At 42.3% G+C, this 72,089-nt stretch overlaps 1 long non-coding RNA gene across 2 annotated transcripts; it reads left to right on the plus strand.

Moving 5' to 3' along the window:
* The first annotated feature begins 19,565 nt into the window (after nucleotides 1–19,565).
* Nucleotides 19,566–36,063, plus strand: LOC144584372 (uncharacterized). Of its 2 annotated transcripts, XR_013538574.1 has the most exons (4): nucleotides 19,566–27,937; nucleotides 28,068–28,118; nucleotides 30,445–30,510; nucleotides 32,780–36,063. It is a non-coding gene; the product is annotated as an uncharacterized LOC144584372 (long non-coding RNA). The 2 variants fall into 2 exon arrangements; XR_013538573.1 differs by having other exon boundaries at nucleotides 19,566–28,118.
* The last annotated feature ends 36,026 nt before the right edge of the window (nucleotides 36,064–72,089 follow it).

Below are 72,089 nucleotides of genomic sequence, written 5' to 3' on the forward strand. Positions count from 1 at the left end.
ATGGATATAGGAGGGGGCAGTATTTATCCCTTCTCACAGTTCCCAATCCTGCTTCATGGATTTCATAAGCGATTCATATAAACACCAATACTAAATAGTACAAATCTTGACAGACAGTGCAATTTCAACACAGAAATGAAGAATCAAATGCTTCCTTGTGCAAAAGCATGGGAGAGACATGATTACATGAGAACTTTTCCTTAGACAGGATGGCCTGGGCAAAAGCTAGATGGCGTTGCATATATCTCTACTTGATCTGCATAATCAAATGCCATGCTTCATTTTGCTCTTAGCATTCAGACATCCCTCCTTGATGTTTCTGTTCTCTCAGAAATTTACCTCTGATCCACACTATATATTTTCTACCTGTTTCCTTTCCTTTCTTCATTCTTGAAGACGTTACTGTTATTATCCTGCCTCTGCATGATTTCCATGACTTGGTTTTTGCTGAGTGCTCCCACACTGCTTTTCTTTGAGGTCTATGGGGAACATCATCTTAAGCTTGGTTCCTAGACCCTAGGGTTGCCCTAATGGCAGCACAATGCTGACAGACAGTGCCAGCTGCCCCACTAAAAGAAAATGAATTGAGTGAATGGATGCCAAGACATATCATGTGTACATATTGTGTGTGTCCTTTAAGAAATCCGGATACCTGCTAGCTGTTAAATATGTTGGAAGTTTGTACCCCCTCTCTGTTTTTCATGAGTGTCTGAAACCATGCCAGCATGGGGGCATGACAGTCTAGCAGTTTAGCTAAAGCACATCCTGGCGGGCAAATGAATGTGCTTACAGAATGCCTGGAGGTGGGAATGTGAAACTGTGTATTTAACAACACCCAGTCTACATCTCAAGAACTAAATTCCATTGCGAGGGCATATGAGTTGATGAAGCAAAGACATTATTACTATTACAGTGGACCCTTGACTTACAGACGGCTTGACTTACAGACTTTTTGAGTTACAGACTTCTCTGGCCGCAAAATTTAGGTTTGACTTGCAGACTGAGATTTGACTTACAGACCAGAAAAAACCCAAAATGGAACAAAAACGGCCTGTTGCGGGATTAATTGGTTTTCAATGCACTGTAGGTCAATGGAGACTTGACTTACAGACTTTTTGACTTGAGAACCGCCTTCCAATACGGATTAAGTTCTCAAGTCAAGACCCCACTGTATTATGTAATGTTATTCTTTAAGTCATCGATACAGTAGGCAGAACCATTGTAGAAAAGGAGGAGAGCACCTTCAGTTATGTAATCACCACATACATCACCCTGAGGGATGTATGCCACCCCCGTTTCCCCCTACATTAATTTCAGCAGCAAAACAACATAGACTTGCTGAGAGAAACTTCCTGATGAATTTTGGTTTGCTGAATCTTTTACCGTATGAAAAAAAGAGGTATTGGGAATGGTGCATGCAGGGGGAACATAAAAGAAGCTGTACAATGTTTGTGTAGCTAAAGATACTCTGAAAGTATCAGGCTAATATAGTACTGGGCCTCCAGATGTTCTTGGACTACAACTCCCAGAAGCCTTCACCATCAACTGTTCTGGCCAGGATTTCTGGGAGTTGAAGTCCAAGAACATCTGGAGGCCCAAGGTTGGGGACCACTGCTGTAGAGCATGTTATAACACCCGTCTGGATTCCCGCTTTGTTTGTGAGGGAATTGTTATTTTAACCATGGGGTGCTTTTAAATGTTTGCTAGCTGAACAGCATTTTAGAGGATGGGAGGGTAGATTTTATACTTATTCGGGAGTTAATTACTTAGTACAAGCTGTCCTGACAAAGCGTGGAGGGAAAAAGTGAATGTGCAAGCTTCTGACATTCTTTCTATATTCTCATCACCTTGTCATGTGAATTGAAAATGTCTGCCAGAAAAACAAAATTAAAAAACCCAAATAAACTAAAAAAGCACCCCTTCTTTGCTTCCATGAAACATTTAAATCACAACAGCTGTACAGAAGGCTTAAAAATCTATCTGTCTGTCTGTCTGTCTGTCTATTTCACCTTATCTCCAGGAATCTCACAGCAGTCTGTGTAGCCCCCAACCCACTGATTCCTCACAGCAACCCTGGGGAAAAAGTTAGGATGATAGAGTGTGACTGATTCAAGGCCACCAGTGAGTTTTGTGGCTCAGTGTAGATAAGAATCTGGATTTCTCAAGTCCCGGTTGAACATTATAAGTACTGCACAAACACTGGCTTCTGTAATAGGACTGCCACATTTTGTTGCAGGCCTTGTTTCTGTTAAGCTAATGTCCTGAACAAGCTGATGTTTTAATTTCAGGAATAAATTTATGGTGCCCAATGCCATTTTGGTGGGTACATTTTCTGCGTTTTCGAGTCTTATGCACCAGAATCTAGGATAAACAGACATGCCTCCTAAAGCATTTTGTTTCTTCTGTTCTAGTTATTGTATATTTAAAGATTTTGGCTTTCTTTGTTTGATATTTTATTATATTATTACTGTTGTTTTATTATGTGCTTATCTTATGATATTGTAAGCCACCTAGAATAGTGGCTGGGCGACTAGATGGGCGGGGAAAAATTAAATAAAAAAATAAATATTTAATCCTTCTAGTGTCATTCCAGAAATTGATTTATGATTGGGTCTTTCTGATGCCTCCTTTACAGTCTTTGATGATACCTGCCTAACTGGTGGTCCCGCTCTCTCGTTCATGTGTTTGCATGTCGCTCTGTGTGTGCATGCATGTGAAGACAGCTGAGAGAGAGAGAGAGAGAGAGAGAGAGAGAGAGAGAGAGAGAAGTCTCATTTTTGTGATTCACTAAGATCTTTTTAGAAGAGTCCTTTTAAGCTTCAGGGAAATCCAACTGGAGGAAGTATGTGTAATAGAAATATTGACACCTTTATTACTTACTTTGTGTTGTTAAAGCAGCTTGTCAATCTGCTGGAATACCAGGTGCAGCTATTTGTTGATTTGACTCCTCTGTCTCCCTTCCTAGGCATAAGCAGTAACACTCATTCCTCACAAAATATTACTTCTGGCCTCACATTTCCACATGAAAAGATGACATTTAAAATATGAGTTTATAAATGGAATGAGGGCTGGTGGTATTCATACGAGGAGCTTTCAGAGCTGTATTTTTACCACATATTCAGGCTGATCAAATTTTGTTGGATTCACCTCCTCCATTAAATGGGATTTTGAAGCTGCATAAAGTTCAGATCAACAGTTGCAGGTATGACTAGACATGCTGATCCTCAGTCTTCTTCATTTCAGCAATCATACAACCATAAAATAGTGAAGTTGAAAGGCGTCTATAAGTCAAAACCCCTGCTTGTTGCAGGAATACAAATCGAAGGATATCTGCCAGGTGGTTGTCTACGGTTCTTTCAAATCCCTCCATTGTTGGAGCACTCATCACCTCTCGAGGTAATTGGCTCCACTATCGTATTGCTCTACCGTTTTTCCTGATATTCAACTGAAATCTGGATCCCTGCATCTTGAGCCCATTGTTGCATGTCCTGCACTCTGGATTGATTGGGAACAGATTGTGCTCCTCCTCTATATGGCAGCCTTTCAAGTATTTGAAAAGTGTTATGTCACCCCTCAACCTTCTTTTCTCGAGGATATGAAGACTGTCTTTCAGCTTTTCCTCAGGACTTAGTTTCCAGTTCCCTGTTGTCCTTCTCTGAACTTGTTCCAATTTGTCATCATCTTTTTTGAAATGCAATGTCTGGAACTGGACACAATACTAAAGGTGAGGCCTAACGACTGCTGAATAGAGGGGGACTAGGATCTTGTGGAATTTGGAAAGTGTACTTCTTTTAATTCAACCTAAAAGAGCATTTGCCTTTTTGTAGCCACATCACATTGTTGGCTCATATTCAGCTTTTGACCTATGACAATTCCAATATCCTTCTCGCATGTAGTATTGCTGAGCCAGGTATCCCCCATCTTGTAACTGTGCATTTGGTATCTTTTTCCTAGATGCATTATTTTGCACTTATCCATGTTAAATTTCATTCTGTTGTTTTCAGCCCAGTGCTACCCAGATCATTTTGAATTTTGTTTCTGTCTTCCAGGGTGTTAGCTATTCCACTCAATTTTGTGTCATCTGCAAATTTGACAAGCATTCCCTATACTCCCTCATTCAAGTTATTAATAAAAATGTTGAAGAGCACTGGACCCAGGGCTGAGTCTTGGGGTATCCCACTTATTACCTCATCCCAGTTGGAGAAGGAGCCATTAATCATTACCCTCTGAGTACAATTCTGTAGCCAATTGTATATCCACCTGTTGCTTGATTTATCCAGCCCACACCTAGTGAGCTTGCTAATCAGGATATCATGAGGCACTTTGTCAAAAGCTTTGCTGAAGTCAAGATATAGTGTATATCTACAGCATTCCCTCTGTCTGTCAGGGAGGTTACCCGATCAAAAACTGAGATCAGATTAGTCTGGCAGGATGGTTTTTTTGAGAAATGGTTGTTGGCTTCTAGTTATTGGAACACATTCCATATATGTTGTCTCCAACACATTTTTGTATCATCTGGCAGGACTAAGTTCCAAATAGAGTAGTCTTAGAATGAGCTGGAATTGTTAGCATGTATACATTACTGAAACAGTGACGTCTACGCTGGCTCAGGCATGTTGTGAGAATGGCTGACAGTCAGATTCCAAAAGATCTCCTGTATGGAGAATTAGTGCAGGGAAATTGCCCCAGAGGGAGACCACAGCTGCGATACAAGGACATCTGCAAGTGGGATCTGAAAGCCTTAGGAATGGACCTCAACAGATGGGAAACCCTGACATCTGAGCACTCAGCCTGGAGGCAGGCTGTGCAGCATGACCTTTCCCAATTTGAAGAGACCCTTGTTCAGCAGGCCGAGGCAAAGGGGCAGCCCCGAAACCAGCAAAATCAGGGAGCTAGACAGGGGACAGATTGTATTTGGCTTCAGTGTGGAAGGGATTGTCACTCTCGAATTGGCCTTCTCAGCCACACTAGACGCTGTTCCAACTCTTCTGTTCAGAGCACGTTACAATAGTCTCTCAAGACTGAAGGATGCCTACATACTCTCTAGTTATTATTGCATTGTTTTGCCCACCTAGTCCGGAATAATGAAACAGACACAGTGATATGGGATAACTAGGGCCACAACTTTATTAACTTATTTATTACTTGGACTTCCCCTTTCACAAGGGGGCCTACCGTAGTGCAAAACTGATTTGTAACCAGTTGTAAGCTGCCTAGAGTGGTCTATTGACCAGATAGGCGGGATATAAATAAATAAATAAATAAAATAAATAAAATAAATAAAATAAAATAAAATAAAATAAAATAAAATAAAATAAATAAATAAATAAATAAATAAATAAATAAATAAATAAATAAATAAATAAATAAATAAATAAATAAATAAATAAATAAATAAATAAATAAATAAATAAATAATGTCAACCTTGACCATCCGGTCCAGACATCGCCAGACCTCCATTGTGCCCCCTTCAGCTTCAGGTGAGACCAGCTGATGCCAGAGTGAACAAAATGAGAGTAAGAACATAAAAATGACTTCCACCATTTTTTTAAAAAAGTATCATTCCAGTGAAGTTTGAGACTATTGAGTCACAGCTCCACCTGGATATACATATGGCAAGGGTAGGAGGAATGAATATGCACCCATAATGAGTGTGGCCCTAAGGCTGCATGAAGATTACTTATTTTTCGATTAAAAAGGGGCAACTGCAGCTTTTTGAAGTCTCCAGAAGTGGTGATTTACCTTTTTATATGGGTCACAGAACCCCTGACTATTTAACAGCCATTCCTCTCTCTGTGTTATCATTTCTGAGAGTCTGCACAGCTCCTGGGAAGTCCTGAGACAGAAACTGGCCCCTGGCCCCACTATGTTGCCCACCCCTGTTTTAGAAGAATATGAAAGCTTGTGTAGATCATAGTGATGGGTGAAGAGCTTGATCACCTGCAAAATGATGAGGCTTTACAGTATTTACTTCGAGGATGTCCAAAAGGTTGAGGACTTTTGTAACTCCTTGAAAAATAACACTGTAACAACACTGAAGCAGCCCTGTGTACTCTCCAAAGACCTAGTAGTCACGTGACAATTTTCAGCTGGAAAGAGGAGAAAAAAATAAATGTCACGAGGAAGAAAAGCAACAGATCCAGACTGGAAACCCTCGCTTTTAACCATCCCATCTTCTGGATTACAAGGAGGAGCAGAGAAGATAGAGGCAACCTTGGCTGACTCACAGAATGTGAAGAACTGGGTCTATCTTGTCCTTTTCACCCTCCTAACTAGATACTATCCTGGATGTTCTGCGTTCTAATCAACAGACGGACTACTTTGAAAGGTACCCTGGAGAACCTTGGGCTAAAAGCCAAAAGTTAAAAAGCCAGTTTACAGGGCATGAAGAACAAATCTTAGGATTTATATTCTTGCTTGTAATAATTAAAATTGGGGAAAGACTAGCTGATGAACGCTGCTCTGTGTTGATAATTACTCTAAATGAATATAGATGTAAAATATGTTGCAAATTGAGGGGTGGAAAGTGAATGTGGGGGAATTATATAATAACTTAAACTTCTCTTCATAAACTGGGAAAAATGGACAATATGGCATTAAGAACTAAAAAGGATGACTCTTCTAGTCAAGCATCAAATTTTACCAAGCTAATGGGCCAAGAACCTTTTAAAAATGCAATGCAGGATATGCAAGCCAACATAATCAAACAACTTTCAGAACAGATGCAAGAACTAAAAACAGACTTAAGAGCCAGAATTGACACTAACAACCAGAAGATAGATGCTTTTACACAGGCTATCACAGAAGTGGAAAGGATATTAACAGAAGTTGAAAAACAACTGCAAAATATTAAAAAAGGAAAAAAAATAAGGATCAAAGTGCCTTATGTTCTTGATAATGGACTGAGCTTTGTATTTTCCCACGATATAAAATGTGGAAGAACAGGAATCAAAAGATCTAGAGAGATTAATATCGGAAGAATTAGTCCCACAAATAGGGTTAACCCAGGAAGAGCTGCACCAATCAATGGAGAGAATCTTCAGAGTGGGGAATACCTTCACAAGAAGCAATAAATTGCCAAAAAGAAAATTCATATAAAGTTACTAAGAAGATCGGTGAAGAGAAAATACTGAAAGTCAACAGAGAAAAGGAACTGACAATTAGAGGGACCAAGATTAATATCCTGAAGCAGGTCCCTTGGAGCATGCAGGGAAAAAGACAAGAATACTCCTTCCTTACTATAATACTGACAGACTAGAAATTTCCATCTACATGGCTAAGACTGGAAGGAATGTTTCTTCCTAGATTTAAATAGCAAAATGAAAACCAGGAACTTCATGGAAGAAATGAAACATAAATTGAAGCAGACAAAAGAAGACCTACAGTTCTCCAATGGAGAATCAGAAGAGGAACCAGAAGAAGCAGAACGTAAAAGACAAAGAATTCCACCCTTCTTGAGAAGAACTAGAGACATGGAAAAAGCCAAAGATAAAATTGGTAGTAAAAGCTGAGCAGATGTCTAAACAAATTAAAATACTCTCAATGAACATTAACGGGCTGAACTCACCCCAGAAGAGGAAAATAATATTTAATAAATTTTTCAAAGCCAAAGCAGAAATTATATGTATCCAGGAGACTCATATCAAGGAAGCAGATAAAAAAATTGTTAAAAAATTTCTAAATTGGGCAAAGTCTTTATAGCTTCATAGCCTCCGATCAACAAAAGAAAAAAAAAAGGTAGCAATATACAGTATATATATACAGTATATACAGTATATATGCCTCAGAGTATGGGAGAACAATTGGAAAGTCAGTTGATACAAAGATGTGATAAGAAAATATGTATTACGGGGGATTTCAGTGCAATAATTGATAAGCAAAAAGATATATTGCCAATGAGTGAAAAGGGAAGGAAAAAGAGGAGAAATATGATTCCCAAGGTCTTTCTAGAAATGGCAGAAGAACTTAATTTAATTGGTATCTGGAGAACTAAGTACCATCAGAAAAGAGATTATCAATTTTATTCAAATCCAGCAATTCATGGTCAATTGCTGGATTTCAGAGGGAATGACACACCAAGTGGAAGAAATTGAAATATTGCCAAATACATATGCAGACCATAATCCAATAATGATGACTTTGGGACAACCTTTAAGAAGAGAAGGATGGAGATTTAAAAAATATTTACTGAGGGACAAAGTCTTTTTGATCAAAACAAAAAAAAAAATTCCCAAGTTAATAAGCCTCAAGATACTGAAATGGTAATCATATGGGATGCAGTGAAAGTATACTTTTGGGGCTTGGCAATAGACTTTAAAGCACAAAAGAGAAGAGAAAAAAGCAAACAATATCAAAAATTAATAGCATCCCTGAAGAAAGAAGAAATGGAATTGAAAAAAAAACCCTACAGTAAAGTACCTAAAAAATAAAATCAATCTACTACAGCATAAAATTAATTTATTGGAACAGGAAGAGATGGCAAAAATAAAAAATAAAAATAAATTTTTTTGCAAGGCAACATTTTTTTGAGAATGCTAATAAGCCAGGAAGATGGCAAGCATACAGGATTTAAAAAAAAAGAGAGAAAAACACAATGATTAATGTAATAGTGGACAAATAATACAAAACAAAAAGAAATTTAAAAATTGCAAATTTTTTATACTAGAATCTACAAAAAGAGATTAAATCCCTTCTCCTCTTGCCTTCACACTTTCCCAACATCAGGGTCTTTCCCAGGGAGTCTTCGCTTCTCATGAGATGGCCAAAGTATTGGAGCCTCAGCTTCAGGATCTGTCCTTCCAGTGAGCACTCAGGGTTGATTTCCTTCAAAATGGATAGGTTTATTCTCCTTGCAGTCCAGGGGACTCTCAAGAGCCTCCTCCAGCACAATTCAAAGGCATCAATTCTTCGACGGTCTGCTTTCTTTATGGTCCAGCTCTCACTTCCATACATCACGACAGGAAAAACCATAGCTTTGACTATGCGGACCTTTGTCGGCAAGGTCATGTCTCTGCTTTTTTAAGATGCTGTTTAGTTTTGTCATCGCTTTCCTCCCAAGAAGCATCACCTTGCCGACAAAGGAGAAAAGAAGAAAATGGTGCTCCCTCTCAAATCTATGAACAGAAGGCTCTCAGACTAGCCATTGAGTCTTATTTCAGGATTGCAAGGGGAGAAGAATTTTTTGCCACTACTGAGGTGCATATCATGGTACACATGATTTGGTCCCCCAAGATCTCACCACCCTGCCTTTTAACATCAGCTACCAGGGGCAGCTGGTTCACTTTGCTTGGTGGCAGAAGTATCTCTGACTCCTCTTTTGCTAAATTTCCACCCCAAGAGCAGTCAAAATGACCTAATAAGAACTGAGATGACCAGTCAGGATGACTCATAAGGAAGCCTAGGAAACCACAAGGAATGGCTATATACAGAGTCATGCTATTGGTTTATTTAGTCCAGTACTGTTGACACAATAATTAGCAGTTGCTTGGTAAGGGTTCAGACAGGGTATTTTCCAGCCCTACCTGGAAATGCCAGGAAATGAACCTGGGATTCTTCCTGTAAAGCACTGTACTTGTACTATGGCTGTTCTCTAAATAAGACTCCTTAAACCAAACTTCTCAACTTGCTCTTTAAATAAAACTTCCTGCCCCACACATGTGATAAGAGATTAATTCATCAAGCCCCCTTCGAGAAACACTAAACAAGCTTAAGCTACAAATGTAACATTGGAAACAAACTGATGACAAGCACATTGCCGAGAAGCGCTATTATATAATAAGGACACATAGGGGGTTTCCATAACAACCTCATTATGGCCTCTCAGGTCCATATGTATACTTGTTCTAGGAATTCAAAAGTCAACTTGCAAAGGGGTGGGGGTGGGGAAAGGAAAGAACACAATCAGTAAAAAGCCAGGAAAACCAACAGCATGTACTTTTCTACAGAGAAACGTCAGGAGGCTCTCTCGAGTATCTAGGAGCTCAATATTGTCTTGATGCAATTGTGCTGTTGCTCACTATTTACTATATATTTATTTATTTATTTATTTTATTTATATCCCGCCTATCTAGTCAATAGACCACTCTAGGCGGCTCACAACAGGGGTACAACAATAACTAAAAACGAATTTACAAAGAAGAAAACTTTCAACCATGGAATTATAAACTAAGAAAAAGAAAAAAGGAAAATCAGGATTAGCTAAGGGGGGGTGGGGGGGAAGGCCTGCCGAAACATCATTGTCTTTAATTGCTTTTTAAAAATACCCAGCGAGGGGGCCGCGCGAATGTCCGGGGGAAGGTTGTTCCAGAGGCGAGGAGCCACCGCCGAGAAGGCCCGATTTCTTGTCTTCTCCTTCCGGGCCTCCCTCGGCGTTAGGCTCCTCAACCTCACCTCCTGGCTCGCACGAGTGACACGGGTAGAACTTGGTGGTAGAAGGCGTTCCGCCAAATATCGAGGCCCTAAACCGTTTAGGGCTTTGTACGTGAGCATCAACACCTTGAAGTCGATGCGGAATCGGATGGGCAGCCAGTGCAATGCGGCCAGAGTGGGCGAGATATGTTGGAATTTTCTCACCCCACTAAGGAGTCTGGCCGCCGCGTTCTGCACCACCTGAAGTTTCCGCAGCAGCCTCAAAGGTAGCCCCACGTAGAGCGCATTACAGTAGTCTAATCTTGAGATTACGAGCGCGTGCACCAAAGTGGTGAGTGCCCCAACATCAAGATAGGGCCGCAGCTGGGCCACCCGCCTGAGATGGTAAAAGGCGGTTCGGACCACCGACGTCACCTGGAATTCCATAGTGAGCGCCGGGTCAAGATGGATTCCCAAGCTGCGGACCCCATCCTTAGCGGGAAGGGTCACCCCCCCAAAAGAGAGGGAGTTTCCCAAGTTCCCGACTGTGGGGGCACCCACCCTTAGTACCTCCGTCTTGTCCGGGTTCAGCCTCAGCCCGTTCTCCTGCATCCATTGCAGTACGGTCCCCAGGCAGCGCTGAAGGGACAGAACGGCTTCTCCTGCGGTAGGTGGAAAGGAGATGTAGAGCTGAGTATCATTGGCATACTGATGACACCGGGCTCCACACCCCCTGATGACCCCCATCCAGCGGCCTCATATAGATGTTAAACAGCATTGGGGAGATGATCGACCCCTGTGGGACCCCACAATTGGGATTCCACGGGGCCGAGACGCTCTCCCCAAGCTGCACTCTCTGGGGGCGGTCCTCCAAGAAGGAACAGAGCCAAGCCAATGCGAGGCCACCAATTCCCAACTCGGAGAGCCTCCCCAGGAGGATACCGTGGTCAATGGTATCAAAGGCCGCTGAGATGTCGTCAAGACAATATTGAGCTCCTACAAACTTGAGAGTGCCTCCTGACCTATATATATGCTCGCTGTGGGGTTCTGGGAGCTTTGACTTAAAAAGTAACTCCACCCTTTTCTGCTTTTATCCGATTCAACTAGTTGCACACTTCCCTAATGACTGGTCTTCTTATTAGGTCATTTTGACTGCTCTTGTGCCTTTTCATATTATTGAGATGGAAGGGGCTTATAAGGCCATTGGGTCCAACCCCCTTCTTGGCATCCTTCTTGAAGTGCAATGTCCAGAAATAGACACATTACTCTCGTCAGTGTTGAATTGAGGAGGACTAGGACCTCACAGGATTTCTCCTTTAAAAGGCTTCCAGTTATTACTGCATTGTTTTCAAGGTGCTTGCAGAGTGACTTCTTTATAACCTGTTCCAGATACTGTAGTTCCCTGGGACTGATTTCGGGCTGATTGGTCTGTAGTTCCTCAGTTCCTCCTTTTCGCACTTTTTGAAGATAAACAGTGTTTGTTCGGTAGATAATCTGTCACAAAAGAGGAAATCCTTAAAGTGTGGTGTACAACAGGGTCCCCCCCCCATCATTTTCAAATGCACTATTTTTGTTTTGTGGTAGGTCTTAAGGCTATAGGTATGCTCTTCTTTCACAAATCTTATTGAAAGACAGTCTCATCCCTGTCCGTTGAACAATAACGTGATTTGGTTCTGAGGAAGGATGTTTTGTAATATCCCGTTTGGCCCACATTTCTTCTGGTAAAAGCTGCATCAGAGATCCCCAAGCGAAAAAAAGCCTTGGGAGAGGCCAAACTGATAGCCAAAAGTTGACAATAGCTAGTGAGAACCAGAGGATGAAGTGAATGTATTTCAAGCCCAGGATGTTCCAAGAAGGCAAGAACACACAACTGTGCAGGAGAGACTTAGCGCTCAAGTAAGACTTAACTATAGCAGGAAATCCTTTCAACGTAGTTCCTGCCTGTCTAGTCTGGGTGGGCCTAGCTAAGCCAGGGCTCCAGAACAGGACCAAATGTACTATGAAGAAGAGTGAGTCAGCTGTGTTACACAGCAAATTAAGTGCCATGAAGATGAAGCGAAGCGTTAGTTATTTTAATTCTTGTTACTGTGTTTTTACTGTCAGGGATGGGGGAAAGTGACAGTGGATTTTTTCTCCCTCAGGGGCTGAAATAATTTAGTTGGGATACTTTGCACCTTAGCTTTGTTGGGTAGGGGACACCATTTGCTGCTCCATTTTTATACAGCAGAATAATTCTTCCTAAAGGCAATTTACAGTAGAAATGCAAATCTTTTAAGAGTGATTCATTCGTGCAAGTAAGGATGAGGAATTGACACATTTTTTCCTTGCCTGTGAGGACTGTCTGAAATTTCCCACTACTCTTAAGTAGTCCTTGGAATTGTGAGCACACTTTCTTGGGAAAAATCAGATAGTTTGTGCAAAATTGGTAGGATCCAGGAGGGCATGCGTTGCTTTGCAAGGGGAAAGGATTCTGTGCAATATAAAGAGGTCTTAAACAAAGAAAAGAAAAGCCCTTTCTCCTACTCTCAGTTGGAGATGAAGAATCTCAGATTTTCCTTCAAGGTGTGTTGGAGCATAATGAGACAGGACAATTTTTGGAATCAGTTATCTCGAGAGGTGGTGAGTGCTCCAGCACTGGAGGCATTCAAGAGAAATTTAGACAACCACCTGGTAGATATCCTTTGATTTGTATTCCTGCATTGAGCAGGGGGTTGGACTCGATGGCCCCTTCCAACTTCATCCTTCTATGATTCTATGTTTTTTCCATATTGCACAGTCACAGATTCTGTCATTGGTGTTGTTTATTGTTGTTCTACACTCTCTGGGCAGTTTGCAACATGCAGGGAACACTTTGACCACCATTGAGTAGGGTGCTCATTTTATTAAACTCAGAAGGATGGATGGCTGAGTCAGCCTTTAGCCAGCTACCTGAACTGGCTGAGATCAAACTCAGGTTGTGATCATAGTCTTGACTGCAGTACTGCAGTTCAGCCACTGCACCATGGGGCTGGCTTGTGTGACTCACATGTTCATGTTTCTTTTAACTCAGGAGACTGTACAGAGGATGATATTAGCAACATTTCTCCTCTAGCCCTACCTTAACCATCACGTTCTTCAACCCTCTTCTTTGTTCTTTACATTCTTTTCCACACCTTCTTCTTTGCTGCCATCCAAAGCCTGTCCTGGTGCAAGTGGCTAGGTTTTGGAGATGAGAAGTTTCAAAAATGTTCATCGAACATCTGTTTCACAGCATATAGCTGGTTATTCAAAGTCCTTTTAAAAATAAATAAATAGAATTTAACAATAATATAGCATTGAAGTGGCTTACTAGCAGTTTCAGTATAGTAGAAAATGTGTTTAGTTATGGACCAAGCTACCATTTCACTTAAACTCACACTTTTAGAGACATGAATTTATCACAGGTTTTTCTTGTACATGGATTCTGTTTCCATTACATGTAGCTCCTGATTCCTTTAAATATTTTAACAAAAATAAATAAATAAATACTGACATCGTCTATTAGTGCAGTGGTTCCCAACCTTGGGCCTCCAGATGTTCTTGGACTACAACTCCCAGAGGCCTTCACCACCACCTCTTCTGGCCAGGATTTCTGGAAGTTGAAGTCCAAGAACATCTGGAGGCCCAAGGTTGGGGATCACTGTATTAGTGTATTAGTACAGCACAAAACTTGTTTAATCAAACTGTTAACTGATTTTTCACTAGAAATATAGGTTCTTTTAAAATGTAAAGAAAAGTTACTGTTATTTTAGTAACAGTACAAACCAGTGAGAGAGGCACATTTTCATTCCTACACCATGCTTCACTTATATACAGTGGTGCCTCGCTTAACGATTGCCTCGTTTAGCTATGAATTCGCATAACGATGTGTTTTTTTAGAAAATAATATGCATCGCATAACGATGTTTCCTATGGGCGATTTTCGCTTAGTGAAGTTTGGGACCATGCTTCGCATAACGAATGCGATTTTAGGTCCCCTGCTTCACTTAACGATGTTTCTTTTTTCAATTAAAAAAGCGTCTTAGAAGGGTCAAAAACGGTTCTAAATGCTTGGATTCGTTAGAGGACCCCTTAAGTCATGTGCAAACCTGATTTGGCTTTGATTTGACTTTTCGTTAATTTTTTGTGATTTTTTTTTTGGCCCATAGGAACCAATGGACCTGTCAAAATCTGACAGCTCCATGCTTTCCTATGGGGGAGAAAACAATTCACAAAAAATTAAAGAAAGTTCAGATCAAAGCCAAATCCGGTTTGCACACGACTTAGGGGGTCCTCTAACGAACCCAAGAATTTAGAACAGTTGCTGAGTCTTCATTAATTTTTTGTGAATTTTTTCTTCCCCCATAGGAAATAATGGAGCTGTCAGATTTTGACAGCTGTCAAAAGTTGGGGGAAAAAATTCACCATAAATTAATGAAAAGTCAGATCAAAGCCAAATTAACTTTTGCATCCGTTTTAGAGGGTGCAGAAGCTAATCCAAGCATTTAAAACCATTTTTGCCCCTTGTATGACACATTTAAATTTGCAAAAATTGACTTCGCAAATCCATTGAAATGTATTGAGTCAGCTTCAATACATTCCAATGGAGGATACATTGTTTCGCTTAGCGATGTTTCCTATGGTTTTTTTCGCTTAACAACGGCAATCCGTTCCAATTGGAACGGATTAACCAGTTTCCAATGCATTCCTATGGGAAATGGTGTTTCGCATAGCGATGGTTTCACATAGCGATGTTTTTTTTGGAACCAATTAACATCGCTATGCGAGGCACCACTGTATCTTGATTTACATTCTCAATAATTCCTAGCAATTTTCCATAAGGGAAAAAATACCTTCACACAATGTAATTTCCAGGCCAAAAATGCAGGGGCAAACATAGGAACAACTAAAGGACTGCCCGCTGAATAATAATATACTCTATGCTCTTATAAAAATATCACACTTGCTCAGGATAAAGAATAACATCTTCTGATCATTGAAGAAATTATTGAAATAATCATTGAGAAGCATGGGATAAATAGCAGGACAAATTCCCATCTGATTTCACCCTTATTAGGTTAGGACATCTAAAATCAAGAACAAGGATTTCTAATAGTATTCTTCACATCATGGAGTTGCTGCTGGCCACATTTCAGTGGCAATGATGGGGTCCAATTGTCAGAGAAGATATGGAAATGACCAGTGAGGAACATGGGACCAACAGTGGGACCCAAGCCTGTCGGGTTGCCCCCTTGCAGGAATGCTATGCCATGATTTGGAGGCCTCAATCTCCGTTTCTTTTTCTGGTTCTCAGTCTGCTCCTTGCTCACCATTGCTTTTGAAACCAGACAAGTCTTACATTAGCAAAGATCAATCTTTGGCTGAGCAATCCATTCTGAGCACTGACCTTTTGAAGCAACAGCTGTGAGCGTCTTTGGGGAAACCCCTCTTAGTTCTGGAGCCCAGAATTCCACCCAATCATTCAGTGACATGATTGAGGGCAGAAAGGCAGCAAAAAAAATTATCCACCTGGCAATCAGTGCCTCGGGAACGATTAAAGAAAGGCTTTAGATTAAAGCAGGGCTAAAGGTTTCCTTACGTTGTTGTCTGCCGAGCTGATAAATAACTTTCATACTGTAATTAATAACCACAACAGCTTGTCCAGAAAAGGGAAAATAAAAAGGTCAAGGTAGACGATTAATCCAAAATATCCCTTAATGTACCAGACTTCTATAAGGATTTTGGAACAAATTCTAAAGGGCAGCCCTTTTATGCAGAGTTGCAATTTAGTCAAAGCAGAGGTGTAGGCATCTTGCACCTTAGGTCCATCTACACAGCCTTCAATCTAATTTCCCGCTGCCTTCAACCTAATTTCAGAGCCTCTCGGGAAGAAGTGATTGGTTCATACCTTTGTGGACAGTGACCTGTTCTTCCACCAACAGCCTGCAAGGTGAGGAAGAAGGGAGAAAGAGAGAGGGGAGAGAGAGAGGAGTGGGAGAGACAGAAAGGGAGGAGGAGTTCCTCCCCCTTTACTGTTTCATTCCCATGTCACCTTTCCTCCAATAAATCCAAGCCAGTATGCCTCTCTCTCTCTGAGCTATTTTATCCTAATAAAACAGGTTGAGACAAAAGTGACTAATTTACAATGATGGAGAGTCCCAGTTGAGCACTCTAGTGTCTGCATCACAGTATCTGCCCCTCACTGTGGACATGCAACTCCCCTTATGCCCCCAATAAAAAAAGATTCCCTACTGATTGTCTTGATCCTTAATAGGGGCCCAACATGGGTGGGGGAGAGAAACAGTGTAAGCTGATAAGATTTGGGAAGGAGGACATGGTCCCTCTCTTCAACCCTCTTCCAGTTACCTTTTTTTAAAAAGAGAGACTATAGCTGGTTGTTGTGGGTTTTTCAGGCTCTTTGGCCATGTTCTGAAGGTTGTTCTTCCTACGTTTCGCCAGTCTCTGTGGCCGGCATCTTCAGAGGATAGGAGTAGCACTCTGTGCTCTGCTGCAGTTTGTTCACGAGTTGAGTATTTATATCTGTGGGATCAGCTTTTGTCCTCTTCAGGAGATGGGTGATTATAGTGATCAGTGTGTTTTTGTTGTGGGTGTATTGTTGTGATAAGAAGGAGAGATTATCTGTCACTGTGATTGATGGGTGTCGTTAGCTTTTTTGTGTAGTGATCTCCGGTCCTTGTGGCTGGGTAGAATTAGTTGACCTTTTGCAGGCTGTATTTTTCAGTGCTGGAAGCCAAGCTCTGTTGAGTTTCAAACTTTCTTCTTTTTTGTTGAAATTCTGTAAATGTCTGTGAATTTCAATGGCTTCCCTGTGCAGTTTAACGTAATGATTGCTGGTGTTGTCCAGTATTTCAGTATTTTGAAATAGAATTTCATGTCCAGTTTGTTTCAGGGCATGTTCAGCTACTGCAGATTTTTCTGGTTGTTTCAGTCTGCAGTGTCTCTCATGTTCTTTGATTCTGGTGTGGATGCTTCATTTTGTGGCTCCAATATATACCTGTCCAAAACTGCAAGGTATCCGGTACACTCCTGCAATGGTGAGGGGGGTCCCTTCTGTCCTTCGCGGACCGTAACATTTGTTGTATTTTTGGGCTTGAATACTGTTTGTAGGTTGTGTTTTTTCAAAAGTTTCCCCATGCGGTCCGTGACGTATGCGGTCCTTTGATGTATGGCAGAAATACTTTATTTGTGTGGGTGGCTGTTTTTCTTCTTCAGTTTCACCTTCACGAACACAGAGACCATAGCCTTTCCAAATCAGCATTAGAAGCATATTTTTGGTGCTAGAGAGGGCTTCAGGGGGAGGGAGAAAATGATCATGGTACTGTGAATATTGTTTCAAAAATTTAAGACTTTTTAGTAAGACATTTTAGAAGAAAAAACATGTGCAAAAGGTGAACAGTTCCATATACATTGCATATTACTAAACTGGCTGTCACAGCTGTGAAAACTCTTAGGATATGTATGATCTTGGGTAACACTACACCGTGGGAAAAAATCCACATGGATCCACTATGAATTTGCACCTGGGAAGCCAGGTTTCCCTGGGTGAATTTGCTTTTGCTGACCACACAGGAGTAAGCAGAGTGAGAGAAAAAGAGAGAGAAGGAAATTGGCAAAAAGTCTTTGTTTGCAGCTTAAGACACTGTCTACTATATCTGTCCAGATTTGCAAGGGGTATGGCTACAGTAGAACAAGCTTAACAAGCTTCAAACAAGGGTTGATCTCCAGTCCTCCTATGGGCTCCTGTCAAGTTGGCTAAGGTAAATGGACTTGTCCCACAAATACCCACCACAAAAATGCTTCATCTACCAATTGTACTATGCTGTACAAGGCCAGTGTTCAGACCACTTTTTTACATTTCACAAGAGCCTTTTAGAAGATGTTAAATTTGCAGCAGATGCTAGAACGCATATGCTGAAGGAGGTGGATCCTTTTGAAGATGTGATAGCTGCCACCATGGGATGAACAGCAATTACTGAAGAGACCTGGACTTCCACCAACTAGTCCTTGCAAACACAGGCTGATGATCACCAATTTTGTTCTGCTTCTTTGATTTGTGGGTGCGTGCTTGTTGCTCTAGCACAGTGGTTCTCAAGCATGGGTCCCCAGATGTTTTTGGGCTGAAATTCCCAGAAATCCTGGCCAGCACAGCAAGTGGTGCAGGCTTCTGGGAATTACAGTCCAAGAACATCTGCATCAGGGCTGGTAGTTTAGGGAAAATAATTCAAAAGCATAAAAAAAAAATCCCAGCCTAATCCCTAAACACTTCTTGTATTGCTAGTGTAGCATTATTTTCAGGTGAGGTCTTATTTTTGGGGAAACATGGTAGCACTCTGGGAGGAGAGACAGTAATGATAAAAAGTAAAAACTTAATGCTTTTTCATATGTGTCACTGTGTGTATAATAAATGAAACCTGTCTCTGTAGAAAATAGAGAGATATAATCAGTCAAAACAAGTTTTCTGTAACATTTCCTCAATTAATTCTATTATTTCTGGCTAGATAAGGATATTGTTATAAAACTTTTTTTATTGAGGCATCAAAGGGAAATCAATGAAGAAAGAACACGGATCAAAAAATCATAAAGCAAGGAATCAATTGCATTCTCACTTACCTCAGGCTCCAATGGGACAGAAAGTACTCAATGTATGCAATGTAGGCGTTAAGTTGGCATGTTCTCCTAATTTACGGTTGCTATTTCTCAATCTATCTCCCTTATTATTTTCCATCTATTTTTAGTATTAGGGACCTAGGCAGTCTGTTTTGTAATCCGTGTGTATCTTTTATTTATAGTCAGCTTTGGTCGCACACAGGTTCACAAGGGTTATCTTCAACAATCCTCAATCCTCTCCAATCGAGGTCTGTCCATGTAACATCTTGTCTTGCTAGGGCTATAGATAAGCGTTGCTTGGATAGATCCCTTCTTTGAGGTAGAGGATCTCATTGTTGCCTCTGTGAAGTCCTAGAATCTTACCATGATGGAGAAACTTCCAATGGGAAGAGGTCCTACCTAGCAGAGGTCCAGCAGTTAAATGGTATGGGGAAGAATTTCATTTCCATGTTGTTCTTGTGGCTTTTAAATAAGAATTTCCCCACTTTGTTTTTAGAATGGAAAGAACATCGGGGTCAGCCACCTAGAGTGGTCCTCGCCTGACCAGATAGGCGGGATATAAAATAAATAAATAAATAAAATAAATAAACAAAAATTGGCAGGTCTAGCTAGGCCTAGAGCTTGTGTAGAAAGAGCGGAAGAGCAGGCCAGGCAGTATAGGACCATGAACCCTACCCTAACAAGCTTACTATATTTAGAGGGAAGCACTCAGCCCTCCTCTACGGTCACTTTCTACATGTGGTGTACACAAGTCTTCGGGGAGATGTTTCTGCTCACATGTGAAGAAGAAACTTGGAAAATCAGGAGTTGTAGAGCCTGCACACAAGCAAATATGTCTCCCATGCAGACTGGTCACTTTCTACCTGTGGCTTTCCACAGGTAGATGACAGAGAGGAGAGGGGAGTATGGTGAGCTTATTTTGATAAGGAATAGCTAAATGGGATTGACAAAACGCCCCCTTTTCCTAATGGCATGGCTTGCTTGGGATTTATTATTTTCGTTCCCGTACACCTCTGCTTTATGTGCTCAAGGCGGGTGGCTAATTTGTCTCAACCTTGTTACAGCTCTGAAAAAATGTGTTTTAGTTTGTTTTTGAAAAATGAGCTAAAATGGCTAATTGTGTATTCTGGACAGGATGGCCCTAGGGGTTGAAACATTTTTAACCTGACAGATCCCTAGCCCACACCAAGTGGCAGACTGAATGTCTAACAACAGGAGGCATCAATGTCTGAGTCGTATTTTGGTGGAGGAAACAGGAATTGACAGTGATTCTGAATCCATGCCCAACTTATGCTCTAAGAAGCCACCCTTTAAATGTTTAGTAACTGTACGGTTTTTGTTGATGTTGGTCTGTCTCTGGAGTTACTTGTGCTCTACTCTTTGGGTAGGCTCCTGAGTCCTTGGATGCTCCTTCCTGTTGCCATAGCAACTTACTTGGTCCAGCCACACCCTTGAACCTCCCACTCTTTCCTGTTTCTCAAACAGTGTTGTGTTATGTGACCCTCTCTTTGTTACACATACAACTGCACGGTGTTGCTCTGATTCTTTTTTCTCCCTCCAAGCTGGCTTTCTTTCTTCTGTCATGAATGCTGTTAACATAATTGCAAGAAGATCCAATTGTGTTGGGAATTGGCGGCCAGGTTTGAGGCTGCTGAGTGGAAAGTGAAGATCAGTTACAACAATGTCCTTTTGATTTCTAAAGGGTTCACCAAAGAACTCATCCTTTGTAGGAAGAAAATGGATTCAACCTCACTGGCCTTTTGTATGAATTGTTGGGGGGGAAAAAACCTAGGAAAATGTCTTTTGCAATAAAAAAGAAGAACATTAAGTGTGGAGCATTATAGGTGGTCATATTCATGCTTATGTGCCTTGGAGGGATTTTTCCCTTCTGCTCTTCCAAACAATTTCCAAGTCGGTAGAGACTACCATGTTATTTGTAGAAGAGGTTTGTTTATGTTACAATCGCGGTGACCTTATTAGTAGTTACATCATACTTTTGATTTTAAAATGGTAGCTATTTTCCTATTGTTGAAGTATTTTAAGCACTTTTTGCTACACAGCTGAATGCTAAAAGTTATTGTGGCAAAACTTTTTATTATCACCTCCTTACCCATAACAGAGCTTAAGGCATCAGCGCTAATCAGTTCTTTATTCATGTGGTATCAATCTTCCATTTTTTAGCCACTCTGCGACCTGGCAGAGAGGCCTGTCATCCCACCTCCTGCCAGGAGTGGCTAATCTATTGTGGACAATGGCGTGATAGGAAGGCTCGGTTGAGCTGGTGTCAGCAGCGGAATGGTGAGTGGACAGTCTGCCCCCCCTATGGGGTTGGACCCTCGTTATTTCCACCTGTGGGGGGATATGTGTATACAAATACGAATACCTCCATTTCTAGTCTGCACCATCACTTTAAGGATGAGGGTTGCCTTTTTTTTAATCGAGTTTGTATGAATGGACTTAGACTACAAAATATATGCTCAGTATCATCAAGGACAGATACCAAAAGGTGAACAAAGATGGTGTTTGCTTAATTGTATGGACATGAAGTTCAAAGTAAAAGGTAAACAAAATGAAATGTAAGTAAATAAGTGAGTTCATGGATTTATGGCCAGAATCCAATCGCTACTCTATGTTTGCTGAGTGAAGTAAGTCACAGTAGGAGTTGGGTGTGCTCCTAGGAATGCAGCCAACATCTTATTCAACAATGGCAATTAGATGCCTTGACTAGCACCATTTCACTTACGTATTTGTAAATTGTTAGTTGGATTCTGGCCAATGTCCACATCACAGCAAACTTTGGCTTTCCATCTTCTGCTTTGGAATCTCCCCAACCCTACTAGACCTGAAGGATCCATCAACTAACACTTGTTACTTACGAAAGATACTTGCCATCATAGCTGTCTTCAGGGTCACAAGGAGCAGGTTCGCATCTGAGAATCCTACAATCCTTTATTACTTTAATGTACGCAGATGGAAATAATGTGTCATGGTGGCATGTATTGTGCTTGCAAATCGTGTTAACATATCGCTGTGAGTCCCCCCCCAGAAAAATTTTTTGCACTGCCCCCCCTTTACAGTTAAAGCATTCTGAATCTGGAAATTTGGCCTTAATACTAGAATCGGGGGAAAAAGCTCATATCTGGAGATCAGCATTTGTTTCTTGGTTATGTCCAGCAGCTTCATTTCAGAAGAAAAAAATATGGATAGCTGGGGAGTAATTTTGTTGCTGATCTTGTTTAACAGGTGTAAATAATCCCAAGAAAAAGAATGGGTGATATACCATAAATGGCCTTCTAAAATATTAAAAACAGGAGCTTTTGAGTCCTGCCAGACTCTTCTTCAGATATTTTTGCATATTATCTAGAAATCTAGCTGTTGATCTAACTTTTGCTGACATATATTCCTGGTGTATAATACTGATGCATTGTTGATAGCATAGTACTTGTTATATCTTGGTTTGCATGAGGGCAGTTGTTTGTTTTGCTTCTGTTTAAGGGTAATAATGATAATAATAATAACACAGAATTTTGTTAGTTACTCACATCAGCATAATCTTGCTGATGTTAATTTAATGAATTGCCATCAGTGAAATTCAGAAGTAGCCGAAGGCATTTGCTGTTGCAAACCACTTGCGTGACTGTGCACATACGAGCAAATGCTTATGAAAAATTAACTTGAGGAAATTAGTCAGTGAAATTTACACCAATGGAGTTAGTGCTGCTATAAATATATAACAGGAATCAAGCCACATTTTTCTTTCTCTTTAAATCAGATTTTAAAAGGTTTTCGGCAACAGCCACTCAGACAGCGCAACTCCGTTTTCTTTTTCAGCATGACAAAAACGACTGATTAATTTTATAAAAAGATGCTTCAATATATTAACAATGATTTGTAATTCACCCCTTTCTAAATATTAGCTGCAACTATCATCAAGGCCAGATTTCAAAACCTGGCACAAAGATATTTCTGGCTCTCTGGTGGATAAATTTATAAACACACAGCACTTGCTTCAAATAAGCAATTGGCTTGTAAACCAACAACAAATTCAAGCCAATTGCTATGGGAACAAAACCTTCCCATAATAAAAGGCTGCAATTATTTTTTTAATTATCGCCACCAATGATTGCAGCATATTTTATAGGTGCAGACAATATAATGTGAAATATGTTGACACCAATTAATCCAAGAGCAGAATGGAATCCTGTTGTGTTTCTGTTTAAATCATTTGTTGCCCCTTCTTATCTCTTGGTGCAATGAAATAGGTTCCAAAGGAAGATATTCCTGCAGATACTGTTGAAAAAGCAAAAATTTTTTGCATGATTTCTATAGGTTAGTTTTCTATGGGCAGGGATTTAAGCATTTAATTCTCCAAATGGTCCAAGCTCGTACATCCAGGCTAGCTAAAAATTAAAAATAATTTAAAAATAGTGGTATTCTCTAGTTTTGCTGGTTGTATAGTCTGGTGATGGCAGATGCTATTGAACCAGAGTGATGTAGAAAGCATTCTGAAGTGCAGGCTGTATCACTGTGCCACTGTGTTGTCTCCATCATCATCATAGTCTCCATAGACGGGACCCCAAAGAAAGTCCAAAAATTATCCATGCCACCCAACCATCCAACAAACAGTAGGAGCAATTTTCATCTCTACCAGGAGCAAGTCTCTTGTCAAGTTTAAGGATCTTAATACCTGTTTGAAACCGGGATACTCTCAAAATTGTATTGAACGGGAAAACATCACAATAACATATTATTGTTGCAAGATTATTCTTCTGTAGTTAGAAGGATAACACCTGAGCTCAGAGGAAACCAGGAAGCCTGAGTGGGTTGGCAGATGATCTCCTCATCCTTGTCAATCTTCTTGGGAACCTCTTGTACTTTGGACCAGCTAGCCTTGGCTCTTTTATGCAACTTCACAAACAACTATTGCAGAGTGTACACGCAGAAGGAGGCCATGCCTTGCTAGTCTCTGTGTGGTGGCTTTAACATGGCACTTGGGCATGTGCAGAGGGTCTCTGGGTCATGTGAGCTAGCCTGGTAACCCTAACTCTTTTGCTGCACATTCAGAGTGTATGAGAAGGGTCTGCATATAAGCAGAAGTCCTTCACATGAAGGAGGATCTACATCTGCGTCAAGCTCCAAAAAAGGAAAGTGCTCAGGAATTTGGGGAGTTATATTCCAAGAAAACATTTTCCCATATCTTGTAGACTCTTCCATCAAGTTGCTGTGCATAGATGCATGTAGACAGGTTCTTCTAACATGCTCTGAGTATGTTCATGCAAAATGGTGTTGGGTAGGGTCATGTCTACTGGGACAGAGCAAACCTGAGTGGCTCCATGCCCTCTCTCCCTTTTTCTTTGTAGGTGTGGAGGGAGTTGTTATTTTCCCTTGCATGGTGTCACTTTGTATTTTCTCAGTTGTACATCCCACAGAATATAATGGAGTTTGTTCCCAGGTCATTTGGTACAGGATTACAGTATAAATGTTATAGAATATTCTGGCACTGTGTCTACGCAGCACTGCCTTTTCTTTTAATGTTAACAGTAAAAAAATTCAGGCAAGTCTATCCAAATATAATAAATATTGCTTAGTAATAATTAGATGTTTTACAACTGATGAGAATGAACTATTAATATTTAACCTTATAACTTTATACTGTAGTGGAGAATAGAAATATAATCCAGCTTTATTGTCATATACCTTGGTGTAATAAAGAGTTATAAAGAAAATGCAATAAAAATGCTCAAGTAAATGTCTCCCAGTAATCCCCACGGACCTTTTCAATGATCATGCCCAATTCTTCTGCAAGTGTTAAGTAAGTTCTGGTGAATGGAATTATGGCTGCATTCATTGCCGTCGCATAACCATGCTGTCTGCCACCGGTGCAATATATTTCTTCTAAAACAGAATAAAAACAATTGAGGGGGAAGCATTTCCTACTGGATTTGTAGCAAACAATAACAAAATCATAGACCAATATGCATTATAGACATTTTTCAAAAGTAAACCCCAGACTCTACAGAAGATATTATATCCAATTCATAAAAAGCAATATGAAGCGAACAGGCATGGGGAATACGTTCTGTGCCCAGAATCTCTGTGGCATGCAACAGACAAGCAAGCATAATACATAATAAGCTGATGTTGTGGGAAAAATCTGGCTCTGATTTGTACCACCTTAAACACCTAAGGAGGGACGTGGTGGCGCTGCGGGCTAAACCAAAGAAGTCTGTGCTTCAGGGTCAGAAGACCAGCAGTCGTAAGATCAAATCCACGCGACGGAGTGAGCTCCCGTCGCTTGTCCCAGCTCCCGCCAACCTAGCGGTTTGAAAACATGTAAATGCAAGTAGATAAATAGGTACCATCTTGGTGGGAAAGTAACAGCGTTCTGTGTCTAAGTCGCACTGGCCATGTGACCACGGAAGTTTGTCTTTGGACAAAACGCTGGCTCTATGGCTTGGAAACGGGGATGATCACCACCCCCTAGAATCGAAGACAAATGGACAAAAAGTTTTTGTCAAGGGGAGTCTTTAAACACCTGAGGATGTCAGCTTTTGCTCACTTAGAAAGTAGGGATTCAGCTTTTACTGTTGTGATGGACTCAGGATGCAGGTAACCATTGGAAAACTACTTCTTCCTGGCCTTCATTAGTCATTGAAAAGTCATAATAAATTTCATTTATTATTTAGTTCTTGTCTATTGCTGACACGTATGCTAATATCAGCCATATAGTCCAGGATTGCCTGTATTTTACCTCAAAGCAGAAGACCACCTAAAGTTCAGATTGAAACATACAAATACCATGGCTTTAGAAGGCCGAATTCCTTAAGTGCTGTTTGGCATGAGTTTTCTTTGATCGAAATTTTCAAATTAGCTTTCTTTGCTTTGTAACTGATTGATCGCTGGGAGTTAAACATGGGCTTTGTTTGAAGACTCTGTGGTGTTGCTGTCAGCATCTAATACATACCCTTTTTTGTTGCCTGTTTTTACCTTAAGATCAACTACTGAGGAAGAAATGAAAGCAAGATAGTAGCAAGAGAAGACAACATTAGAACCATGAGTGGACAGTTGGAAAGATCTAAAATCACTTTGCAGATTTATGATTGAATGTACTACTCTTTTGACTGCACAAAGGCTTCTCACATTTACATGAGGTCTGTCCAGTCCAGACGGCCTATGCTACCTGCCCAATAAGGGCTGGTGTTTGTTCCTCACACTGATTTCTTTCAGTGGTTACAAAGGGCTCTGTGTCCCAAGCACACAAATTTCATGCAGAGCTATTGGTAGGCAGAGTCAAGAGTCACCAGAAGCAACTGATATTTGATATTCAGAAGTGGAAGCACAGTGATGATGAAAGACCAGATAGAGAGGTTACTTACCTGTAACTCTGGTTCTTTGGTCATCTCTGAATTCACACTATGGGGTTTAATCTGTGCTTGCACAGAGGTTTCCAGAATATTCTAGAGTTTTATCATGCATTCGCAGGACCATCACCACCCCCCAGTATACGTGGCCCGCCTGTCCTGGCAATTATTTCAGTTCCTAAGAACAGCCTGCTGCCATATCAGATGAAACAGAGAGAGGGGAGGATGGGCAGGAAGTTTGAATTCACAGATGACCACTTGATGAACCAGAGTTACAGGTACATAACCTGTGAATGCACACTATAGGGTGTCTAACAAGCTGACTTACTGAAGGAGGGACATCACGGAAGAATAGATGATAACACAGCTCTGCCGAAAGCTGTATCTGTCTTGGTTCTGGCATTGAGGTGGTAATGTGTGGCAAAGGTCAATGGAGTCGACCATGTGGCAACCTTACAAATGTCAGGAATACATAGGTATACCTCTTAAGAAGGCAGTGGAAGCCAAAATGGCTCTCATGGAATGTGCTGTGAGAGAGGATGGTATCGGCTTGTGGGAGAGTTCATAAGGAAGGCGGACAGTTGTCACAATCCATCAAGAAATGATTTGGGAAGAAACTTGTACACCTCTGTGAGGAACATGCGGAATAATAAAGAGCCTCTTAGACTTGCAAAAAGTAGAGGTTCTGGAGATGTAAAACGCCAGCGCTTGTCTAACATCAAGTGAGTGTAGGACTACTCAAGGTTGTTCAGTGGTGACAGGAAGAAAGTAGGTAAGACAATGGGTTGCTTGAGATGAAACTTGGAGGTAACCTTTAGGAGAAATGAGACATCTGGGTAAAGAGTAACTCTGGGTGAAATTGAAGGTAGGGTAGATCAACTTGAAGGGCAGCCAGCTCAGACGCTCTATGAGCCAAGGTAATAGCAACAAAGAACAGGGTCTTGAATGAAAGAAGGCATTCTGGGGAGCAGTGAATGGGCTGAATGGGCCTTGAATTTGTAGATGGTGTCTCTTAGAGAAAATCTGAGAAATGTGCAGTGATCGTGGTGAATGGTAATGTGAAAATAAGTGTCCCTTAGGTCAATGACAGCAAACCAGTCACCTTCTTGAAGAATGGGTAGTATGCATCCTAGTGTTACCATACGGAAACATTTCTGAAGAATGAAGAAATTGAGGTCCTGGAGATCAAGGATGGGTCTGAGACCTCCGTCTCTCTTTGGGATGGTGAAGTACCAGGAGAAGAATCCAGGGTCATCATCTGAAGGAACAACAGGAGCGATGGCATCTTTTAGTAAAAATGAATATCTTGTTTTAGTGTGTCAGACAGAGTCGTCAGAACTATCCTTGGTGGTGATGGAAAGGAGAATTTGATCAGGTAACCTGTGACAATGATGGCAAGTACCCAAGAGTCAGTAGTGATGGAGGCCCAGGCTGGAAAGTGAGCTGAGAGATTAGTGGTGCTGGATGGTATGGTAGGAAGTGTGCGGATTTGTGTGTGAGAGAAGTCAAAGGCTCTGTTTTACTTTTTTTTTCAGGTCACCTGAAAGATTGTCTAGGGCATTGTTGCTGTGTGGCATATCCTGAAAGGATGAGAAAGATGTTGGTAAGTACCTCTGTCTTTCAGGAGGAGGTTTGTATTGCTGGTACAGGTAAGTGCAGTGCTGTTGATATTGTTGAGGGTGATAATATGGCTGTGTATTGTATGAACGTGCTGTTTTTCTCATTTTTTGTAGGTTGTCTAAAAGTTTGTCTGTCTTGTCATTGAAAAGGCTGACTATCAAAAAGTAAGTCCTCAATGCAGAGACGTGAGTCTTCAGAGATGTGGGCCAAGTGGAGCCATGCGTGTATGCAAAGTGTGATAGCAGTGGTCATGTGTTTGGATGCAGCCTCTATATCATGACATACAGTGATACGCTCTTGATGAGCCACCACCATGGCCTCTTGGTCGAAAGCGAGGCCATGTGCTTTGTATTCATCAGGTGCAGACTGGAGGGTTGGGAGAGCTTTATTCCACAGATGACTGTGGTATGCTCCCATGGCAGCTAGGTAGTTGGTAGAGTGAAGCATGCAAGAGGCAAGAGAGTAGACTCTGCATCTGATGATGTCAAGCCTTCTTTATTATTGGGAGTTGCATTAGAGCCATAGCGAGCTCTATTTTGCGTGGCATCAACTATAACCAAGTTGGGAGGTGGATGTTTGGAGAGAAAGGAAATATTATCTCCATATGTTTTATATAAGTTCTTGAAACGTCTGGAAATATGCAGGACGGAGGAGGGTTTTGACGATGATTGTTTGATCAGATAAAGGAGAGAAGGGATAAACCTCATATAGAATGGATAGGTTTGATCCCGATTGATAATCCTCGTAAACATTGTCCAATTCTGTACGGACTGGTTGTTGAATGTCCAAGTCCGTAACTTTTGCAATACGGGGAGTGAGTTGTGAATAGGACGAAAAGACCTCAGATGGGGTCAGTGGGTTGGGATCGGCCACATCTGAATTGGGAGTAGGTAGGTTAGGTGGAGACTCCCGTGGTGGGAAGGAGTCAAGAAGGTTGAGGTGATTGAGGTTGATACTCTGGAGGTGAAGGGACTGTCGGTGTGGAGAGCCGTGGGATGACAAAGGAGGATAGCATCGAGATTTGTTGGTACCGTGTTTGGAGTGAGGAACTCGTTGAGAAATAGATCAAGCTGGCGAGTGTTGATAGTATCTAGAGGAGCCGGTGATGGTCCCAGTGTAGGTGGTAGTTACCTGTAGAGAAGAGGAATGCACGTGGGAGAGTGTGGTCAGTTCAGTGGTGAGTGACATTGATGAGTGAGGTCGCTTTGGTACCATGGGTGGTTGAGCGCTGAAAGGCTCAGTAGGATCAGACTGCTTCTGTGTGGTTTTAGAAGGTTTCGGTACTGGAGGAGGAGATATGTACTCATCCTTGGAAGAGGATTGGTAATATGGTCAGGATCTAGCCTCGTACTGTGGAGGAGACGGGGACTCCGAGGAGTCTGATGGGCAGTAGTTGGCATATCAAGGATGCTTTGGGTTAATATAGAGACTGGTATCAGGCTGCCAATACCAATATGACCGATGCCAGTATCACTTAGGCAGAGGTTCGTAGTAAGTTGGAGGCTCATATAGGGTGACCTGCTTTGAATGGCAGTAGTGAGGTTGGGAGTCCTGCGATGTCGGCAACCCTGATGGTATCGGAGGCTGATATTGTTTGACATCGGATTGGCAAGTCTCTGGTGTATGGTGAGTCTTTCGAGATTGTTTGCACGGTGGCAATGGATCAGCCAGTACAGATGTTGAATCTGACTCGAAAGCAGAGACAGAGCAACCGATAGATTTGGGGCTTGAATAAGCCGATTGTGGAATCAGGGTTACCTCAGCCAAGTTATTAGCCCAGGGACTGAGTGAGAAGAGCAAAAAGGGAATGAGTGAGCAGAGGAGAGGGTGTATGACTGAATGGGGGAGGCATATAGTCATTATCTACAGAAAGGGAGTTGATGCACACTGTGGGTTGATCCTGGATAGGAAGTGCAGAGGTCATCTTGTTGGGAGGAGGTTGAGAAGACAGTGATTAGATTTTTTCAGCTTTTTGGGCTTAGAGTACTCTGAAGTTGAAGATGTCTTTGGTGTCAGTGTTGATTTTGACATCAATCCCAAAGTCTTAGGTTTCGAGGACAGCTTAGATTTAGACTTCGAGGAAGTCTGTTTGGATGGAGAGATGGAAGGTATGTCGGAAGAGGCAGCAGTCAGAGGTTGGAAAGTTGGTGTGGCCTGCATTGAAGTTGGTAGTGGATGGAGGGAACGTTCCCAAAGGAAAGATCTAAGACACTGTTGCCTACATTTGAGAGCCTGCTTCGTGAGATTTCTGCAGGCTCGACATGATGAGGGTTGGTGTGAGTTCCTGAGGCAGAAAATACAGGAGTCATGTTTGTCAGAGAAGGGAATCCTATTAGGTTACGAGGTGCACCATTTGAATGACCCTGTGGGAGCCATCAAATGGCAGGAACAGGGGGGAACGGGGAAGGGAAGGGGTGGTCGGTAGAAGGAAAAAACAGTTGAAGATTCTCTTACTGGTTTCCCTCTAACTGGTTTTTCATAAAAAACAAGGAGAAGCAAGGCGAATGGAGAGCTCATCGTGAGATGAAACCTGAGCGGAGGCAAAAAGGAACTGAGGTAAATGCCAAGAGTTCCTTTAGTTCCTTTAGTACTCTTGAGGTAATAGACGACGTGTACTAGGGGGGCGGTTATGGGGAACATGTGATAAAGCTCCAGAATATTCCGAAAACCTCTGCACAAGTGCAGATTAAACCCTATAGTGTGCATTCATAGAGACCACGAAGAACACATGATCCAAAACTTCGAGGCAGACTATTGTTCTTGGGAGCCTTAGAACATGAAGGTCCTTTGTTGGTATTGAAATCAAAGCTTGGAGGCAACAGAATACAGATAACATAGCTACTTGTGACTAGAGTGGGCACGAAGTGGAAAATTAGTGGTCTGTGATGGTTTGTAGTTCATAATTAAACATGAACCACAAACCACAAACTTTCATGTACCCTCAAAAAAATGAACCAGTTCATGGTTTGTCTTTTGGGTTCATGCCAGAGGCTGTCACGTTCCCAGGGGATTCAGAAGGCGAAATTCCAGGAAGCCAGTCCAGATGCCAAATTGTCAAAACCAAAACACAAACCATAGTCAGAAGTTAGAGTCCAAAAGCCAAGGGTCAAGAGAGCAAGGTTCAAGACAAGCAGGAGTGTAGACGCAAGCCAGGGAATTGACATATTGCTTCCACAAGCTTCCAAGCCTCTGGGTACAAATTATATAGTAGCAACAATCATCTAATTCCTAGAAACATTCCATCCTGTTAAAATTCAGGGCTGGTCGACCTGATGTTCCTGTGAGAAGCATTCATGCGAGTCTCAGACCTCCATGTTGTGAGTCTTTGCCGAAGCTTATCTTTCACTCTGGCTAGTGGGGGAGGAGAATCTGGTGGTGATTCATCTGTCTGTGATACTAATTCCCCAGCATTTCCCTCAGCTGTAATTAACTCCTCTGATTCCAGATCTTCTTCGGCTGAACTCATAACACAGGCGGGGAGCCAGGCCTGCTCCCGGCGTGCATGCTCCCACCTGTCAGCTGAGTGGCAGGAGCATGCATTCCTGGAGCAGGCCCATCTCCTTGCACGGAAGCCGATCTTGCTCCCTGTGTACATGACACCTGTTGCACAGCTGACAGGCAGGAGCATGTGCACAGGCAGCAGGCCTGGCTTCTGTGCAAGGAGCTGGGCCTGGTGCCTCTCCAGATGCTGGTGGCAGTAACTTGAAGACAAGTTAGGGAGGTAATGGGGGAATGGGTGGGAGACTGGCAGGCATCCATTTTCATAGAATCATAGATTAGTGACGTTGGAAGGGGCCTGAGGACACCAAGTCCAACCCCCTGCCCGATGCAGGAATACAAATCAAAGGATATCTACCAGGTAGTTGTCTAAGTTTATCTTGAATGCCTCCAGTGTTGGAGCACTCGCCACCTCTGGAAGTAATTGATTCTGCTGTCATACTGCTCTAACAGTTAGGAAGCTTTTCCTGATATTCAACAGAATAATTTTGGCCAGACATAGTGCCAAGCATAAAAGGTTCAGTGCTTTGTTTTGTTTCAGCAAAATGGGTTGCACGAACCGAACCCAGTTCATGTTTTTAATGGTTCACAGTTTGGTTCGTGCCTATCTCTACTTGTGACTAGTTATATTTTGTGTAATAACTTCAAAAGGACCCTAATTATGCCTCACATTATTTCACTGATGTCATAAGAATTCTTTTTTTCCTCCGCAAGTTGCTCTTAAAGGTTTTCCAAAAATGTTTTAGAGGCATGCTGTCAGGATTTTTAAAATGTTTCACCATTCTATTATCAGTTCTTAAGTTTTTCTTCTTAAAAAATGGAAAGTAGTGGAAAAGTTATGAGCAAAGTTCTCTCTCTCTCCCTCTCCCTCTCTCTCCCTCCCTCCCTCTCCCTCTCTCCCTCCCTCTCTCTCCCTCTCTCTCTCTCCCTCTCTCTCTCTCCCTCTCTCCCTCTCTTTCTCCCTCCCTCTCTCTCTCCCTCTCCCCTCTCTCTCCCTCTCCCCTCTCTCTCTCCCTCCCCCCTCTCTCTCCCTCCCTCTCTCTCTCCCCCTCTCCCCCTCTCCCTCCCTCTCCCTCCCTCTCTCCCTCTCTCTCCCTCCCTTCCTCCCTCTCTCTCTCCCTCCCTCCCTCTCTCCCTCCCTCTCCCTCTCCCTCTCCCTCTCCCTCTCCCTCTCCCTCTCTCCCTCCCCCTCTCCCTCCCTCTCTGTCTCCCTCCCTCTCTCCCTCCCTCCCTCCCTCTCCCTCCCTCCCTGTCTCTCTCCCTCTCCCTCTCTCCCTCCCTCTCCCTCCCTCTCTCTCCCCTTTTCTCTCTCTCTCTCCCTTTCCAGGTTGGACAACAAGATTCTTGGGCTGACTTGGAATACAGGCAAATCTACGAGGCAAGGGCAATATGCTAGATCACAGAGCTTTTAACTGACATCGAGTCAACCACTGATCTTCAAAGTGACTGGATTTGAGCATAAACCTGGAGAACACCACTGTTCTCATGTCTGCAAATGCTGTATAATCTCACTGAAAAAGCCCTTCTGTGCTGTTGAAAATGCGTGAAGCTGTAAAGCCAAGTGAAGCAGGAATTACTGTAGAATTGGCAACCCCTCCCCTTTTCACAACTGGAGTCTGCCTGACTTTGTTTTCCTGCTTAGCTCAAGAATATATGCTATAAAACTAAGAGCATTTTATGATTGTATATGCTTTGCCAACCACAAAATAGACTGTGATTTATTAGCTAATTTGGGATACAAGTGACCACAGCTAATTTAAGTAATAGGTATCAAAGGACTGTGTAGAATCCATGAACACATCAAAATTTTCTTCGTTGTTATTATATCCACTCTGTAACCTAATTAGCAGTTAATACTCTTGTTATCTTAGCTGGTCAATGTTATTAGGAAAATTAAAGCTTCCAGTGCAGTGCACTATCTGAATTTCCATGATCTATGTATCTTGGCTTTTGAAGAAAGAAAAATTCACCAAAATTAATATGAGCCCCCCCTGAAAAAATTCACAGTGCAGAATGCTTTACAGTTTTCCTATTTAAGCTCCACTCACCTTCCATTTAATTTCAGAATAAACCATGTAACTCAAGTTGGTGTTCCCATTTCATAGACACAACATAGAAGACAGGGGAGACTACTTGTGAACCCTACCTTCTCAACAAGAGTTGTGAGGAGTACGTGTAATGAGGCAGAATTCATAACTGTGAGATGTGGCACATATTGGTCAAAATCCAGCTGCTTAGTGTAGTAAATTGCACTAAAATAGGCCCATTAAATCAATGGGGATTTGGTGAGTCAACTCCTGTATAAGCTCAATTAATGTAAAGGGGCCTACTCTAGCTGTGATTTACTTCAGCATTCTTTGATGTTGCACATGTGGTAGCTGTCATAGTGCCAAGTCGGACATGGATCTTATGAAGAACTTCCAAATAGCCATTGGTTATCAAACTCCAAAGCACATGATTAGTGTGTGATAGCCAATATGTATACTGAATTTGTGGCAATTTGCTGCAGAACTTTATACCAATTGAGTTATGTCTGCTGGTGTAACTGATGATGTGGGAATATGATAATTCTCTTAGCACTGAACCCAGTGTTAAGTTGCATGCCAGTTTTTTTTCCTCCAGTAACTGCTTCTGTCTACATATGATCAATGTTAGTTTTGTCTCATTAGGTTGGAACCTACTTATAGAGACTCTAATAGGGCTTTTAGGGTAAATGAGATATTTAAGGATTGGTTTTACCGGTTCGATTCCTCTAGTGAGTTTTCATGGTTGAGTAGGGATTTGAACCCTGGCCTCAAGAGTTCTAGACTGCCACTCTATCCACTATATCACACTGAGTACCTATAATCTAGGTATTTTCTTGGTAATATAAAAATTCTTTCCCATATGTGTGTGTTTGAGAAAGACAGACAGACAGACAGACAGACAGACAGACAGACAGACAGACAGACAGACAGACAGACAGACAGACAGACAGACAGACAGACAGACAGACATTAAATTATTTAAAAAACCCTCTGGTTTATGAATGTGGGATATCACGTTTCTGTACTCATGATTCAAAAAGCCAGGAAATGGCCTGATTGTGCTGCACAATATCATACCCAAGTTGCCAGCAGGAAAAAGGAGGCCTAACTTTACATAGCAAAGGACAGCCAGAATGTTGACAACACCAATGGCAGCTGTCACAAGGGTCTACAGAATACCCAGATCTGCTCACTACAGCTCACAAAGTGACACTGTGGAGACCTTATCTTGTTAGAAATGACAAAGATGTATAGTGTAAGTTTTTCCATCAAGGAAAGTGTTTATTTCGCTAGCTAGGTGAGACGTTCACAAAACATACGTTCAGCACATAAGGAACATTTGAGGCAACACAGAATAAAGATTAAATATATAGAAGATACACACAAAGAGTCATAAAAGCTCATTTAAACTGGCATTCCTTTGAGCTTTTATTTCCGTTGCGATTCCTTTCACAGGATATTTCTTTGAAAATCCTTCAGGAAGAAGCCTGAGTATGTTATTGTGTTATGATACCTTTGCTAAAGGGAAGGTATATGCCTTTATGCTTTTCAGTGAATGCTGCTCTTCCCAGAGTTACATTGGCTATCTTTATATAATTGCTAAATTCTAACATACATGGTTATATCTCAAAGCTATAATGAGAAGGAATCTCCTCAACACCATGCAAGAGAAATCCCATTAGCTGACACCTTTTTTCATCAGTTAACCACTTCTCACCCAACCACAAAGCAATTATCAGGGCCATTTTTAAAATAAATATGAGTGGTACTGAGCATAACAGGGTATCTTGTTTAAATATATTTAAATATATGTACATATGCATGCACTACATACAGATTTCAACAGAAATTTCCCTCATATAGAATTACCAGTGCTACAGGATTCAAAAAGGTGAGCACATGATCTGTACTATTGTTATCGGGGGAAGAAAGAAACAGAACAAGCTTTATTGCTTTAAACCATAGGTCAGCAACAACACAAAACTGCACTGACACAACATATCTATAGGGCAACTTTATAAATAATGTATAGCATCTTTGACCTCACCTGATCCACAGAGTCCTGGGACATTATCATATTTCCCCTCCAAAATGGCTGATAGCATGCATTGAAAACGCAAAGCTGTGAATGCTTTTCTTAAAAGGGCTAAGGTTAGATTAACAAATAATTCTCCCAAACCAAATGATGTTTTATGTACAGGGGGAACCAACTTGAATAGGACATTTGTGAGATGGCACACAAATCCAGCCACTTAAGAGTGAAGCCACCCAGAGACCTCTGGGTAGAGTGGGCGGCATATAAATAAAATAAAATAAATAAATAAATAAATAAATAAGACTGATTTTTTTTCTTTAACCAGATGCCTGACTCTGTTAGAGGTAAAAGTGGGCAAGGATGCCGTGTCAGTCCAATAGTTCTGTAAAATGGGTCTAACCGAATTTATCCTGGACTCTCAAGGATGACTATTGAGTTGTTCTTTATAGCACTCCTTTGTAAGCTGAGAGTCATTCCTGTAGGTCAGTTTCAGCCAATACATAGCCAGTGCAATGTGGGAAGTGTTTCAATTGATGTTAATCCTACTGGCCTTGTCTGAAATAATGTCATGAGTTAGATGGGCATCAGTGATGTTGTGACCATGGGAAGTGGTTGATGGACAATTAGTTGCGTTAAGAGCTTCTTCACTCCTTGGGGCTCTTTCGGCAAGATCAGTGGAGGAGGTAACTCCTCAACCAGGAAGGCAATGATTAACATGACCATCTCTTCGCCATGGTCAAGCTTCTTCTAGTTGATAGTCTCCTTCCTGATGTTAAGCAACTCAAATCTGAGTTTGTCTAGTTCTTGGAATGTTTTCATTTGTTCGTCTCTTGTCAGATCTCTGAAGGAGTAAATCACCTCTTCTTGGATTTTATCTCCTGTCCCTCACAACATACCCTCTTCATATCTAAGGGCCGATGTAGGACTGATTCCAATTGAAACACATTCTCATATTGTGCTGGCCATGTATTGGCTGAAATTGGCCAGTATGAATGCTTCTCGCCTTCCTAGGAAGTACTACACAGAACAGCTTCAGAATCGATCTCGAAAATCCTGGGTGAATTTAGTTAGACCCATTTTGCAGAACTATGGGATTGACACAGACTCCCTTCCTACCTTTGTTTCAAATAGAGCTAAGCATCTGGTTAAAGAACAAATATGTATTTAAGAGACAGGATCTCCATGCCATCTCAGAAATGTCCTATTCCTGTGGGTTCTCTTTGTATAAGACATCATTCTGTTTGGAGGACTACTTTGTTAATTTAACCGCAGCCCCTCTAAGAAAAGCGTTCACAGCTCTGTGCTTTCAGTGTATGCCAACAGCTATATTAGTAGGAAAATATGAAAATGTTCCTTTTGATCAAAGACTTTGTATATGTGGATCAGGAGAAGCTGAAGACGTTTCTCATTATTTGTTAAGATGTCCTTTATATGATCACCCCAGCAAATTCCTTGCAGGCATACTTAGAACTTTGTGTGACAGCCCTCCTCTGGCTCAACTTTGTATGCTGCTTGCGGGCAGGGATGTAATTGCTACCCATCAAGTAGCAAAACTTACCCTGGAAGCAGAGAAGATTTGTGCCGAGCATCAAAAATCCTAAATCTTTCTTTTTAAGTGTAATTGTGATGTGACAGTGCAATATATGTTTGATGCTGTCATTGATATATTGCGATGACCTATGGTTTTAAGCAATCAACCCATAAAGTAAAGGATTTTATCTCCCTCAATATCCAATTGCAGTAATAGATCATTGGGGGGAGTTTTTTCACACCCTGTCCTTGACACCCTGGTGAGTTCTCCTTACCACTATGGGGTACTGCTAACGGAGCTGCAGCCCCATCCGTTGGCATCTCTCATGGGAGTGGTGATTCCATCAAGGTCCCATCTAACCTAGCCTGAGAGAACATTTCTGTTGGCCCTTCTGTAGTTGCCTTGGTCAGGGCGGTAGAATTCTTCTTTAAGGTGGATAGTGACTTCTGTCAATGTGTGGTCCTTTCTTCCAGTTTCATGATTTCAGTTTCAGCCAGTGTTCTTAAATGCCTACAACTCCTTCACCTTCTCTTTTCTTTATGAGCAACCAGCTCCAATATTTTGTTGGGAGCCAGAAAAACCTGGCCTTATAGGATCTTGCACAATGGGAGTCAAGGGAGTTGATTTCTGCTTCATCGGGCCTTACATCTAGGTCAGAAAACAAAATGACGAAGTCGCTGACAAGCTGGCGAGGCTTTGACAGAGCGACTAAGCTTTGCCGCACCTCCACGGAAGGCGCGAGATCTTCAGGGTCTCATGAGACTTGTTCAGAAAGCGGGAGAATGCCCCTGGCTATATAAGGGGCGTTCTCTTCACTAATCATCCTCTTCTTTTTCTGGCACCCACCCGCCCACCCTATACTAGTGTGAGTTTTTCTGGTCGCCTCTTAGGGGCCGGATAGGAATTTTGACCTTCATCCTGATTGGCACATGGATGGGGGTGTTTTTTGCCTATCCCACACTGGTAAGGGTTGTTGGCATTTTATGGTGGAAATCCGGTCACACTGGCGGGTAGTGCGGAAAAAACAGGTATTTCTCGGTGAGTCCCACTTTAAGATCAGGTAAGCTAACAGCGCATCGGACTTCCCAGGGCTGCGAATCGTGCGATTCAGCACCTGGGCGGGAAAGATGCGCTGGGCCACTTCCGGACCAACAGTCATCAAGTAAAGATGGCTTGAGGTCGGGGGGTGTTTATTAGCGGCCAGCCGGGTTCCTGCTGTCCTTAAGACCGCGAGAACCTGGGGCCGGGGACTCGCCCATATGATTACGGATTTATCTGTTTCCGCACTACAGCAGGCCCCCCCTTTGCCAATTGATTGGCAAAAAATTATTGGAATGATTATCAATAAAGTGTGGCCCGTGTTTTAATCCATAATACTTGTCTCGCGTCTTTATTCCGGGGTTGGGTGGCAAAGCTCTTTGATGCGGTGTTAAAGTTGCTTAGAAATTTCCTCATCCTTGAAAGTATCATGGGGATGACAGGGATGGCTACTTTCAAGAGCAGTCTCAGTAAATATGGAGGACCCGGGAATCTTTCAATGATTTCTAGATCAATTTGCTCCACCTCTGTTCTTAATAGCCTTTCTGCCTGTTCGCCCCGCACCCTCTATTTGTAAAATGATCTGCAGTGTTGAGGGTTAATTGGTCGGTTTGCAAGCATTACATGGCAGTGGGAGTTGCATATACCCTCCTTCTGCCCATGGACTCGGTGGCCTCATTATTGTTTCCCAGGCAAGTCCAGTTTGGCAGAATTGGATTCTCATTGGAGCACCCATGTGGTGAATCCTGAATTTTGTCCAGTTGAGGTGATATTTGTTTAATTTCATGGAAAATGGCCAACACTGTTTTCCCGGTCAGAATGCAGTGTTTAGTAGTTGTTTGGTAGATGACATTAATCCTTCTGTTATTTCTCTCTTTAGACTTACAGAGGCTTGGACTGCTTTATGTAAGGGAGTTTGTGTTGCTGCGGTCCTTTTTCCACTCATTACCAAGGAGGAGCTGGCCATTGATGCAATTTTGGAAAGTAAGACAGAAATGTTCTTGTTTGCAACACAGTTACTATCTCTAATTGCCAGGCTCTCTGATTTTAAAGTCATATATCTGTTCATAGAAGCCAATGTAATTTATTTCATTTATTGTCTCAGTCCATACTGTTGAGAGACAGTTGTTTTGTTGCCTTAGTCAGATGACGTGGTCCAAGAGTCCCTGTACTGAATGGCTCTTCAGCCTGATTTTCAGGTTCAGCCGAAAAAGACACAGAGCAGTTCGCTTCTGTCCGAAGGCACAGTAAACAGTACAGCTGTAGCGTTGACCCTTATCAGATTTAGAAAGAGCATTTTGTGATAAAAAGCTGAAGTCTCGGGAGTTGCTGTAATTCCCTAGTAATAACTTCAGCATCTGCTCACTCAAAACACACTGGGTCAAAAGACTTATATTAAAAAACTATAGAAAAGCTGTTTAACAGGAACAAGATAAAAATTATTAAAACTATATAAAAGAAGCTGGATAAAAACACAAAAAAGATAAAAAGAGTATTGAGGGACAGAATGCTGCTGCCACACCCTACTAGAACCAGAATCACTACAGAAGCAAGAATAGCTGGGACGTGGCTGTAGTCCCTTTGTGCCAAAATATTTTGTAAGGCTTTTTTGGGACTTAATGAAACGGTGAAGTCAAGGTATTTGTAGATAAAATGTGTACAATGGAGAAACATACACACCCTGTAACCTCTTGGGTGCACTAATGTTGCCCTGTCTGGAGACTAGAAAGCTATGTTCAGATTTGCAAACCCTTTCTTTCAGTTAGGCAGGCTGAGGAAGAAAAGCTATATTGGACCCAAAGCTCTACTGACATATTGACATATTTTAAAAAGATATCTCGTAACCTTTTGCAATAAAAAAAAAAGGAAGAGGTTGGAGTTCTGAAAGAGTATCACTGGAAACCAAGGTCAAAATCATTCATAAAATCTGAAACAAAGACAGGGAAGAAAGGAGGGACAAAAATCAACTCATTTGAAATGTAGTGTTGGAGGAGAGTTGTACAGATATGAAAGATAGGCAGAAAAGAAGAAAAGTGGATGCTCAATCAAATCAAGCCTAAACTCTCACTCAAGCAATAATGATTTAACTGAACCTATTCTACCATGCACATGTAATCGAAATATGGAAGTCACCAGAATAGATAATACTGCTGGGAAAAATGGGGTGGAGCAGTAGAAAAAGAGGAAGATTTAACATGAGATGGGTTGACTCAAAAGGAAGCCATGGCTGTTAGTATGCAAGATCTCAGCAGAACGTAATGGAAAAGACAATATTGTTAGCAAGGGGATCAGTAAGAAAGAGGAAACCCTAATATGAGATATTGTTGGTTTGCAAGATATGAACAGAGCTGCTAATGATAGAACATTTTGGAAGTCAGTAACTCATATAGGCACGACACATCATTGATTGCACGTATTTATTTTATAGAGCTTATAGACTGCCTGACTTAGTGAGAACACTACTCAGAGTGATTTACACACATAGGATTTTGGAGTTTTTTTTCTTAATTACCAAACAATTGTATAGTGACAAGATGGGTGGAATAGGCACCCAAGCTCTGCTTACATCAAGGTAGATCATCTCTAGCCAAAAAGCAAAGCAAACAAACAAAAAACAGAAATTTCACAGCTTAAATGAGTGAGCTTCTGAATATTCATTCTCAATTTTCTTAAGATACATTTAGTTAAAAGGTTTTCCTTATAATAATCATTTATAGGAAACTAAGAAATGGCCAACAGAGCAAGAGCAAACAGCTTGCTACAGCTGTGTCAAATTTGATGCTGATCTGAAGTCTAGTTTCAAAGTTACAATTTTTGTTTGGGGTTCACCCAGTTTTTGAGTTGGCTTATGGAATGCTAAATTCTGCTGTTGTACAATAATGATCACTGCATGCTTGTGCAGCAATGATCTGTATCTATACCTATATCATTCTGAAACTCAATCCTTGTTCTTATTTAGTCATCTTTTTTAAGAGTATGCCTTTCAAACATATCAGGAACTTCCACCTACCCTTGTTTTATGTTTCCATATGACATTCCATAGTTACTTCTCTGTTGCTTTTCTTGCAGTAACTGGCTTGTTCATTTCTCAGCGATTACTCTGCCGATATTCTAATTTCTAGTCTGACATGCTCTTTGACGGTGGGGATCTTTTAGTCCCTCTGGCAATTTAGATGTTTATTTGGAAGCACGCTTAGTATTCAATATTTTTATGAAGTCAAGCTGCTTTATGTCAGTTCTAGGAAGAAACATAGCTCTTGCCAGAGTGAATGAGAATAGTTTGTTTATTGAAAAATGCATCCTTAGGCACAACAAAGAAAGAGGGGAGCAAAGTATTCTAACCCTTAATTTAAGCTGCTTCTCGTTTTCTGTATTTATTTGACAGGGTTGCCTGCGGGTGGACTGATCACTGGTGGGCAAACAGCTGGCCACTATGTGTTGATGGTGGCAACTCCCATCAGCCTTAGCCAGCACAGGCAATGGTGGGTAATGCTGGGAATTAATATCTGGAGAGCCATACTTAGCCCAGTCCTATCTTAGGGTATTCTATAGGACAGCATAAATGTGGGTACAAGGATACGTGTCTTAATTCAATGGTTTGTTAAATCTGATGTAGAACTTATCAGCAACCGTAATGTAAATAACAGTTAGCTGTAACTAGGAATGTGAGAAGAATATTCAATCCCCTGATGTCCATCTGTTTTGGCACTTCTACTTTTGTTAGCCTGAGGACTTTTTCTCGCTTGAAAATTTACAGCTATCAATATTGACAGCATCTGCAATTCTCACTTAGGAAAATTCCATCATTTTACAATATGAACCACTGGCAGAAGGGGAAAAGACGCCTATTTTTGTTCAAACCTCTTTCGCTCATTTAGGTATGAGAAAATGCTCCTTCATGAGCCTATTATGGAGTGAAGAAGCCACAATGTCTAAAAATACACAAAGATATTCAGTTCACATTGGGAAGTGAAGTTCTTTTAAATCGTAGGAGAGGTCTGCTTGTCCTAATGCAACTTCCTGTGTCTTACGGATTAGAGTGCGGATCCTGACACATTGTGCCCATAGAGCACACCAACTCCTGCTGTTTCAGGAACCTCCATTCTGGGAGATGATGGGGGATGAGCTTTCCCAATGGGCTTGTAGTGGAGAGGTAAAAGAAGAGGAAAGTGGCCCAGGATGCTCAGAAGGGAATCAAAGAGGAACAGGTGTTTGTGTATTTGAGAACATGATGCTTAGGCAACTTTGGAGGTGTTATCAAAAGAAGGCCTGCTAGTGGTGAGCCTTCTGTTTCTAGGCATATGAGCCAGGTCAGGAAAGCAGTTGGCAGCCCAACCTACATAACCCCCCTCCCCCAAGCCCTGTGAAAGCTTAAACTCGTTTTCATTCAAAACTTGGCGGTGGCTCTGCTGGATTCTAGAACCTGTTCTGTTTATGTGGTTGCTGCAGCAACATGATTATGAACCAACCCAGGGCTACTGGTCATTTGTGCTGTCGACCAGGTTGCTGATCGAAGCAGCTCCAGGGCTCTCCTCTTGGTTGGGCAGGACTTCTGCTTCAACCCAGCTCTCCGACACCAGCACATCACGGTGCCGAGAAGAATACCCAGAACATTCAGAGTGAGTGAGCAGGAGGGTTTGTGGGGCAGAATGGAGGGCAAGGGTGGCATCTTTTTGCTTCTAGCACCCAGCCAGCACAGAATATATGTGAAATAGGAGGAGAGGGGAAATTCCAACCACTTCTGGTGTTGATTTGTTGGTTTTATTCAGGTTTGTGAGATCTGGTCCCCAACCTACATAATGTAAAAATTATTGCTACCGGAGTCCTCTAGAAGTGGGCAAGACACTTTTTTCAATGCCTTCCCCCTGAGAAGTCCATCAAGGTCCTTGGGGTGCATTTCGCTCATACTTGTTTAAGATCACATTTTCCAATCTAGGAAAGGGATCATCACAATGGAAAAACCACATGTCTTATCAAAATAACCACAGCAATATTCAGCCTGGGATCGATCTATCTTTCTTACTTACTTACTTACTTACTTACTTACTTACTTACTTACTTACTTACTTACTTACTTACTTACTTACTTACTTACTTACTTACTTACTTACTTACTTACTTACTTTATTGATTTGATTTGATTTGATTTGATTTGATTTGATTTGATTTGATTTGATTTGATTTGATTTGATTTATATCCCGCCCATCTGGTCTGGTCGACCACTCTGGGCACTTCTGAGTGAAGTGCAAAGGGTTACAAAAAGAAATACAGTAAAGTAAAAATAAAATAAAATAGGGATTCCAAAATAACCCTCTGAGGTTATGTGCAGATTGTGAGGGAAACTGTGAAAGCAAAGATTAAGAAAGGAGAGAAAAAAAGGAAAGTGCAGGTTGACTCAACCTTCTATCCTTCTGAGGTTGGTAAAATGAGTACCCAGCTCGCTGGGGGGGGGGAGGCAATGTGTAGCCTGCATAATTAACTTGTAAACCGCCCAGAGAGTGCTTGAAGCCCTATCGGGCAGTATATAAGCAGCACGCTTTGCATGTCTGGACTGGTGAATGTTGGAGAGAATTTTGTCCCTAGTCAAAAAAGGGAAGAAAACCGAAGGATCAAGATGAATCAGAGGCATTTTGTAGAGAGAAACATTAATTGACAATGTCCAAATACACCTCTCATAACATGGCCCTCCCAGTGGTGGGTCATCAAGCCAGTCCACACCTCCTGAACACAGCTCTCCTCTCATCAGATTTTGAAGCTAACCAGACCCAGCCCTGAAGCAGAGATAACAGGGCGATACCAGGGATCTCCAAACCAGGCAACACTAGAAGACTATCTTGATAATCCTGTAGAATTTTCCATCCTTGTGGACTAGGTAAATGGTGTAGTTTAGTGTATGTGCCCATTATGTCTATTGCTCTATGTATCTATATGCTGTGTATATCTTTTATTTTGGGATAGGCTGCTCTGTAATGCCTCATTATAAGCAGTTTATCAACATTAACCAATAAGCGATGGATAAACCCTGGATCTCTGGAGGAGTTGCCAATCAAGCAAATAGATCCTGTTCCCTTGAACTGAGCCTGGGTTTTTGCCATGAAGCAAACCATCATGTGCTCTATGGCAGTTGTGTTTCAGTGGCACATCTCAGACCTAAAAAGTGTCACAAAGAAAAAGATGGAGTTCCCTCTCATCCCACCCACCACTGAAGGCTGATTGGAAATACAATGGTGCCTTGCTTAACAAGCATACCGCTTAACAACGAATCCACATAGCGACCTGTTTTAGGTGGCTAAACATCGCATTACGATGATCGGTAAGTGTTTTGCTTACCGATTATCGCATTGTGATGTTTTTTAAACAGCTGATCGGCAGTTCCAAAATGGCCACCGCATCCACAAAATGGCTGCCCGCAGCATTTTTGCGCCCTGCGCTCGCTTACTGGGCAGCGAAAATGGCGGCCGGATGAAGGATTCCCCGCAGAGCAGTGAGTTTTTCCCCAAAAGAACGCATTAAACGGAGTTTAATGCATTCCTATGGGTTTTCCCCCCGCATAGCGACAAATCCGGATAGCAACGTTAATCCTGGAACGGATTAACGTCGCTATGCGGGGCACCACGGTACAGTTATGTCTCTCCAAGGAGTTGGTCAGGCCTGATCAGGTCTGTTCATCACTGGCCACAGAAATGAGGACTCTTCAAAAACAAGTCATGCACTCTCCCATAATGGGTATTCCCCTCCCCCCAATGCATGGTATCTGGGATGCAAAAGGGGAAGAGAAGTCTCCACCCTCCACAAAAAGACAAGAGACCCGGGGTTCCCGGAGGGCAGCTGGCCAGCTGACCTTATTGCTCTGCCTCCCCCAAACTTGGGGACTCATCTCTGGCCCTTGGTCACCCATAATGGGAAAAAGATGGGGAGCCTCCTCAGCCCAACTCAGAAGTTCAGGACTGTAGCAAAATCCCACGTCATACCTGTCCATCAGGGGAAACTCAAGGGCAGGAGCCTATGAGTGGACCGGAGGGGCAAAAAAGACCAGCAAACGACACCCATCAATCACAGTAACAGATAATCTCTCCCCTCTTATCACAACAATAACAAAAAAACACGCTGATCACCCTATGTCCTGAAAAAAGACAAACGCTGTTCCCACAGCTATAACTACTCAACTATCCAACAAAAAGCAACAGAGCATGGACAGAGTTCCTAGTCCTAGTCTGAAGATGCCGGCCACAGAGACTGGTGAAACGTCAGGAAGAACAGCCTTCAGAACAAGGCCAAAGAACCCGAAAAACCCACAACAACCATCAGATCCTGGCCGTGAAAGCCTTCAAGAATACATTGTTAACATTGCTTAATTTCCAGGAATCTATAGAGCTGCCATCCCAGTTTCATGCCAGTTGTGCACACAACCCCTCACCCTCTCAAATATTAAGTTGCAATTGGGAGACGGTGAAGTTGAGGCAAGGAGAAGAATGAGGCCATTCATTCTACTCCCTAATCTTTCCTTCTGGGGAAAGAGGAATCCATAATACAGCCTTCCAGATGCACTGGGCTACAACAGGGATACCCTGGGGGGGATTTCCACACCAACGCCAGCTGAGTACCTTCCCCCTTTTTTCTCTTCCCTCCTCTTCTTCCCTACCTTTTTTTCCTCCGTTTGCTCTGAGATTAGTCGGTACCATCTGTTTGTTTGTTTTAGAGTTATTGCTATCAGTTTTAATGTATCTTTTTTTCCTATTTGACGAGTTGTAACCCACCCAGAGTAGTACTGTGACATTAACAGAAGCGGGATACAAAACAAAGGAACGAGCACGCACACACACACACACACACCCTACAGAGACTTGTGTGTGTGCCACAATATATGTACAGCAGTGATTTCTTTCCCTTCTAGCTCAATGCATCATTCAAACATAGACCTTTGTGTCCTCATACTTTAGAAATTTAGCTTCCAGCTATTTTTCCCGCTAAACAAAATGCTTCTAGGATTGAAGGTCCTTATTTGCTTAAGAGTACCATCCCTCCCTCTCCCTCTCCATTTGAAATGTGCTTAATGCTACTGCAGGGCTACAGTGAAATCAATCCATCTTAAAGGTCAGGAATTACTCTGTCAGCATGCCTAATTACCTACACAGGAAAAGAAACTCAAACTGGTTAATTTTTAAAGATGTTTTTAAGGAAGAGTGAAGAAATGAATATTCATAAGGAGTATGTAAATCTGTGGGTTCTTCTAATTTGTACATTAAAGGGAAACAAAAACCCAAACAATATTTCTTTAATTAATCTAAATTGTAACTGTCCAGCAACAATATAGAATAATGAAAACAACTCCATTGTCAAACGCAGAACAAATTCTATTATTCACAGTGAATAATTGATTCTGCTAAGCTCCAGAACCTTTTCTGGCTAGTCATTTTCTTGTTTTGCCTTTAAAAAGAGGCAAAAAAAAAAAAAAAAAAAGGCAATGACCACATTTTGCTCACCGCTGGTCTGCACCCAGATAGTGAACTATTTGTATGCATAATTTGCTAAAGTTTTTATGTTTTTTAATTGTTTTGATATTCTGTAAGCCGCCCACAGTGGTAGAATATACCAAATGGGCGGGATATAAATCGAACAAACAAATAAATAAATAATTCGGAGAGTAAGTTACTTGTAAAAATCAACCTGTTGCACTTATCACTCCAAGGGCCAAAAAGCTGATAGTTACAGATTTAGTTACAATTTTCAAACTATGGGCACAATTACATGCAAAAAAACCCCCTGGTTTTGAATTGGACTTAGCATGTTAAAAATCGATTTTGAAAATTCCACCTGCATGATGCACAGGAAAACATGGTGGGTTCTTATTGCCTGGGAGGAGTGTCTCTTTTGGTTGGAAAGTTAGGGATTTTACCTGGCCGCAAGATGGTTGGTTATTTAAATGGCTTGTGAAAGCCATTTATTTTGTATCATTGTGGCATTTGTGAATGCCTCTGTCAGCATAAATCAGAAAAGAAAGCCAACAGAGAAAGAAAAGTTGTATGGGGGGGGGGAAGTGGTCCCTTCTTCACTAGCCTAGAACTGTTGTAATCTTGTCAATTTCTGTGCTAAATTTCTCTTTGTTTGCCTTCTCACCAGCCCAGTGGCTGGTTCTGTTGCTCTCCTTCTCTACCTCCTCTCTGTGTATGTGAATGAGTGTTGGGCTGCAGGGAAACTTTACAGTCTGATTTTTTAATTTTTCTATCTGTAATAGTGATCTAGCAGTATTCTGGTTTGAATTGAAAAAAAAACAAATATTAAAAATAACAGCACAACAGCAGTGACAAGTGGCTCTGAGAGGCAGCCACTGCAAGGGGAGGCTGCAAGGCAAAGCCTCAAATGCAGTAATTCTAAAAGCCCATGTAACCCCCTTGACTATAGAACACAGTTTTCAAATTGCTTAAAATTTTTTTCCAAGAGGATGCACAAACTGACCCGAAAAACAGACTACGGTCTGCCTTTAAAGTGACTCCAAAACCCATGATCCATCTGCCAATCAATTTTCATAGTGTAACTGTGCCTGCTCTATACTTTTCTACTTCTTAAAATAAACAAAGTAATTGAAGTTAGTTTAAAAAGCAGTAAACTTCTGAAGGCTCCAGGCCTGTGAAATAAATACATAAAAGCAGTTACTTTAAAAACAAAAAACTTTAAAAACAAAAATAGCTCTGAATGTTACATGCTACTGGTTTCTGGTAGAAAATTTTGTGGAAATTGATAATTCCTTTATAATTAACAGAATTTAAAGTACGAACAACAGCTACACAGAGAAAGCGTAAGAGAGTAGCTTAAGTCTAAGAGTCTCAACCAAGCGTAGTAATCAAAATCATTCTAAACATACCTTAAGTAGAAAAAGTATTTACTTACAGTGGTGATCTTCAGTTACAGAGAAACTGCAGACTAAAACAACCAGAAAAATCAGCAGTAGCTGAACATGCCCTAAAACAAGCTGGACATGAAATGCTATTTCAGAATATTGAAGTACTAGACAACACCAGCAAGCATTATGTTAGACTGCACAGGGAAGCCATTGAAATCCATAAACACCAACAGAGCTTCAACAAAAAAGAGGAAAGTCTAAAACTTAATAAGGCCTGGCTCCCAGCACTGGAAATTACAGTCTGCAACAGGTCAACAAACTCTGCCCAGCCACAAGGACCAGGGATCATTGCACAAAAAAGACCTGCTAAAGACAGGCTGACGCCTTATCCAGAAGACCAGAAGACAACGGATGAACTTATATGGACATTTAAAGTATATGTGAATGTAAATGGTTATATTATGTGTTGAAATGTCGAGTATGTTTTCAATGCATTATTATATGTGCTTTTATTATTTTAAAGTAAGTAGTGCTAAGTATAGGTATGCTTAGAAATGTGTTATTTTATGTGTGTTATTGAAATGTTGTAGATAATAATGTAATTTGCTTGCTGTTGTTTTGTGTTGAAAAGCACTATAGCTTTTCATCACAAAACAACTTATTAAGGGGGAAGGTATGTGACGGCTGCTATGACGTCATCTGCCTATCATGGTTATGCTGGAACCCATCTGCCTATAGCAGAGCAGGAGGTGGGACTCCAGGAGGTGGAGCTGTGTATATAAGGGGGGGGAGAGAATGATGTGAGCAGTTAAGAGTTATGGAGAGTTAGAGTTGAGAGTTATGAAGAGTTAAGGTCTGAGTGATAGTGTGTATGAGGGGATACTTTATTAGTACTGATTGCCTTTTTATTTTAGTTGATAAAGTGATTTACCATTCCTTCTGTTGTTATCAATAAAAGACAAGTTTTTATTTTTAAAATCATACATTTGTCTGAAGAGTCTTATGAAGGAGTGGTTGGTGGCAGCGTAAATAAAGTGTGAATGAGAGAGTGTCCTGACCATTGTGACATGAAAGTGGGACATCACAATACCAATAAATCACAGTGACAGGTAATCTCTCTCTCTTATCACAGCAATACATCCACAACAAAAACATGCTGATCACCATCATCACCCTATCTCCTGAGAAGGACAAAAGCTATAAATACTAAACTATCCAACAAACAGCAACAGAGCATGGACTGAGTTTCTACTCCAGTCCTCTGAAGATGCTGGCCACAGAGAGTGGTGAAACGTTAGGAAGAATAACCTTCAGAACACGGCCAAAGAGCATGAAAAACCCACAAGAACCATCAGATCCTGGCCATGAAAGCCTTCGAGAATACATCAAATAAATAAATAAATAAATAAATAAATAAATAAATAAATAAATAAATAAATAAATAAATAAATATTTTTTTTAAACAAATAAAGAAAAATAAAAGGGGTTAAGGATTTATGGTCAGTTAATTAATGATTATTTAAACTGAAAGAAAGAAGGGGAAACCTCCATTCCTTAGATGGGATTTGTATAAGCTTAATTGGATCCAAGTTAGCTGCTTGGCTTAAGGCTGTGGTTTATTGATGCCAAATACGTTGTTGCCACCCCAACCCTGGAATAAAGACACGAGACAATAAATTGGACTGAATGCAGGCCGCACTTTATTTAAATAATAAATTCAGAAATATTGCCTTTGGGCCAGTAAAAGAATAGGGGGGCCTGCTGTAGTGCGGAAAACTAGTTAGATGTGGGGTATTCCCATACCACCTGATCAATAAAAGGGTGAGTCCCTGGCCCCCAAGTTACGCCGGTCTCGAGACTGCAGGAGCCTGTCTAGCCACTAATAAACACCACCAGACCTCAAGACATCTTTAACTGATGACTGTTGGTCCGGGAGTGGTCCAGCGTATCCTCCCCCCACAGGCGCTGTAATCGCATGATCCGCAATGCCGGGAGGTCAGATGCACTGTTGGCTTACCTGATTTTACAAATTGGGACACACTGAAATACCCGTTATTTCCGCACTACCCACCAGTGCGACCTAATTAATTTCCACCAAAGGCCAACAAACCCCTTTCCAGTGTGGGATAGGTGAAAAATCCCCCCATCCAAGGCCAATCAGCATGAAGGTCAAAAATTCCTATTCAGCCCCAAAAAAAGGCGACCAGAAAACTCACACTAGAATTAGGGATGGCGGGTGGGTGCCTGAATCGAAGAGGACGACGTGAGGTGGTGCAGTCCCTTAAATAGGTTAGTTGCTCCATCCCACGCACGTTGCGTGCTCCCGCAATGCCTCGGTCTTTCTGGGGTGGGTGGCAAAACCAGCTCTCGCGCTCAAAGTCCCTGGACTTAGCGGCGAGCTGGAACTTAGCTTTGGGAATGTTTAGAAAGTAGCATGGATCCTAAGGGTGCTAAAAGTGGGGAAAAGGGGAAGCAGCCAGCTAAGCGCAAAGCTCCCTCCACCTTCACCTCCAGTCATTTCCTCATCCAATGAGGATGACTAGCCCGATTATAGGACGATTTGGGGAAAGCTTAGCAGGTTGGAAAGGGAACAGGCACAAAAGAATATTATTGACAGTGGATCAACATTATGCAAGGCCAGAAGGGAGTCAAAATTCCAGGAAATGACCGAACTTAAGAATTTGGGTCAGCGCATGCTTTCACGCATTGCTATTTTAGAAGATGCCCATCAGGTGCATCTCCAGCTGGCGGTACCCGGGTGACGCAGCAAAGGGTAACACGTCGTACTGGACCGCGACGCAGCGGGCCACGGATGACATCTCGCTCTTGCTGTGCTGCCAAGAGTGACGTCACCAGGTGGGGAGTACCATTACACCATGCACGACACAGTCTGTGTGTGTTTGGCCATGGGCAGCCGGGAGCCAGGCACTGCTGGTTCCTCCAGTCTTGCCTATGCAGACAGCAGGGTGTGGACACTGCACACACGCGGGTCTCAATTTAGGGGCATCCCTAAATTGTACAGATGGCTGCCATCTAAGTGGTATCAACTGCATATCTGCGATTGTTGATATTTTTCCAGCAATCTCAATTCTGGCTTGGGATTCCTCCAGTCTGGCCTTCCGCATGATGTGTTCTGCATATAAGTTGAATAAGCTGGGGAGCAATATACAGCCTTGTTGTACTCCTTTCCCAATTTTGAACCAATCACTTGTTCCATATCCAGTTCTAATTGCTGCTTCCTGTCCCACGTATAGGTTTCTCAGGAGATAGATAAGGTGGTCAGACACTCTCATTTCTTTAAGGACTTGCCATAGTTTGTTGTGGTCAACACAGTCAAAGGCTTTTGCATAGTCAATGAAGCAGAAGAAGATATTTTTCTGGAACTCTCTGGCTTTCTCCATAATCCAGCGCATGTTAGCAATTTGGTCTCCAGTTCCTCTGCCCCTTCAGAATCCAGCTTGTACTGGGAGTTCTCAGTCCACATACTGCTGAAGCCTACCTTGTAGGATTTTGAGCATAACCTTGCTAGTGTGTGAAATGAGTGCAATTGTACTGTAGTTGGAGCATTGTTTGGCACTGCCCTTCTTTGGGATTGGGATGTAGACTGATCTTTTTCAGTCCTCTGGCCATTGTTGAGTTTTCCAAACTTGCTGGCATATTGAATGTAGCACCTTAACATCCTCATCTTTTAAGATTTTAAATAGTTCAACTGGAATGCCATCATCTCCACTGGCCTTGTTGTTATCCAGGCTTTCCAAGGCCCACTTGACTTCACTCTCTAGGATGTCTGGCTCAAGGTCAGCAACCACATTATCTGGGTTGTGCGGGATATCCAAATCTTTCTGATATAATTCCTCTGTGTATTCTTGCCACCTCTTCTTGATGTCTTCTGCTTCTGTTAGGTCCCTCCCATTTTTGTCCTTTATCATGCCCATCTTTGCGCAAAATGTTCCTCTAATATCTCCAATTTTCCTGAACAGATCTCTGGTTTTTCCCTTTCTATTATGTTCCTCTATTTCTCTGCATTGTTCATTTAAGAAGGCCCTCTTGTCTCTCCTTGCTATTCTTTGGAAGTCTGCATTTCATTTTCTGTAACTTTCCCTATCTCCCTTGCATTTTATTTCCCTTCTCCTCTCTGCTATTATTAAGGCCTCCTTGGACATCCACTTTGCTTTCTTGCATTTCCTTTTCTTTGGGATGTTTTTTGTTGCTGCCTCCTGTACAATGTTACGAGCCTCTATCCAAAGTTCTTCAGGCACTCTGTCCACCAAATCGAGTTCCTTAAATCTGTTCTTCACTTCCACTGTGTATTCATAACGGATTTGGTTTAGATTATACCTGACTAGCCCAGTGGTTTTTCCAACTCTCTTCAGTTTAAGCTTGAATTTTGCTATGAGATGCTGATGATCAGAGCCACAATCAGCTCCAGGTCTTTTTTTTGCTGATTGTATAGAGCTTCTCTATTTTTGGCTGCAGAGAATATAGTCAATCTGATTTTGATATTGCCCATCTGGTGATTTCCATTTATAGAGTCACCTCTTGTGTTGCTGGAAAAGATTATTTGTGATGACCAGCTTGTTCTCTTCACAAAACTCTATTAGCCTTTGCCCTCCTTTGTTTTGAACTCCAAGGCCAAACTTCCCTGTTGTTCCTTTTATCTCTCGACTCCCTACTTTAGCATTCCAATCGCCTAGAATGAGAACATCTTTCTTTGGTGTCAGTTCTAGAAGGTGTTGTAAATCTTCATAAAATTGTTCAGTTTCAGTCTCCTCAGCATTTGGTGGTTGGCGCATAAACTTGGATTACTGTGATGTTGAAAGGTCTGCCTTGGATTCGTATTGACATCATTCTATCATTTTTGAGATTATATCCCATTACAGCTTTTCCCACTCTTTTGTTGACTATGAGGGCTACTCCATTCCTTCAACGGGATTCTTGCCCACAGTAGTAGATACGATAATCATCTGAGTTGAATTCACCCATTCCTGTCCATTTTAGTTCAGTGATGCCCAGGATGTCGATGTTTTTCCTTGCCATCTCCTGTTTGACCACATCCAGCTTCCCAAGGTTCATAGATCTTACATTCCAGGTTCCTATGCAGTATTTTTTTTTTTGCAGCATTGGACTTTCCTTTCACTTCCAGGTACATCCACAGCTGAGCGTCCTTTTGGCTTTGGCCCAACCACTTCATTAGCTCTGGAGCTACTTGTACTTGTCCTCTCCTCTTCCTCAGTAGAATGTTGGACGCCTTTTGACCTGAGGGGCCCATCTTCCAGCATCATATCTTTTAGCCTTTTGTTTCTGATTATGGGATATTCTTGGCAAAGATACTGGAGTGGCATTGCCAATTCCTACTCCAGGTGGAGTAGGAATTGCGTTTAGTCAGAACTCTCCACTATGACATATCCGTCTTGAGTGTCCCTGCATGGCATAGCCCATAGCTACTCTGAGTTACTCAAGCCCCTTCACCACAACAGGAGGCGATCTTTAAGTATAAAAGGTTTGTGTATTTTACTCACTTAAATGTCCATTTCTAAAACAGGCACTCATTAGTTTTGATAGAAAGGAAAATAGTAAAATAAGGTTTGTTTCCTCAGCCCATGTGGCTGGGAGGTTCTCTAGGGTTCAGAGATCCAGCCTGGAAATCTAGCATCTTCCAAGGTGAAAAAGGGTCTGAGACAAAATGGAGTCTCTCAAAATGCGTGAGGTGGAGAAGGGAAGAAACAAGGGCGAAGTTCATCTAGCCCAGCAACAACAAATCCCTCTGATTAGTTAGCATGCAAACAAACAAGCAAACAAGTTTGTGATAGAGGCCCTTCCTCCCATATCTTGAAGTGTACATCAATATTGCTAGCTAGCCAACAGTAGACACAGGTTATAATTCAGTTTCAAGGTGTGCCCTCCCCGAAAGTGATCAGTCTATATCTTTGGGGGACCACCCACTGCCTGCCATGGTGGAAACAAACTTGAAAGGAAAATATGTAGATGTGTTTGATTTTTTGAATAGAAAAATCAAAGAGAAGAAAAAGGACAAGGAAGAAAATAGGGAATGTGAGAAACTGCGTAGGCGTAAGCCAGATACGTGTTGGGCCAATTGGTTACCGGGCTTTTTTATTTATGCGGGAACCGTGGTTCGTGCTTATCCTCAGAGAGCTCTGGCGTTGATCCAGTATATGGACCTGATCTACAGGATGTATGTGGATTTCCCAGGACACACCTGGCTCCTTTATGATGATGGGTTCCGTATGAAGGCTTGTTTTACTGGGAATACAATGCCAAGGAATCTTGTAACAGGAGACTGTGTAGATTTAAGCACCAATGTTCTATATGCAATGGCCCACATGTGTCCTCAGCATGTCCAAAAGGGCGACCAGGAGGCAATGTGGGTAGAGAGGCCGGGGGGGGGGGTCGAAAGCAAGCCCCAGCATCATCTACTGCACCAAAGGGGGCCTAGTCCAATTAAGGTTCCAATTTTGGAGCAATGGCTTAGCTCCTATCCGGACTAAGTTCCAGGTAAGTTTTTGTTAGATGGTTTCAAGTTTGGGTTTCATATTCCTGTTATGGGTGATAGAATCGCCACATAGTTCGACAATTTGAAATCACTTCAAGGACAAGAGGATATTGCTAGAAGGAAAATTAGTAAAGAAGTCAAAGAAGGAAGGGTCTTAGGTCCCTTTCCCTGCACCGCCAGGGGAGCATTTGAGAGTGTTACCCCTGGAAGTGGTTCCTAAAAAGATGCCCAGGGAGTTTAAATTGATTCATCATTTATCGTTTCCAGCGGGGGATTCTGTTAATGATAAAATTCAACATGAACTTTGCAGTGTCCACTATACAACATTTGATGAAGCGGTATGTATGGTGTGAAGTTGTAGGACAGGCACCCTGCTGGAGAAATGTGACATTCAATCAGCCTTTAGACTTCTTCCTGTTCACCCAGAAGATTTTAATCTTGTAGGGTTTGCTTTTGAAGGAAGCTACTACAGTGGGGTCTTGACTTGAGAACTTAATCCGTATTGGAAGGCAGTTCTCAAGTCAAAAAGTCTGTAAGTCAAGTTTCCATTGACCTTGTATATGGACAGGGCACTACCCATGGGATGTTCTATATCCTGTTTGGTTTTTGAGCAATTTAGCATGTTTCTGGAATGGGAGCTTAGGTTTAAAGTCAAGATTGCCAGAGTGGTTCATTATCTTGATGGTTTTTGGTTTTGTGGCAGCCAGGGGACCCCACAATGTTGATGGGACCCCACAAAGTTGATGGGCACATTTCAGGAGTTAGCCAGGGACTTAGGTGTCCCTTTAGTGGATGAAAAGACAGAAGGTCCCAGCCAGAGACTGGTATTTTTGGGTATCGAGTTAGAGACTATTCTTCAAGCCAGTCATTTGCCAGATGAAAAACTGGCAGACCTGCACAATAATCTGCAGGGAATGATGGAGAGTCGAAAGGTAACCCTGCAGGCGGTCAGCCGAAGATCTGGAATCTGAGGGGTTAATTACAGCTGAGGAAAATGCTGGACAATTAGAAGCACAGACAGCTGAATCACTAAAGGTTCTCCTCCCCCAGTAGCCAGGGTGAGGGCTAAGCTTCGGCAAAGACTCATGCCACGAAGGGCAGAAGATCACATGAATGCTTCCCATGGGAACATCAGGTCAACCAGCCCTGAGTTTTAGCAGGATGAAGTGTTTAGATGGCTGCTGCTGCTATAAAATCTGCACCCAGAGGCTTGGAAGTTTGTGGAAGCAACAAGTCAACACTCTGGCGTGACAACCAGTTAGTGGTGCACGTAGTTAACTCACTGACATCCAGATCCCAGAGGGTGATAGCCCTAGTCCTCCATTACAGTCCAATATAATTTTTCAAGCCTGTCATGTTCTGGGAATTGATAATAACATAGCTGATACCCTGTCCTGTCAACAGATGGATCTGTTCAGGGTGTTGGTACCAGGAGCACAGGTTCAACCTGACGTGTTGCCAACTGTGATGTGGAATCTTGGCGGGCTGAGGCCAACAGAGCCATGAGCTTAGCTGTTGCTCCTAGTACTAGGCGTAGTTACACAGCAGCTTGTAATGAATTTTTCCATTTTAGAAATAAGGAAGATTTAGGGCATGAGTGGCCTCCTCTAGATGACCATGTGATGCATTTCGCAGTGCACCTACATCGCAAGGGTTTAGCGCCCCGGTCGATACAAGGATGAATGTCAGTGCTGGCATTTTATGCCAAAGTGCAGGGGTGTAACGGTTATAATATAGACTTTGGGATAAAGAAAATGATTGAGGGTTGGAGTAGGGAGAGAGGCTGTGCCAAGGATTCTTGTTCCCCCTTGTCCCCAGATATTTTGCTAAGGTTGGTAAATGCATGGCATGCAGTTTGTAGGCATCAATATGAGCACTGCCTTTTCAAAGCGGCAACACTTATAGTGTTTTTGGTGCCTTTGGAGTGAGCAAATTAGTGGCTATGACACGGAAGGACCAGTACCTATATTATTTACAGCTCAGAGGTAAGGAGGATGGAGGATTTTTGAGGCACCAGGATAAGTCACCCCTGACAAGGTACCAATTTTGGAAAATAACATCTCAGGCCTTACGCAAAGGCCTTACCCATTCAGGGCTGGCATTTTGGTACACATTCCTTCCAAATTGGTGCTGCATCCTTGGGTTATGGAAAGGAGGAGATTAGAAAAGTGGGGAGATGGGTGTCAAGGCATTATTTTGATTATGTGCGCCCCTTGCCACAGTTTTAGGTGCTGTTGCGGGGTTTTTTTTTTTTGGTTCTTCTTTTTTCAGGTCCGCAGAGACCATTGGCCCAGGTCCGCGTCCTTTTGGCTGGGCACATTTGCCTGTTTTGGGCTGCAAAGTACGGCAGTCGGACCAGTTGGGGTTGGAACCTTGGACTGGGTGCCTTTGCTGCACTGGAGTAGAGGGGATGGAGAGGCCTGCTGTGGGACAGGTTCCTTGATGTGGTGCCTCTGGATCCCCCGCAGATGGCTCCAGACATTTTGGTGGTCCATCTGGGGGGCAACGACTTGGCTCGGAAGTTGGGCAAGTCTTTGATTCTTCAGATCCTTGCGGACTTGAAGGTTTTTTTTCTGATCGCTGCCCGTCAACAGGGGTAGTTCGGCCAGCTATCGTTCCTAGGTTAGTGTCGCGGCTCTATCTTTGAGGCTTATATTTGTTCATTTGTCTGACATGGGGTTAGAAATTTGCTTGGAGGACCTGCAAGGGGGCCTTAGGGCCGGGATTTTGACTTGGTGGGGGGCATAGGGTATACGTTGTAATCCCATTGCTGTGGCAGGTAGTGCGAAGGGAATAGGTTTAAGTGAGTTCAAAATGGGCATTTTGGGGGTGCCGATCACCCCTCCTCTTGAGTTGGAATTAGCAGAAGTTAGCTGAGGGGAGGGGAAGAAGGGTACACCTGTTAATTCATGTACGAGGGCATGCTGTACAGTTGAACTCATGGAACAGAGGTGTGAAGCTGAAAGCCATTTTAGACTATGGACACAGACCAGTATTGCACTATGGTAGGCCCCCTCGTGAAAGGGGAATTAAAGTTTTAAAAGTTAATAAAATTGTGGCCCAGTTACCCCATCTTATGTGTCTCGTCTCTTTATTCTGGGCTGAGTGGGCAATGTGATACGGCTACAGAAAAAGCAAATGCTGTTTTATGCTGCAGTAACAGAAGTATAATCTAGAAATCCCATGAAATGCTAGTTCCCCTCTATCCGGCACTGGTTAGGCCTCATCTTAAATAATGTCTCCAGTTCTGGACACCACACTTCAAGAAGGACGTTGAGAAACTGGAGCAAGTACAGAGGAAGGCAATAAGGATGATCAAAGTACTGGAAACCAAGCTCTATGAGGAAGGACTGAAATAACTGGGCATGTTTAGCCTTGAGAAAAGAAGACAGAGGCATGATATGACAACACTTTTCAAATACTTGAACGGCTGTCATACAGAGGTAGGGCAGGATCAGTTCTCAATCATCCCAGAGTGCAGAACATGCAACAATGGTCTGAAGTTACAGGAATACAGATTTTGGTTGAATAGCATGAAAAAAAATCTTAACTGTCAGAGCAGTACAGGAACGGAACCAATCACCTCAAGTGGTGGTGAGTGCTCCAACACTGGAGGAATTCAAGAGAAACCTAGACAACCAACTGGCAGATATACTTTGATCTGTATTCCTGCACTGAGCAGGGGATTGGACTCGATGGCCTTGTAGGCCTCTTCCAACTTTATTATTCTGTGATTTTATAAATCTATGAAGACATTCAGCATGAGTTAGCAATTGCACTATGTGATATTCTTCCTCTACTGTTTATTGAGCCTAGGCCCCTGCAATTAGTAGTGTAACGAGATGTAATTTGAACCGCAAAACCAATGCTGACACTGCATATTCTGTTACAAACACAATGTAACTTAAGTCTGCATGATCATGGCACATAATAAATTATAAACAACTTGGAAATTTAAGGGGAAGACATAATCCCAAATTGGCCAGTGAGCAGCTGGTGTTTTGTGAACTTTGCATGTAATTGCTGGTAGACTTGAGTTTGGATATTTTTTTTTCTATGAGCACAAACACAGAGGGACACAAATATACAGTCTGAAGAAATTGTGCTGTTGCAAATAGTGGAGAGAGAGAAAAAACCCAGACAGGTTATCATATCAATGCATAATGAGAATGTTGGTGATTGCCAGTGTCATATGACACAGTTTATGTAAGGGTTAGGAAGTGCTTGCTTTCCATTCTTAAATCCAATTTTCTGAACTACATTAAAATAAAATATTAGGATAGGTCTTTTGGATTCTATGACTCCCGCTTCCAGAATTCACCTGGAAACCACTGAGAGAGCAAAAGGAGAAGGCGAGAAAAAGGCTGCTCTTCCACTCCCAGAATTCTGCCTGGTGGGTGGATTCCAAGTGAATTCTGCAGTTGGAAAATCTAGAAATCTGAAAGTCGCGTTCCTAACAATGTCTTTTTGGTTGGCAGCTCCTCTTCTTCACCTTCATCAGTAACGAAAGCATGTAGTCTCTATTGACGGCAACGAGACAGAGACTAAAGCAACCACTCAGCTTAAAGTATTGTATTTAGCTTTGGGGCGATGTGAAAAAAAAGTCTGCCAGCTGGCAGGATTCAGAAGATGAACTTGAGGATCCAGGTGATGGGATATCATCCCAGAGATAGGAAGAAGATTCTGGCCCATCCAGAGCAGACTCATGCTACTATAACTGAAATAGAGGACATGACGAGATGGCCCAATTATCCTAGCCTGGATGGATCTAGATTATGTTAAACAGGTGCAGAATGTTGTTTGGGCCAATCCACATGCAAGGGTCAATCTCACAGAACCTCAAGCAACCCTACATAGCATGATCTAGACTGATCTTCTTTCCCTTTAAAGGGAAAGAAAAACAACAACAGGCAACATGCCCCCCTCCTCTCTTATCTTCTACGATTTGCCTAAGCAGTTTAATGATCCAAGGTGAGAGGCAAGGAAGTTATCCATTCCTCAAGATAGTGAAGCAGCTTAAGTAGGAGCCTTGTGGCACAGTGATTAAATTGCAGTACTGCAATGAAGATTCTGTTCACAACCTGAGTTCGATCCTGGGCTCAGGTAGCTGGCTCAAGGTTGACTCAACCTTCCATCCTTCCAAGGTTGATAAATTGAATAACCAGCTCACTGGAAGGGGCAATGTGTAGCCTGCATAATTAAATTGCAAACCACCCAAAAAGAGCTTTAAGCACTATCGGGCAGTATGTCAGGATCTGGACCACACTGCCTCAACAAGCCCCAACCCTGAAAGGGGAAGGGACTCCCCTTGTTGTTTGGGGGGGGGAGTTACTGTCAGGATCTGGTTCACACCGCCCTGGCAGCAGCAGGATCAGGGCCAGCCTGACCCAGGAATGGCCTGGTGTTTGCAGGCTCAGGCCCTAACCTGTGCAGCAGCTGTTGGTCCACTCATGAGGCTCACCTGGAAACCTGGAGGGAAGGCCTATTGGAGGAGTGGTTCTCCTTCCCAGAACTTGCCTCAGCAACAAAGGTGTTTGGCCGTTCTGTGCCTTGTTGCTCCTCAGCTCTGCAGTCCCTGTATTCCAGTGCACCTGCAGCTGTTCTTGTTCCTGATTTGGCCTCTGCTCTTGCTTCTCCTTGCCTCTGGCATCTCTGCATCTGGACTTCAGTGTTTGTGCTCCTGTCCCTGCCTTGGTCCTTGTTTGTTTCTGCTGGCCTCCTGCATCTTGTTCCGGCTCTGTGCTCCCAGTTGGTCCTGGCCAGCTGTGCAGGGAGTGTCTTTAGACTCAGTACTCTGCATGGTGGACTGGGTCCTGGTGCTCTTGTCCATAGTGAGAGGCTGCCTGTGATATCTTGAACTTTGACACAGTATCTAAGCAGCCGATTTAGTTTGGCTTTGCTTTAAGCAAAGGGGCAGGTTAAGCCAACTGCTTTGGTTTCATCCTAGCAATCACACATGCTGGACCCAAACCAAACTGGAACAATCTTATCTGCACCAAAAGAACCAACCAACCAACCAGTTGCCCCTGACAGGGACCCAAAAAGGTGTAGGTAGGCATCAACTGGGGCACACATACGTAGGTTCATGGTGGCACATACCTCCTGTGGCCTCTGGGATAAGGAGCGAATAAGCCAATCCCCAACCCAGACCAAACTGTGGGACGAATGACTCTCTGATCACGTCCAGAATCAACATTTTCAAAGGCATTGCAAATGTTGAAACTAGCGGAGTAATCTCAGCCACAGGAAGACTCTCACCAGGTTGCAACCAGATAAGAGAAGACGCCAAACAGCACACAGGGTAGAGAACCATTTCCATTCCTGTCCTGTCTTGATCTGACCACTGTGGACTGCTGCTTGATGATGCCTCTGCTTGCTCCCTATGTGGCGTAGCATTCCAGTGACACCTTGATTTATGGGCAAACAGTGACCAGCACTCTGAAATCTCTTTCTTGCTCCGCAGATTTTGGCCAATGTTCCCCGATGTACCATTTTAACTCAGCTTGGGTCTTCCCTTCCACCTTGTCAAGGGACTACCCCTGTACATGAACCTGCCTCTCAGCACTGCAGGTCAGTAGTGGTTGCATGGGCATTACAATATGGACTATCCAGGTAGGATAGTGCAAAATCTCCCAGTTCCCAAGGTGGAGAGAGCAACTGCTGTTCTCCTCTATGTGTGGGGACCACTGTGTCATGTTGTGCCAACTTAGCCCCTCATTCTTTACACAACTGCATGCCACCAAAATCCCTGGCCTTTGTCATGTCCCCACTGGATGTGTCTTCCAACCAGGAACCCCCTGAACCTGACATGGAGGAGATCTTACTTGCTAGATCTTAAAGACTAGTTGTTCTTGTTGTTGTTGTTGGTTTGTGTGTGTGTGTGTGTTTGTGTGTGTATGTATGTATGTATGTTGGATATTTGTACTCACCTTTCTTCTAAAAGGGGCCTGGCTAGAAACCCCCACCTAAAATGTTTGTCTGCAGAGAAAGACTCATTGGGAGAGGAGCCCCCAGGAGTATCCATTTCTGTGAGGAAAAGCTCTTTCTCTTGCTGAGACTAGTAGGACAAATGCCTGTAGCTGAGCTCTAGGGCAGGCTTCTACAGCTCAGCTGTATAAATCCTTGACTAGGTTTTTTTCCCCTGGAGACAGCATCTCATCTGGCTTCTGATTCTACCTTTTACTTTATCATTATCTTTGGCTTTGTATGACATTCTGGACTGGCTTCTTGGACTTTCCCCGTTTGATTACTATTGGACCGGCTTGATTTTGGATTCCACTTAGAATCTGGCTCCAGGCCTTCAGCCCATAATTTATCTGAGTGTCTGGTAGACCTTTGTTTGTTAGTCCCCCAGGATCAGTCCATGGGAGAAGTGCCTTGTTCTTCATTTCACACTGCTCTGTTTGGCCCCAGTGAGGCTGGTTGACTTCTTTCAAGAAGACCATCTGGAGTGTCAAACTCATCTTCTACATCCTTTAGCTAACTCATGTCTTCTGTGAGGAAGACTCCGATAGGTAGGACATGAGATCCACTGAAAGTCTTTCAGATAAGGCAGTGGAAGAGATGGCTACTGCCAGTAGATTCCCTCACAGCCAGGTCTTACGGAAGAAGCTGTCAAGCATCACTGGAGCTGATTCGGGTAATGAGGCCAGGGCTGTTTTAGATGGTGTGTAAGGAAGCACTAGAGGCTGTGTTGCTGTGGCTTCACAACACCACTAGTCTGTTGTCTGAGATGACTGCTTCAAGTCTCTCTAATAGTAGAGCTGCCCTGGAATTTAGATATTTCTGCAAATGGCTTCCACTTTTGCTAGATCAAAGCAATTAATGACTGCGACTCGAACTTGCTGTGTATGATAGAGATACAAATCCTGGCATGTAAGATTCAGGATATGGGCATCCACTGACAGAAAGCGCATCCACCTTAATTTGGGGGAGGGCATCCTGTCTCTTGTTCATCAAGGCTCACCACATTCAGCAGGGGCCCCTGAGAACTGGGGGAACTGCTGTGAGGAAGACAAGGCTGTTAGATTACATGCCGTTTGCACATACTAAATCTGGATCTAATCTCTCTTTGTGTCTGTATGAATTGGTTTATGGCTGATAGTGGTTAACATTCTCTTGATAACATTGCAGCCACTTCTAATGGGACACAAAAAATATCTGTAATTAATATTTATGGTCAAAGCTCTTGCATGTGTGTGTGTGTGTGTGTAATATGTGTGTGTATAAAATAAATCTAACAACAGACCTTGGAATCTTGCTGAGATTCTTGTCTGTTTGCTCCTGGAATGCCCTCCCTTTCTGCAAATGACATGCAGATTTCCATTATTTTTTTAAAAAAAGTTCTTTTATTATTCCTTTGCGTATTGCATTGAATGTTCAAAAGGGATGTACGAAGCCTTGTCTTGTTTCTCCTTGCAACAACCTGCTTCAAGGCAAGGCCATGATGCTATTTTCTCTCTTCCTCTGCTTTCCTTTCTTTCTCCAACAAATAGCAAAGAGACTTTGAAATGACATGCCCAAGGATGCCCCCTGGGCCCAGGTGTCCTCAGTGGCAGCAGTCGACTTAGAAGAGAGGAGGGAGGTAAGCTAGTAATGTTGCTGAAACTATGTAATTTAGGAAAAGGGATGGTTTTCCCATGCCCTTATTCCCCTCCCATGTCTTTGAAGAAGTGCTGTTGCAAAGCAGATTTTATAAGCTGGATGTGCAACAAAATGCTGTTGTGTGGAGGGCTCCTTGTTCAGGGCATCAGCCGATCAGTGATGCCCTTTTCCTGGCTACTCCATTCCATTTTATCATTTTTTTGCGCCAATAGATGCTCAGCTGAAAGAATCCCCAAACAATGACATTTAAAAATTTTTTGGAACCTTCCCGTTACACTGTGCCTTATTTATTTATTTATTTATTTATTTATTTATTTATTTATTTATTTATTTATTTATTTATTTATTTATTTCCTGTCTTTGTTCTCAGGAGAGGATCCAAGGCAGCTTAGAATATAATATCAAACAATATTCAAAACTTAGATTTAAAATATCCATCCATCCATCCATCCATCCATCCATCCATCCATCCATCCATCCATCCATCCATCCATCCATCCATCCATCCATCCATCCATCCATCCATCCATCCATCCATCCATCCATCCATCCATCCATCCATCCATCCATCCAATTTTTATACTGCCCATCTAGCAAATTGCTATTCTGGTTGGTGTCGAGAAAGTAAAGCAAATATTCTAAAATATTTCTGAAAGTAATAAAAAAAGACAGGCAGCAAAAAAACCCCACAAAAAACCCAAAACAAACAAACAAACAAACAAACAAAACCCCACGCTGTCAGATGGCAAAGAAGAACCATTCCTCCTACACTGAATCAATTGAGGAGAAATAAAATGCCAAAATACCCTCCTCAAAAACCCCAAAGCAGCTTCATTTTTAAGACACACGCCCCTTAGGCAACCAATTATTGAGAAAAAGCTTGCTTCAATAGAAGGATCTTTTGTCTGTCTGTGGAAGGACCGCAAAGCGTGGGTGGGTTTCAGGCTGGCTGGCTGTTGTGGGAGGGAGTTCCATAGCTTGTGTAGAGCAACAGAGAAGGCGCTCTCTTGGGTTCTCACCAAATGTACGAGTGTGGTGGGTGGAGCAGCCAGAAAGATTTCTCCTGCTGATTAAAAAACCCAGACGGGCTCATTCAGGTCGCTTGGACCGAAGTCATTTAGATCGACAAACCCGGGAGAATTTGTGTAAATCATGCAAATATTCAAATAAATATGTATGCTAGGAAAATGTTTTATAATTGTATCTGAATACAAGAAAACATATATTCTTCTAATCGGAGAGGAAGGAAACAAGGCTGGAGAACAAAATATGGGCGAGATTCAGAGAAACTTTATAAAACAGAAACTGGGATAATTCCTGGTTTGACTGGCAGCAGTTTCCAGGAAAACAGGAAAAGATCTTTTACATTGTCTGCACTCGGATCCTTTTTAAAGAAGAGATATCACGTTTCGAACCTGGGACAGCTTTCATCCTCGTAAACGATGTTCTCTCTTCCGTGGAAACAGTAGTTTCCCATGTTACTCCAAAAGCCTGCGGCAAGACTACCAGCAGGCCCAGTTTCTACAGGTGGTGATGTGTTCCAGTTAACACATAAGTCTGGAAGTCTGACTCTGGTGGAGCCCCCCCCCCGGATCTTGAATGGTGTAAATAACTTGAAACCCCCTTACGGAGACTTTGCTTTTAGCTCCTCTGCCTTTCCGATCTGAAATTCATTGCCTGTGGCACTTCTTCATGCTCAATCAGTCTCTGCCGCTTGGAAAAAAAAAGGGGGGGGTGGAGAGAGAGAGAGAACTCAAAATCTTTCTTCTTTGCTTTGACCAGCACTTCCAAAAGCTTTTCTCCTGGGGAGGCACCCTGGGACCTCAACTGGATCGCCTGAGTGCCATTTGTGTTGCATTGCATTACAGTGATGCTTGATTTCAAATACCTGATTCATTAAGAGTTCACATAGCTCTGAGCTGAAAAAAGGTTCAGATGCAGCCTTTAACCAAATGTGTCGGTTTTTCTGTCTACTCTCGTTTGTCTGTATACTAGTCAGAATTCTACCCTGGGCAGCTTTGAGTGACTCATGCCTTTCTGAGGACAATCCAAAGCACTTCAGATATTATGACAGACAGGCTCTGAAACAACCAAATGCGAGCTCTATTATATTTCCATTTTTAGTATGCATGTAACAGATAGTATTTCAGGTATTTTAAAAACTCCCCTTCAAAATATATATCTGGTTTTTACTGCTTATCCTTCAACGAGTTAGAACATGTCCAGATAAAACAAAGATGGAAAAAAAAGGTCTGGAAACCACATCCTGTGGGGAATGGTTGAAGGAATTTAGTATCTTCAGCTAGGAAAAGGGAGGATGGAGGTGCTGTAAGAAGAGCCACCTTCACGTATTTGAAGATACTTGTCATGTGGAAGATGGAGTACAAATATTTTCTTTGGCTCCAGAGGGTAGAACTAAGAGCAATGAATTCAAATTACAAGCAGATTTTGGCCCAACAGCTTCCTGGTGGTAAGAATTGCCTCTCCTTGCTTGACAGCTTAAGAGGATGCACCAGTCCCTTTTGTTTTTGTTCCAGGAAAGTGGGCCTGAGATTGCACCCTTTGTGAATATACTACACCGGCTGATCATGGAGCTTGAGGATTAGTAGCTTTATTTGAACTGTGGGAAATATGTAACTTTCTCTTTTTTGGGCTAAGATTTAACTGTAGTGCATAAAACCACAATAATTTCTATGAATGTGGCACACTGTAAATAGAGTGAAACATAATTTACATTGTTTCTTGGAACAATATTTTATACCCATAATGAAAAATCTACTTGATGATCTGAGCAAACTGCAATGAACAGATTTCATTTGTTAAAGAATGGTATTTCCTTGAATTGCATAAATACAGGGTACAATTGAATCTGAAATAGAATTAAAATGTACATTTTCAACAAATGAACAATGGGGGTTCTTCCACTATCAGTTGTGATTATGGAAATGAATAATGCAACTTGAGCGTGCTGAGGAATTGTAAATTCCACGTGTCTTATATGTACTTAAGTCATAGTGGTTAGTAATAATAGAACATTGACACGAACATTTCGAGAAATATGCGTCAAGGTCATACAATCTCTCTGTGAACTGCATTACAACACAGCCATCTAGTCACTTGGCTGCTTTTCATTTACTAAATGCACTGCAAAGGGGATTCGTATTAGAGTAGGTATGGGAGTGTAGGAAATGCTTAACTCTCCCTTGCCAAACCATTCCCTCATGGAGGAAAAACATGTTTCTCCCTCCGTTCTGAAGATTTTCTTCCCCCAGATTCCAGTCTTCAGTTGTGAGCTAAGCATAGTTCTGGAGCACTGGAGGATGACCTTTTGGAAAAAAACAGTTTTGCAGAGACAGGGTTATAGTATCCTCTAGGGATGGGATTTTCTGATGGCAGATCTCAAGGGGGCTCCTCTGGGAGAAAGGCATCAACTGAAATGCTTTGAGGCTTAGCTAGGCCCAGCCCTACTTCCTGCTCCTGCTCCAGGGCTAGATGGGAGCTTTCTTTCTTAACAGGAAGCATTGAGGTGTCCGCAGGATGTCCACTCGGACAGAATTTGCAAATAAATAAATAAACGAATCAGTCCTACAGAGAGCAGTTTGCAAGGAAGAAGTAACCCTTGGACTTGTGTTACATGTTGTTGGGCTACAAGCCTTAGTTGACACTGATGGGCTGCCACTTTGTTGGTTAGGACAAGGCGACACTTTTTGTAAAATATACATTCACACAGGAAGGCCTTCTTGGTGGCTGCTCCTGGTAGGCTGGCTTTTTTTTAAATTTGTCTTTCTGTCAGCAGGCAAAGATGTTTTTCATCAGGTAGGCTCATAGGTAACTTAAACTCTACTGCCACCTGTTGTCTGAAGAGAATCACTGCTTCAGTTTCATCACGGCTGCTTCCTGCTATGTTTCTCCCCGCTGCCACTCTCTCTGCTGCTGCTTACTCTCCCCCTCCCCTGTCTTCCACTTCTTCCTCTTGTGCAACTGCCTCTGCTACGTCTGTCTCTGTGGAGAGCAGCCACAAGCACTACAGCTCTCCATTTCAATACCAGGCTCTCAAGACCTTTCAGAGCCAAGCAGTATTAGTAATCCGTCTAGAGGAATCATCTGGGGTGTGGCTTTATGGATTGTCTTGATAGGTCCTCTTAGGCTGGCAGCTGGAAAGCAGCTAGTTCTAGATATTTGTGCAAAGTAATAGCCGCTGTCTGGAATGGTGGTGGTAGTGGTGAGGTCTTGAATATTAGGAGTGGCAGGAAGTCAGAAATTCAGTCCCAGGGGTATTGCCTCACTTTCCCCTAATGGCAGGGATGGTCCTCTCTTTTGATAACCCTCCTTATCCACTGCAAAATAGACTTTCAGTGGGATGGATGCTATCTTTTACTTTCACTGCTGTGTATTTAACTTTTGTTTTATTAATATAATGTTTTCAGTCATGTTATGTGTTTGCCCCATTTATGGGTGAAAGTTAGGGTGTAAATAAAATAGATAAAAGGAATTTGTGACCCAAACAGGTAGCTAACTAACTACCTAGTTCCTAGGAGCTGTGCGAGAGAGCAGTGAGAAGGTCCAGAATGGGGTGGGTATGTTCATATGGGGACAGTTGATGCCTCTGCTGATCTGCTCCTGATGACAAACCGAGACAGCATCTTAAAAAGCAGAGACATCACCCTGCCAACAAAGGTTGACATAGTCAAAGCTATGGTTTTTCCAGTAATGATGTATGGAAGTGAGAGCTGGACCATAAAGAGGGCTGACCACCAAAAAATTGATGTTTTTGAATTGTGGTGCTGGAGGAGACTCTTGAGAGTCTTCTGGACTGCAAGGAGAACAAACCTATCCATTCTGAAGGACATCAACTCTGAGTGCTCACTGGAAGGACTGATCCTGAAGATGAGGCTCCAATACGTTGGCCATCTCATGAGAAGAGAGGACTTCATGGAAAAGACCCTGATGTTGGGAAAGGGTGAAGGCAAGAGAAGAAGGGGACGACAGAGGATGTGATGGTTGGACAGTGTCATCGAAGCTACCAACACAACTTTGATCCAACTCCCGGAGGCAGTGGAAGACAGGAGGGCCTGGCGTGCTCTGGTCCATGGGGTCACAAAGAGTCGGACATGACTTAATGACTAAACAACAACAATAACCCATTTTGTGCAGAAAAAAATTATCCCGTTATCTTCTCTTTTTGGAAATCCCACCAAAAAGAAACAAAACAAAACAAAACAAGATTGCCCTTTTGGAAAAGGAGGACATTGTTCCTCATTCTCAAGTGCAAGGACAAGAGAAGTGAAGGTTTACATCCTATCGAGTCATCGCTATCACACAGTCTCTTTCTGCAAAACAGTTAATAGGCAATGGTCCACTGCCTCCTTTTGTGTTGAATTGCCTTAGTATGTAAATACAAGGACAAATGATTAATTTGCAATTTATTATTTTCTCCCCCCTAGCTTCATGACTCCAAGTGTGTTTGAGATTTCGCAGAATGCCATCTAGGTTTAGCAACACTCCTGTTTTTCTTTAACCATAAGGGCAGTTAAAGTTTCATTCGGCAGTAGGCATTAAATTAGGCAGAACTTTAAATCCAGTTTAAATCTTTTTATACAGCCTCTACCGAGTGTGCAGAAAAGGGCATACATTCATCTGAAGGATGGCCATGCCAATCTAAATGGTTTCCTTGGCTTTTCAGAGCATCTCTTAGTGAGCATTTAGGTAGCTGGAGTCTATCAAGGTGACATCACCCATGAAAAATGTGCTCTCCCTTCACTGTTTGATCCAGCCAGAAGGACATAGATGAGAGATCTAATAAGCTGAGGCTGACTGTTTACTTGTAAATATAGATGGGAAGGGACTGCTCACAGCAGCTCATTGCTCTGTAGTTGAACAGCTAGACATATGTAGTTTAGAAGAGCAACATTATATTTGATGTATTGGGCTTCTTTCCTTCACTCCCTGCTCTTCAACAATTACTGCTGGAGCTAAAGCATTATTTAGTTTCTTTGTTTTCAAAGTCAGTTTTATTCCACTTTCTAAATGTAAACCCAGAGCCATTGGAAAAAAAGATAAAATGCAAGACAAATAACGCCATACCAAAAACATTGCCATCATCCAACGAAGCACTGTCTAGTGAAAATGACAACAGCAGCCACAATCACTGACAAAAACAGACATTTGCAATGAAGTACCCAAACAGGCAGGGCTCATCCAGAGGCAGCATTTTTAGTTCCCTGCTTTGCATCGCTTGTTACCACTTGGAGCCAGAGGAGGGAAGGATTTCTATCTAGTTATTCCTAAAGCCTTTATCTTCATGAAAAGAGTATCTTTTAAGAAAATGGTTCAAAAATATTTCAAAGTGCTTGAAAAAATGCCTTAAATTATCTGCTGTGGTGGATTTTTCATTTTAGTAGGAAAGCACTAATATTGAAAGCTTCTGGTCTGAGCCCCTTGCATTGAAAATCTTTTGCCCATCCACTTTGGAAATCATCTGTCTTTCAAAACAACTCCTTCAAAGATATTGAGGAAAGCTTTTTTAAAAATGGTACTCTGCTGTAGGTTTTTGTTTCTCTATTGTTGGCTTAGTAGATTAGCAGCAAACTGAAAGCTTCTGAGCCAGGAAGTTTTAGAACCTTGAACTCTGACCTAGTACGAAGTTAACCATAACAAAAACAGTAATAACAACAGCCAAAACCTGTTAAAAAATCATGTACAGGAGGTGGTTTTTAAAAGCTTGGAAGTCAGGGTTTTGATTTTTTTCCCCCTCATTGCTGCTACCAGTTTACAACTTTGTGTGGTGGGGAAAATAACAATATCATCTGTGTGCAATTGGTTGCATATAGGGGAAAAATTCTGTCTGGATGAGCCAAAACATCGTCTTATACATTTAATCTCCAGGCAATCAAATGATGATCAGCAGCTCTTCTGGACCAGAAAAGTTTCACCCTGATGGTCAGATTAAGCCTGGAGGAGGGACCAACCAAACTAGGGAGACAGAATAACTTAGACAGGAGGAAACCTAAGGCTCATCCCCAGTAGAAGGAGTTCTTCCAGCAATGGAGCCAGTTGTCTAGGAGGAAACTGATGAAACCCGAAGCCATTTGTCTGTCATTTGGACAATGGGAAGAATACCACTATCATCAACGCTTGTAAAATACTACAAGTGCTCTATCTGGATGAGACCAGAGAGCAAAATATGAAATAGAGTGGACAGGTTAAGTCCCAGTTGTTCATGATGATGGACTTTATGAATGTTCAGGTTCCATCTTTGGTAACAAGGTTGGCGTATGATCTTGGACTGCATGTAGATTTTTTGAGCTTCTAGTTTTCATAAACCTATTTTATGTAATAAGGTTTCATATTGTTTTTGAAATACAGTAATAGGAAAAAATGTGGCAGTGATGCTTAGCTCATACCCATGTAGACCGTGCATTTAAATGAGACAGTGATTACGATTATGGAGGCAGTAAGGAGAAGGAGGAGGCGCCACCATCACCCATGCGGCGAGGGAGCAGCCCGGGTGGGTGGGCCTCGTCAGCCTGGAAAGGCAGCCCATCTAGGAGAAGGAAAACTCCGATTTCAAACCTCCACTGCTTTGTGGCTATATCCACTCATGGAAAAGGCTTCAGGAGTTAACCTCGAGGCAAAATCCAGAGCTGAAGTCCCAGAGGCAGTTAGCGTTGTTCTGCCAACTCCTGCGACTTTGCTGGAACCAGTTGTATTGGCTCTTGGCTTTCCATTGGACTATTTCAGCAATGTGGAGAGGGGGGATTAGCTGCTTGGGTAACAGCGTATCCTCCATATTATTTTACCCAGCCTTCGTGTCCTGGAGAGGACAGTCCAGCATTGAATAGATGCTGTTCCAAGTCCTCCATACAGAGCATGTTACCATAGTCTCTCGAGAATGAAGGATGCCGATGGATGGACGGACGGACAGTCGGTCGGTCGGTCGGTCGGTCAAGCCTGGAGGAGGGACCAACCAAACTAGGGAGACAGAATAACTTAGACAGGAGGAAACCAAAGGCTCATCCCCAGTAGAGGGAGCTCTTCTAGCAATGGAGCCAGTTGTCTGGGAGGAAATTGATGAAACCAGAAGACTTTCTCCTCACAATGTAGGCAGCAGGGCAGCCATCGACCAAGAGTTGCGAAAAGCACATTGTGGAACACTCAGAAAAAGAGTCTTTTTAACACTGAACAAACCTACCTGCAGCAAATGAGTCATTTATGTCTGTCACCATAAATGTGGAAAATGTGGAAGAGCTGAACCCTACGAGGGAGGGAAGCGTCTCAAGACTCCCCTCTTTCTCCTCCAGGGTTGTGAAGAAAAGCAAGGCTTACTGGGATTCATGCCTTAACTTCATTTTAAAATGCCCCTTCTCCAGAAGCTTCTCTTCTTCAGGCCAACTGGCCAACTCCGTTAATAAATAGGTAGAAATCCACTTTCTTGCTGGAGCTGTGCCAAAAGGTGTCTGTGCTGAAAGCTAATTCACATCCTAATTTAAAAGTTTCTGACCAGGAAGCTCTGTGTGTGAAAATGGACTCTATGGAATGCAGCAGAATACACAACCCTTTCCCCTGGTAAAAAGCAACATTACGCACACAGCTTCTCACTAAGAAAGACAACCCCCGTCCTAAAAAAAGAAGCAAAGAAAATCATGTTTAAACCAAGACAAAGTGAATGTTGTTTGGTTGCCAATTAAAACAAAGCCGACTAGCACAGACTCCGGTACCTTCTGAAGGACATGTTGAGGCCAACTGAAAGGCATGTCCTGGGCAGAACTTGCATTTTGCATCACATCAAGGCAGAGAATCATCACATAATTAACAATTTTATAAGTTACAGTACTAATATGGTGGGACGTCCAGTTTGGGTTAGTCAAACACAAACACGTAAACAGATATTTTGGCATTATGCCACAACACATCTTGGCCATTGTGTTGGAAGGTTAATGTTCACTGTAATTTCTAGAAAAACCTCTATTTTTGGCTTCCCTTCATTGTAGTCTAGAGATTTGTGAGTGGGGGCCTCCCGCTTTCTCCTTCTCTCTCCCCCCTGGCCTTG

The sequence above is a fragment of the Pogona vitticeps genome, chromosome 10 (genome assembly GCF_051106095.1).
Source record: "Pogona vitticeps strain Pit_001003342236 chromosome 10, PviZW2.1, whole genome shotgun sequence".
Lineage (NCBI taxonomy): Eukaryota > Metazoa > Chordata > Lepidosauria > Squamata > Agamidae > Pogona > Pogona vitticeps.